This window comes from Oncorhynchus nerka, linkage group LG10 (assembly GCF_034236695.1).
Source record: "Oncorhynchus nerka isolate Pitt River linkage group LG10, Oner_Uvic_2.0, whole genome shotgun sequence".
Classification (NCBI taxonomy): Eukaryota; Metazoa; Chordata; class Actinopteri; order Salmoniformes; family Salmonidae; genus Oncorhynchus; species Oncorhynchus nerka.
In genome coordinates this window covers 69,958,360-70,026,329 of record NC_088405.1, presented here as the reverse complement: position 1 = coordinate 70,026,329, position 67,970 = coordinate 69,958,360, and the positions used below count along the sequence as shown (strand labels likewise).

At 41.6% G+C, this 67,970-nt stretch overlaps 2 protein-coding genes and 2 pseudogenes across 3 annotated transcripts; 1 reads left to right on the top strand and 3 right to left on the bottom strand.

Annotated features, from left to right (window-relative positions):
* Positions 1–12,915: 12,915 nt before the first annotated feature.
* Positions 12,916–33,451, top strand: LOC115135933 (gem (nuclear organelle) associated protein 5). 2 transcript variants are annotated; one of them, XM_029671163.2, is made up of 28 exons: positions 12,916–14,205; positions 14,310–14,464; positions 14,595–14,776; positions 16,550–16,701; positions 17,566–17,667; positions 17,814–17,946; positions 18,085–18,250; positions 18,459–18,671; positions 18,778–18,863; positions 19,033–19,115; positions 19,667–19,803; positions 19,966–20,039; positions 20,263–20,444; positions 20,754–20,893; positions 21,169–21,340; positions 21,527–21,736; positions 21,878–21,985; positions 22,157–22,279; positions 22,931–23,026; positions 28,636–28,773; positions 28,992–29,139; positions 29,344–29,463; positions 29,611–29,821; positions 29,959–30,219; positions 30,410–30,572; positions 32,443–32,953; positions 33,067–33,151; positions 33,225–33,451. In XM_029671163.2, exons 1-28 carry the CDS (start codon positions 14,043–14,045, stop codon positions 33,384–33,386), a joined length of 4,476 nt encoding a protein of 1,491 aa, XP_029527023.2. In that variant the 5' UTR covers positions 12,916–14,042; the 3' UTR covers positions 33,387–33,451. The 2 variants fall into 2 exon arrangements, with proteins under 2 accessions (XP_029527023.2, XP_029527022.2); XM_029671162.2 differs by having other exon boundaries at positions 16,550–16,704.
* On the bottom strand, positions 30,762–31,606 carry LOC135573574 (intelectin-like; annotated as a pseudogene).
* A 384-nt stretch (positions 33,452–33,835) lies between the features above and the next one.
* LOC115135934 (CCR4-NOT transcription complex subunit 8-like) lies at positions 33,836–41,919 on the bottom strand. Its single transcript, XM_029671164.2, has 7 exons — positions 41,813–41,919; positions 39,879–40,057; positions 39,561–39,754; positions 35,561–35,722; positions 35,261–35,405; positions 34,801–34,911; positions 33,836–34,616 (listed from the first exon to the last, which is right to left on the bottom strand). The coding sequence occupies exons 2-7, from the start codon at positions 39,993–39,995 to the stop codon at positions 34,488–34,490; spliced, it is 858 nt and encodes a 285-aa protein (XP_029527024.1). The 5' UTR covers positions 39,996–40,057; positions 41,813–41,919; the 3' UTR covers positions 33,836–34,487.
* A 2,487-nt stretch (positions 41,920–44,406) lies between these two features.
* On the bottom strand, positions 44,407–59,983 carry LOC115136482 (protein FAM114A2-like; annotated as a pseudogene).
* Between the last annotated feature and the right edge of the window lie 7,987 nt (positions 59,984–67,970).

Sequence of the window (67,970 nt, the reverse complement as noted above, 5' to 3'; positions counted from 1 at the left end):
AATACATGCATAATCGCATTTGTGGTCACTTCAGACTGGTGTTTTCCTGCTAATAGAACATTCGCGCTTTTTGCCTATTGCCGTATGCGCATTGCTGCGCTTATAATGGAAAGAAATAGCCTAATAGTTTATCAACATTTTAAGCTAAACGTTCTGATCTGTTGCGTCAGCCACATTGCGTAAAAAAAGTTTTTTTGATGCTAGTGGTTGTATTATTTTGCGATCTATCGCGTCCCACAACTGTCCCAGACAATGTTTGGAATATTTATTTCTCGCACAGAATATAATAGGTCGACTTTTGTACCTTGGGGATAGTAGATTGACAGTGATAGTGCTTTTGCTGTTCGATAGGTCTACTCATCTTGTTGGCTGACGAAAAGTAAATGGGGACAGTTATTCCAATATGCACAGCGGGTGCATTACGGCCACACAAAGTTGGAGGAGGCTGATCTATGGTCCTGCGGGTATTGTGGCTCAGATAAGTATTTCTGTGCCACCTGTGCTGTGAAAAAACACAGCACTCCCAACATTCTCCACCACTTGGATTTATGGAAGGTAATGTATTTTAAGTTATGTCAAAAAAATGGTTTCCCATTCCCAAAAAATTGCTTCCCAGTCCAAAATGTTGGATCATGTATAGGGCTGTGGCGGTCATGAAATTTCGTCAGTCGGTTTATTGTCAATCCAATAACTGTGGGTCTCACGGTAATTGACCGTTAATTAACATAAACACTAATCAACAAGAGAGAAATGTGCTTATGTAAGGAATTGCTATTTCGTATGCAAGTGACTAACTTACTGCTAATTACATGGCTACAACTCACAGTAAAGCCTGTGGGGTCCCCCACAGGATAGCTCCCACATTACACACATAATCTCCTTTTATTTTTAACCGAACACTGTGCCCGAAGAAGATCCTACGATGACGGACAGACAACTGAGCCAATGGCGGAAGACTACAGACTACAACCAGCTGAACCAATCCGGAGATCCGATCTTCCTAGGGTCAACCTACTTTCTGTGACGTATATAAGAGCTGTGCTGACTGTTTACGCTCTCTCTGCCTGCCGTTCCACACGAACTAACGGAAGAGCCGTATTTACGTGTACCAGATATTCTCCCTCTGAAATAAACTGTCGCTTGTCGTACAATTTTAACACCTGGTCTGAATCGATCCTTAACCGGCTCACCCTTCTAATATCCTTTTATCAACAAAACATGGTAGCCAGAGGATGGTTGAATAACGGTCCGGTCGAAGTGAGTTGATTGGGTGTGAGAAGGAGAGTGACGGAAGGACGGTTCCAAAAAAGAGACGGGTGAAAGAAATTCGGGGAGGACAATAATTCTGCTCAACTCGGGAAACTGATCTAAAAGGTGCACCATAAACAAGGTAAGCAAAACCTGTTAAATCAAACTTTGCATATTGTCGTATAGTCTGTCTAAATTCTGATCAGTATTTCCGAGTAAGTATGAATTCTTGTGTAAATTTATAATTTGCTGACGAGTCAAAGAACAGTAGAGTGAACATATGTGGTACGAGCCAGCGACGGCTGGTGTGATATAAATCATTGATGAGATATCAGTAAGGGGATAGCTGATTACTATTCATTAAATCTGGCGCCGAGGGGATAGATTGTGTAATTTTGTCCCGTGACCCGGTCAGCGCAGTCTGATAGCTTTCAATGATGAGAGATCACTTAAAGGCCTAAAAAGTTCCAATAGGGATCGGACATATATAAATTCAGTTCCGATAGGGGTTGGACATGTGTGTATTAATTCTGATAGGGGTTAGTGTGATATAAATCAGGAATAGAGATCGGTAAGGGGATAGTTAATTACTATTCATTAAATCTGGCACCGAGGGGGGAAAGTGTCATTTTCTCCTGCGACCCGGCACGGCACAGTCCGATAGAAATTCACTGATAAGGATCGGCTTTCAGGGGTCAGAGAGATAACGTGTATTAATTTTGATATTGTTAATTCGATAGGGGTCAGTAGGGGATAGAGTTGGATTCTAGAGTTGAATTCTATCCAGTAAATCCGCTTAGTTCGGTCTGATAGGGGTCGATTAATAAGAAATCAGAGATATAACCTGTAATTGTGTGTTTTGTCTTGTTTTGTCTATTTGTAACTGTTTAAATGAAAATGAAAGGTGGTTGTAATTGTTTCCATTAAGATTGTTGGTGGTCACATAGAGAGAGAGAGATAGAATTATATAATAAGGATTATTGGATAAATCCGAAACTTCTATATTGTATGTATCAATGACTTCTGTGTTGGATGTATAATCAGGAATGAAATGACTGATGTATAATTGAAATAATATCTGAACATAATATTTGAAAGTTGGGACTAATTAGTCGAATAGATCCCTTGGTTGTGCGCTCCACAAATCCCATACCGACTCATGCGTTTTCTCGAACTAAAACATACAAAGGAGAAGCTCAGAGATAAGACAGAGCACGTGTAGCAGTGTCTCTTCAGTATATCGTGGGTATTAATCAACGTCGGGCGAAGTATATGCTAACTATATTCAGATAGAAGGAGAGGATTACGATTAAAACTACGATTAAATTCCGATTGAATTAAATTTAATTACGACTAAAGCAAATTCACAATGGCGACCCCCAATACTCCAAAACTGAGGTTTAATGAGTTTTTAGAACAAAAAATAGAATATAGATCAGGGGGAAAGGGACAATGGAAGCACATGAAGAAAGTTTGGGAGGGTTTAAAGCTAAAATGGACACAGGAAGGTCATTTAGGAGGAGGACCGCCATCCGCAGTTCAGCTGAAAACAATGGAATGTGGGTTAAAAGAGACGTTGCAGGAAGCTAGAGAGAAAGAGACAGAAAAGAACAAAATTCAAGTATTTAAGAAAGAAGGGTCAGATACGAAGGGAGCGAGATTAATGAGAATCCTAATTGAGGGAAAACTTTGGGCGTTTAAATTAGTGCTATTTTCTGTTGTTCAGATGCCGGAGTAACAAATACAGATAACTGTAAATTGGGTCTATTTGCAGAGAATCTCAGTTCCATAGCATTGGTGGTTCAGTGGTGGAGTTCTCGCCTGCCACGTGGGAGGCCGGGGTTCGGTTCCCAGCTGAGGTGTAAAGAATAGTTATATATGTCTGAGTCTTTGGTTGTAATTGAACTGGTTGTTTTGCAGAGAAAGTTATAGTCACTAGTATTGGTATAAGATATAAACTGAACGTTTTAAATAGTTTGTTTGGTTCAAATTGAAAGACTAATTCATTCAACTTAATATAAGAACGGAGATTTTGATGCAAGGCGATGTCTGTTCACTAAATGATTTGTTGGGAATAATACATTGGGAAAAGAGTCGTAATTAAAATGCTAATTCAAAGACGAGACAGTAACTTAAATCAAATTAATTCTGAATAATAACGAGGAACAATTACGATAGATTTGTGTCCATCGAAATGTTTTTATAAGATTAGCGAATTGAGAGATGTTGATTGATGTTGTAAACTCTAAATCAGGATTCAACAGATGTGATAAATTAGGTTTGGTTTATCGAACCCGAAATACTGTTGTTGCAGACAGCCAACCATTATTTACAATGAGTTGAAAATCGTTGCGAAATAAGTCAAGATTGAGCGCTTGTTGATGACATCACTAGCGAGGTTTCCGTCGCCACGGAAATGATGTCTTGACTGGGGGTGACAGAGAAAATGGTTAGTGTCCTTAAAAGGAGTATGTAAATCGTCAGGAAAGATGCTAAAAACTAGCAGCTGATTCGCTGGGTGGGTATCATTGATTTGTGGCGTTTATTTGGACTGTAATTGGGCCGTGAGAGAGAGGATTGGATGTCTGAGTCATAAAACATCGTGATGGTGGATTCTGATGGTTGTTGATTTTTGGTTTGATCGTTTGAATAGCACCAGTGAATTTGAGCACTGTTTCCATTATGTGGAACGGTGTCAGGGTATTAATGGTGAAAAGCAACCTCTATGGTAAAACATAATTGTACATGTTTCGGTAAACTAGCGAGGTTGAATTTGGTTATTTGAACATTTCCCTTGATACGTAACAGGGCAAGTTGTTTTTCCTTGAGGAGCACGCAGATGGTGTTTTGTTTTATTGAGATGTAAATGTGAGTTGAAGGAGCCAAGGGAAAATACGTTATTTTTATTAAATATCAGGGATTATAATATTGGGGAGAATGAGGCCATAAACGACCAAATTGGAAAGGCCTGGAAGTTTTGATTAATCATTAAGGTTTGCAAATATACACATAAAACATTTGTTAGGACTATTTGTTTTGGTGCAAAGGTATTTTAAAGAGACACGCTCAAATATGGAACTTTATGAGTTTTTATTTTATGAGTTTTAAATTACACAAGTGAATTTGGATTTTAAGGATAAAGGGTTCTTTAATATGTCTAGTGTAGTATAGAACTTGACTATAAAAGGGTGGGTTGACTCATGGACCTTATCATGACTGTCTTCTAAGGTCTGATCAGCCTTAGGGGAGAGTCATTGGTATAATGAATGTGGTCATATTGAGTACTAGTTTTAAGGTAAATTCATTATAAAGGAGTTTAGGTTATGAGGTTAGGATAGGATATATATTAAGCCAATAGGGCAGGGAATTACATAGAAAAATAAGTTTCAGTTCTTAGGGGTGATAAATCACTGTAGACAAGGAATTCTGCACTCTGCAACATATATTAAATTCATGTTATTGTTAGATAGAATACTAAGAGTCCTTGAAGGAAGGATTTTGATATGATAAGCATTTGTTTTGAATTTTTTTGACCATTAGGGGTTTTAAAAAAAAAAAAAAAAAAATAGTATTAAATTTAACAGGTATATAGGACATCTGTGATGATTTAGGATTATTGTTAGATGGATTAAGGAAATGTAAGGACTTTAGAGATTGACACTCATAGACATGATTTTGGATAAAGTCAAACAGTTAGAAGCTTAGTGGTATTTGTGAAATATGAGAGAAAAGGTTTAAATTGGTAAATATATATTTAAGAAAATATATAAGTAGTGCAGATAGTTCTTAAGTAGATAAGAAACTTGACAGGGAATTGGTACTGGATTGACGCCCAAGGGAGAATTGGACATGTGGAAAACTAAAAGGGGCTCCTTCATGATGTCAGACATAAAGATAATATACTAATCTTACCTAAGTCATTATTTAGAGTAGGTAAGGTTGATACCTGGGCAGAGTCAGGTATCAAAAGGGGGATGTGTAAATTGTGGTCTAGGATAGGATGGGGCTTATTGGATAAGAAAAAAAATAAATAAAATGTAAGCTAACAATTGGGCATAGAAGTTAAAGATATAATCAGATAAAACATATGAGAAATTGTTTGTTAACCAAGCCTGTATGTCCAGGATTGTATGCATTACAGGTGAACTACAGGTGAAGTCACTCAATCCAGTCCCAGAGGCTTGGGGACCATAGAAGACCCCTGGTGACAGCTAGCTGAAAGAGCTACCCAGATTCATATCGCACGGCGGAAGGGTAAGACATTTTTTCACTGTCGGACAATAAACAGAGTTCGGGAGAAGAACTGGAATTAACAGAATTCCGGGGGCCAACTCTCGAATGAAGTAACCCTACCTGTCCTATCACCCCTGTTTTTGTTCATAGAGGTGAAGATGTGTCTGGCTCTGGCTAAGTGATGTGTATTTTGTTCCAAAATAAGCATAAGAGATCCCTAGATCTGGGTAGATAAGAAGTTAGAATAGAGATTACACGGTAACCGACTTCGGACAGTTCTGGGATTGGAGAAGAGGGTATCCTTATAGCATGGAGGATCCCACAAGGGTGGATAGGTTTTCCATGATATGGGGAAATCTGGGAGCAATGTTGAACTTTGTAAAGGTGATGAAATCCTACTAACCATCAAAACTATTAAGCTCTCTGATGCAGGAACTCACACCCTCGGACTACAAAGGACGAGGACAGACATGATGGGTGTGTTTTCTATCAAGGTACTGCCAAGACCAGAGGTAACCGGACACACTCCTCTACCACCACTGTGTTAAAAAATACCATTCAGGTAATTAATGTTAGAGACTATTCGGCTATTGATTAATTAGAAACTGAGACTGGTTTTGATAGTAGGGACAATTTGTGGCTGTCTTATATGAGGTACACAGCTAAAACCCTGAGAGGAAAGGACTGTATTATTTGAAGTTATGCTAGACCTGTTCTGGCTACACCCATTTGCTGTAGGAGAAGGAGAGGGGTGGTTGTGTATTTTGAGAAGTTTTTACCAGGTTAAGCCCAATTCAACCCTCTGTTCCTCTTTGAGCCTTGTGTTTCCTGCAGTACCTCCTCATCGGGCCTCTTGGGGTGTTGAGGCATATGGGGGCAATTACGAGTGCATCACGGGTACAGGTAATGGCATTGATTATGGGAGATTGCCTGAAGCTGATTGCAGGAGTAACATAACCATTAATTCCACTTGGCCAGTTACAGGCCTAAACCAAACTAGTGGTCTGGCTGATGTATGGTGGATGAGTGAAGCCAAAAGAGGGCTGAGACCCATTCTTAGAGGAGAATGGCAAGGTACGTGTGGTCTGACCAGTTTGATAATTCCACTGACCATTGTTGATGTTGTTGCTGAACAGCTGCTGAGTTCTGTAACCAGGGGACCTGAAAACATTCCATCCCATGGGAGACAAATGTAGTAGTGCTCCATGGACAGAGGATGTAGTTGACATACACACTAACCTGTTGGGAGTGTCAGTGGGGATTCCTCATGAGTTTCAGGCCTTGGGTAGGAATGATGGACTCTGGCACTTACTACCTACTATGGGTCCAGCCATGGTGGATGCTGGACAGACTGCATGGATTAATTATATCTACTATGATCAACAGCGTTTTGTGAATTACTCCCGTGATGCACTCACTAGTATGTCTGAACAGCTTGAGGCCACATTTGGGGTTTCCAGACAGAATAGACTTGCCTTGGATATGCTTCTTGCCATTCAGGGGGACGTCTGCAAGATGTTCGGTAAACAATGTTGCACGTATATTCCTAATACCAGTCCAGATGATAGTTTTTAAACTTCACAATCTAAGGCGGGGTTGATGCACGATCTGCTAAGATGAGGTCCACGGGGGGGTGGAGGAGTCTGTTCTCTTGGCCTGGTTTGGTAAGTGCACTGGTAGGATGGTTACTGGATTTCTGACCCTAATTCTTGTATTATTTGTTATTGATGTGATGTGCTGCTTGCATCATACTGTGTTTTGACAAGTCTGTTACAGATGTGGTGAGGGCTTCAGGCATGATGCCTTTGCTTGATGCTCCAGTTGGCGATGCCGATACGGAAGCATGCTTTCAGGGAGGATGGGACTGACTGATGATGACACATGGTTTGGAGTCCCTGGGTGGCAAGGAGCCCACTTGGTACAGGATAGAAGTAGCTGAGAGGACCAGATGGTTTCTAATAATTCTTTACTCTGTTTTCCATGACCAAAGTTTTATCCTACATCTTACATGTCAATAACAATAAAGTTTTATCCTGTTTTTGATAAGTGACACCCTTGGGGGGAACAAAGGCATACAACAAAGGCATATATAACTTGTTATTAGTAATAAACTTTTTATTATTTTCATGAAATGCTATGACTGCTGAAATAAAGGATAATTGAGTGACACCCTAGCTGGTGTCAAAAGGGGGACCTAAATTTCACACTATTTTCTTTTGTTCTGTTTTTGAATGAGCTGTTCTCTTTTGACATGAAGGTAGTTTACACTTTGTAACTGTTATATGATTCATTGCTGAGTTTTTGTTCACACCCTTGGGGTTATTTTACATTATAGCCATTACCATATATATGATTGAATATTATCTGCTGTTGCCTTGTGTGGATGTATGTATGTGTTATGCTACCTAGCTGATTTGAACCATTCTTAAAAGTATCAGGGCCATGGAACTTTCTCATGCTGGAAAAAATACAGAAGGGAGGGCACATTCAGAGCGTGGGGTTGCGAGAACAAGCGGTCTTTTTGGTTAGATAACAGGAGCCAGGTGCGAGATAACGGTATGGAGCATGAGACCCATCTTTCAGTTTTTGCAGCAATTTTAGGAGGGGGATCCAGTTGCTTTTAATGATTAAGCTTCTCCATTGTATGTCGTGTCCCATCTGGGATGGGAAGAGGGGGAAATTATTTTTCTTTGTGGGCCATTTCCGGATAGACATACCTAGTTTAGGATATTTTTCCTTTTGGATTATGTCTTCGTTTTTGCTTGGAGTAATGTATCTGGACTATATCACATCTCTTAGGAGATGTGAAGAGAGGGTATCAGAAACTTTTTCCTGCTGGAAAAAGCTGCCTAATGTGGACAATAATTTTTACTTTTATTTTGAGCTGTTCTCCGCTCTGTTAAATGAGGGTTATAAAGCCAACTTAGTACATAGTGGGATTGAATGGAGAACATGATGGTAATACATAAATATCTATTTCTGTTTAATACCGTGCCTTATTTCATAGTCCTTTTGGGAGAAGTTTCTCTTTGTGTCTGGATCCAGTTAGGTTGTGTCACGTCTCTGGTGAGACGTGAAGAGAGGGTTTTGTAAGGAATTGCTATTTCGTATGCAAGTGACTAACTTACTGCTAATTACATGGCTACAACTCACAGTAAAGCCTGTGGGGTCCCCCACAGGATAGCTCCCACATTACACACATAATCTCCTTTTTATTTTTAACCGAACACTGTGCCCGAAGAAGATCCTACGATGACGGACAGACAACTGAGCCAATGGCGGAAGACTACAGACTACAACCAGCTGAACCAATCCGGAGATCCGATCTTCCTAGGGTCAACCTACTTTCTGTGACGTATATAAGAGCTGTGCTGACTGTTTACGCTCTCTCTGCCTGCCGTTCCACACGAACTAACGGAAGAGCCGTATTTACGTGTACCAGATATTCTCCCTCTGAAATAAACTGTCGCTTGTCGTACAATTTTAACACCTGGTCTGAATCGATCCTTAACCGGCTCACCCTTCTAATATCCTTTTATCAACACTTATAGACTATGCTTGGCCTATGGATAATATCATGCTTTCGAATGCTGTTGAAGATGACGATGACGAATTCCCCTCTTTACCGGTTACTCCGTGCAAACCTCCACCCTCCAAAAAACCTAACATGAACTCTGACATCGTGGCTACCCTTTCCTTACTCATCAACTCCAGGTGTGACGACATTGAGAAAATGGTAGGCGCGAACACCATAGTTATCGAAGGCTTGAAAAAGACTGTGGCGTTTGTATGTGGTGAAATCAAGGATGTGAAAACGAGAGTGGCAAAAGTTGAAAAAAATGTGGTAAGGGTGGAAAAGAAAAACAATGTCTACCATAGACGTCTCACTGATCTGGAACAATACACAAGAAAATGGAACCTGAGACTCTATGGCTTGCCAGAGGTGGAGAATGAAGATGTGCGAGGAGAGGCTATCCGTATCTGCCAAGAAGTTTTGCCTGCAGAGAAGAACAAAGTTGGTGATACCATCAACGTTGTGCATCGCCTCGGCAAGAAGCAACAGCAAAACGATTCAAGACCTAGGGGTATCATCATCCTATTCACTGCCAGATTCTACAGGGATGCTGTCTGGAAAGATGCTAGGAAGAACGCCTTCCTTCAGAGCCATGGTATGCGTTTCGCTGAGCATCTCAGCCCAGAAGACTTATGAGAATGGTGGACTGAATTTTCTGGACTTTACTACTTTAAATAATACTTTTAAGATCAATTGGATAAAACAATTCCTAAGAAGACCCACTTCTATCTGGAATGTTATTCCTCATCATGTCTTCTCTACTATTGGTGGCCTTAACTTCATATTGTTTTGCAATTATAATATTGACAAAGTTCCAGTGAAACTTTCTGCTTTTCATCGTCAGGTTTTCTTGTCATGGTCCTTAATTTATAAACACCATTTTTCTCCACACAGATATTATATATGGAATAATTGGGCTATATTGTATAAAAATACCTCTTTGTTTTTAGAATATTGGTTCCGAAATAATATCCTATTGGTGAGCCAACTGGTAAATGCAGAGGGTCTTTTACTCAGTTATAAAGAATTCTTATCACTTTACAAGGTCCCTGTAACACCTGTGACACCAATTGTTTTAGATGCCATTCCCTCAGGTGTTGCTATGTTATTCAGGAACGTGTCAAGACCTGTCCCTCAGAGCCTACCTTCTATTGACCCTGTTGACTCATCAGTAGGAAAGATTTGTTTCTCTTCTGGTCCATTCAACAACAGAGCGATACGATTCTTGTGTCAGCCTTATTGGAATGGATGTATTGATAATATCTGTTGGAAAAAAGTTTGGATGTTGCCACACACACTTGTTAACAAAATTAAGGAAGTTTCCTTTAAAATCATTCATAAATATTATCCTGCCAACCACTATATGAAGAAGTTTAAGGAAAACATCAACTCAAATTGCTCCTTTTGTAATGACCAGCCAGAAACAGTGTTGCATCTTTTTTGGCATTGTATGCATGTAATAAAACTGTGGCAAGACATCAGTAGGTTTATAATTGAACACATTTATGAAGATTTTACACTATTGTGGAGAGATGTACTGTTTGGATTCTTTACATACAATAGAAATAAGCTGAAACATTTTTATGTAATTAATTTCATTATTCTTTTGGCCAAATGTCATATACACAAATGTAAATGTACAAACAGAAAACCACATTTTCGTACCCTACAAAAAGAAATTGAACTGTATTTTAAGACGGTTAAATGCTCTACTAACAAAAAAAGCTGTTTGAATTGTAAGTATATGCATGTCCCTTATTTAAGGTCCTTGTGTAATTGTAATGTGATATTGTACCCCCTAGCTCGATTGTCCATTGTTTGTAATCTATGTATGCTTGTGTTCCCTCATGTGCTTTATGTATTGATTTGTTGTTAATAAAAAAAATATTTAAAAAATACTCAAATTGACTGGCCATCTCGGCAAAAAATATGATTTGACATTTGTTCAGGTACAGACTCCCACTCTTTTCTGTACTTCTGGCTGTACAATTTTTATTGAGACATGTTGATTGATGTTGTAAGTTCTGTTCAAGATCAAACATTCGTGACCAACTATATTCATTGGGTTTGGCTCCTCGAACCAGTGCTACTGCTGCTGCAGTCAGCGAACAATGATTTGCAATTTGCTGAAATTGCTGCTGGCCTGCTGCTGCCTGTGCACGAGCGCTTGCTGCTGACGTCACTCACAATGCACTTTTGCAGCCAGGCACGTGTGTTGTGACTGAGTGTATGACAGATAAATTTAGAGGGGAAATGCATGCATTTTAGCGTTTGAGTCACTTTTAAATAGATACATTTGTTGTTAGGTGCTGTTTGGATAAAAAAAAGTTGCCAGGGTAGTCTGAAAAGTTGCTAAATCTAGCAACAGAATTGCTAAATTGGCATCAGTGGGCACTTCTCGTCAAAGACAGTACAGTATTGTGGGATCCTGTATTTTACATTATAGCTATTAGCATGTATATGATTAAATATTATCTGATGTTGGTTGTGTGAGGTGTCTGCATTTGTGCACTGGAGCATCATTATGAGATTAAACAACTGCTTGCCTGTTTGTGTGTGTGTGACAAGAACTGAGTAACATGGTGTGACCTGCATGTTGCAAAACTGTAGATAACAGCCCAGCAGATGCTTTGTCCTTGTGTTTGTATGTAACAATATTGAGCACATGGTGTGACTTGCTGTATCTTACAAAGTTGTGATAGGGAGGGGTGGTCATCACGAGGTTTAACTGAGATGGAAAAATACTGAACAACACAATAGCAGGAACTGAGCAACTGTTATAACTAGGGGGTGATACCAGAACAGTAGGAATCTATACATCGACGGAGGGAGGACTCCAAGAAGCGCCAAGAGGCGGGGACCCACCTGAGCGCCTGCGATAGGCTGAGCAAGTTTAAACCACGCCCAGTCTCTACTGTGATAGGCCAACAGACGGGTTAGGACAATGTCTATCACAGTATAAGAAGACTGTTTTACATACAACTTGTCAGTTCTCTGTTCTGCCCTGCGTAGCATTACAGTGAGCCCGTATATACGAAAGTTGCATTTGCCATTTATTACTTAGCTAATAAAAAATACATAGTATAAAATCATAGTATAAAATCGGTGACTCACAGCTTCTACACCTGCATTGCTTGCTGTTTGGGGTTTTATTAGGCTGGGTTTCTGTACAGCACTTTGAGATATCAGCTGATGTACGAAGGGCTATATAAATACATTTGATTTGATTTATATTTAACCTGATACCAGATTCGAATTTACGCAACTCTAACAGTATGAAGATATTCAGTATGAAGATAGGCTAAAACCAAATACTTTTCCAATGGGAACAAATTAGTCATAGTGGGCAGAACAAGCAAGGAGGTGGGCAGAGCCAAGCAAGAGCTAGCGAAATCCCACTGGTGCGTTCTAGCATACATTTGCATATTTCATAGGGGAGCGTTTGCAAAGGGTCAAGTCTTCAAAACGTAGTCCACTCTGGAAACAACAAACTGTATTGGGAACAAATTAGTCATAGTGGGCAGAACAAGCAAGGAGGTGGGCAGAGCCAAGCAAGAGCTAGCGAAATCCCACTGGTGCGTTCTAGCATACATTTGCATATTTCATAGGGGAGCGTTTGCAAAGGGTCAAGTCTTCAAAACGTAGTCCACTCTGGAAACAACAAACTGTATTGGAATCAAATGTTTAATGATGAGAACATTTCCAGAATGTCGGCCCAAATCTATCGCTTTCCATCTTCTCCCACTTTAGGCCAGTGGGCGTCCTCTACCATATTTCAAATGATATTTGTCACGTGCCGAATACAACAGGTGACACTGGCCATATTCAGCTGGTGTCGAGTGTTCGTAAATTAATCAGTTATTCTGCGCTCTCGAATTAACAATGACCATCGCGAACGCACAAAGACTATAACTCTTAGCTAAGAATGACATATAGTTAATATACTGGCAAGTTCGATGTATTGGTACTAGCTAACATCACTCGGGAGCCCCAAGTTTTACTTTTTATTTAACTAGGCAAGACAGTTGAGAACAAATTCTTACTTACAATGACGGCCTACCAAAAGACAAATGCCTCCTGCTGGAATTTAAATCAATGTAATTAAAATATAGGACAATACAAACATCACGACAAGAGGGACCTAAAACGACAACATAACACGGTAGCAACACAAAACAGGGTACAAACATTGTTGGGCACAGACAACAGCACAATGGGCAAGAAGGTAGAGACAACAATAGTACTGCTTTAATGATATGCTGCGGTTCGTAAGGATAGCGTAGCTACACACGTCAGCCAACGTAATATATTTGAAAAGTCAATGCTTTATTACAATGCTCAACCTTTGTTAACATTTGTCAATATTGTCAGCAATGAAATTGTATCCGATATCGTCGGACTTCGGCTGCATATTTTCCACAATTTTCTTGAAATCTGAAACCGTTGTGAAGTCTCGCCCTTCTCTGAAGAATTAGCATTATGGCCCTAAAAGCACGTACATAGTGTGCACTGCTTGAATATTTCGTATGTTGGCGTATTTAGTACGATATCCATGATATAACCAATAAGCATACTACATACTCAAATACGTCGCAAATAGTATGGTTAGTGCAGTTAGTATAAGTATTCGAACACAGCTCGCGTTTAGCCTATCTTCATATTGTGCTGTTCTTGTTGTTTCGTTTTATCATTGTTAAAATCTTCATATACAGTAAATTATTAAAATGCATAATATACTAATATGAGCTGATAAGACAAAATGTATTTATCAAATGCGAAGGAAAAAAAGGCAAGCATATACTGACATAGTTTAACCCTTCTCTGGTTCCGTACTCTTTACGACAATTGGGTCAATCATACGGCTTTCGTTCTGTTTATGATGCAGCATGAACGCTCCACTTGAATAAGACATGTGCTTTTGAATCGTTCTTTATTTCCCAGTGATGTGAATAGATTTTGATTTACTGTATATCAATTTAGATTCTGAATGTCGATTACTTCTTTCACAATGCACGAGAGACTTCTTCCAGCCTCTCCAAACTGGTACTCTTCGCGATGCAGTGACACGAATGACAAGGGTATATTGGGGTTTGGAGCTAAAAACACCATATATTTGGTTGACGTTACAGCATCATCCTCTACAGTTGTTGGTAAGTACCCTATTATTCTTATGTTAGCCATTGTGTGTTCTAGAAGTCAGTCAGTGGACATGTATCAAATAAACATGGCTAATTCTAATTTGTCTTGCTTTCAGGTGAACTGGTTGGCCACAGAGAGAGAGTGTCTGGCTTCTCATTCTGCCAGCATGCTGGACAAAGCCATAATTGTGCCAGTACTTCAGATGATGGGACTGTTAAATTCTGGGACACAAATGAGAAGGTCCTGGTAAAGGAGCATAAAACTCACCAGGTAAGTTCCACTCTGAGACCTTTTTGAATAGTGTTGATTCCATCTTGTCTCTCTCTCCCAGGTTTAAGATTACAATACTTTGAAAAACTTTTTCTATGAGAAAATGTATCTAAATCTATTATGTGTACAGAACACCATCACAGCCCTCCACTGGTCCCCTGGGGAAAAGAACCTTGTGGTGTCAGGGGATGAGAAGGGCATTGTGGTCTGCTACCAGTACAACACTGGTGAATCTCAAAGCTTCTTCCCCGAACCAAGGAATATCTTCTGCCTGTCCTGCTCCCCTCACAACTGGCACTATGTTGCTGTGGGGTATGATATTTAACTTCTAGTGGTGCATGCATGCACAATAATTGCTTATGCTGAGAAGTGTACATTTTAGGGCTGTCCACGACTAAAAAAAATCTTGGTCGGCGAAAGTCGTCTGCTCAAAACGTGTATTTTTCCATGTAAATATACACCCTATGTGTTTTAATAAAATAAACAATATATGCAATGAGCTGTCTGATGCTTTAAGCTCACTGTTTGATGAAATAAGACACAAATTACTCAAAGGGGAGCTAGAGATCAAGATGAACAGAAGAAGAAGAAAATTTAACATGTCCCGACCATCCTCCCACTCCTACTGGCTTTCCAAATTCTGTCTTTACTCTCCTGAAGTTGCTGGCAATAGGCTACACGAGGAGTCTGCAAACGTTCTCATGTGGAATGCCAATTTATCTTACAATTTCTATCGATCTGTGTGCCAGTTATGGTTTTCTTATGCATATTTTTGTGGAACAGTTTCATTGAATTTATAATAACGTCTTCGGTATTTCAACATCATTCTCATGTGGTTAATCAAAATTCGATGAATATTATACAAACCCAAAAAGTAACTCCTATTGCCATTGCCAACTATGTAAAAAATAGCCTATAAAGCTAACAAATAAAAACATTCCAGCCTGCAGGTAGAAAATATCTTGAGTTTAAATATAAATATCCTATAAGTCACATTGGCATGGCATGTCTGCAACGAACTTCAAATATTGTATCAACTATTAACTTGGTTCCGGCCTGAAGCTCCTTGCAATCAGAAATATGTTCAGATCCCCAAATGGGCACATTTATATTCCTACATTTGTGCACCGGCCAGGTAGCCTATAGGCCTACTTCAAAGCGTAATCAGGTGTGCGTCCTTACTCAACATTGACAGGAGCGCTCCAAACAAGACTGACTAAATTTACAAAACTCATGAATGGAATTTATTTTACCTTTATTTTACTAGGCAAGTCAGTTAAGAACAAATTCTTATTTTCAATGACGGCCTAGGAACAGTGGGTTAACTGCCTGTTCAGGGGCAGAACGACAGATTTGTACCTTGTCAGCTCGGGGATTCGAACTTGCAACCTTTTGGTTACTAGTCCAATGCTCTAACCACTAGGCTACCCTAGAAAACGTGTTTCTTGTGTAGCATATGTTGTGCGCTCTGCAAACAATGTGTCCACTCTTGACAATGAGAACAATAAAATACTGGAGTAATAATATATTTAATGCATTAACAGACATTACAGTAACCAAACAAACATTGTAGATTAGGAATTAACGGTAAATATACTACTGGCAATATATGTAATGGGGAATTGATGTACACTAACAATCAAACGCAAACAGTTCACACAATGAAGTTATGAAACAATGAATGTGCACAATGGCTTGGAAAGTGCATTCTGGAGAGAGATGTGCCTTGTGCAGCCACATTCCCCTTCTTGGACTGTCCCATCCCACAGCCTCCGCAATGGATTAGATCACTGAGATGGGCGTCAATAAGATGGGTATCTCGTGTGCCATTAAAAACTAATATATATTGATATTTTCTACTGCTCGACAACAACAACAAAAATCTAGGTTGAAGTAATAAAAATAAAAATTTAATAACAAAAAAATTCTAGATTGACCAACAGCCTATAGACCCGTTAAATAATTGGGGTCAGCCCTAGTACATTTCACAGCATCCATCGATATGCATCACGAACAGCAAATACCAGTGACAAATTACTTCCCAGGAAAACATTACATGTGGTTATGTATCTTAATCTCTCTTAGGTACAAAGATGGCATGATTGTGCTGATTGACATCAGTAAGAAAGGTGAGGTGGTGCATCGTCTCCGTGGCCATGATGACGAGATCCACGCCCTGGCCTGGGCTCCACTACCCAATGAGGAGGTGCTTTACAGCAGAGGAGACGACAACACAGGTGGTGTGTTATGAAAGATGCTGTGCCGAGCCATCCTAAATGTATTCAGTCAGTGACAAGTGGCATGATGAGAGAACTATCTATTTTTAGTCATCAATGTTTTTAAGATACGTTTTACCCCCTTGTCCACCAATGTAAAGCCTAAGGCCAGAAACCTTAGTGTCTTTCCCCCCCCCCCTGACCTAAACCTCGAGCTGCATTTGAAAAAGGTTGTCCAGTCCTGCTCATCTAAGAAATATAGTTAAAGTCAAGTATTCTATTTCAGTCACTGATCTGGAGAAAGTTATACATGCTTTTATTTCCTCACACCTATATTACTGTAACTCAGTCAGAAATCACTCTGTCTATAGTAAGTTCAAAATGCAGCTTGGCTTTTAAGAAGCACTAGGAAGTGTAGCCATTACCATATCACACCTATTTTAGCTTCTCTTAGCTGGCTACCTACCTGTCACTTCGAAAATAATAGAAAATTGTACTACACGTTTAAGGCGTGGTTTAGCCTCATCCTATATCGGATCTTTTTTCTCCCTACGAATCAGGAAGCAGCCAGAGATCCTCTGGCAAGGCACTGTTGACAAGGCACTCATACATTAAAAGACACTGAAATCCTGATCATCTCTGGCAGACTATTCCAAAGTCTAGGTTGAAAACAGAGAGAGCTTTTGCCCTTTAGGGCCCCTAGACTTTGGAACGGTCTTGCCAGAGGAGATCAGGATTTCAGTGTCTTTTAATGTATGAGTTTAATTAGCTTTTCTTTTTCATTGTCCTTTCTCTTGTCTTTTTGTTTCTTTGTTATTACTGTTTTATTATTATTTTATGTGAATCACTTTAATTTGTTACGTATAATTAAAATTATATTTTCAGAAACGACCAATGGGATGACCGAGGGCAAAGAAAAGGGGTGTTATCTTGCATCTGGGAGCAAGGACCAGACCATAAGAATCTGGAGCACGCTGAAGGGCAAAGGTGAGACGATATCCTAACTGAGTTAACAACCTGCATCCTCCATAGCTTTAGCTGCGTATCATACTACTATTGAGAGTTTGTGCAGTATGCTCTTTAAGAGGGTCCCATCTCTTGGAGTTAAAGATGATTATGTCTCTCTCTGTCAGGTGTGATGACCATGAAGCTACCGTTCCTGAAGAGAAGAGGGACAGGGGTGGATCCTGCGGTCAAGGAGAGACTCTGGCTCACTGTGCACTGGCCCAAGGGGAAGCCAACGCAAGTCGTATCAAGCTGCTTTGGGTATGAACTATAAAAAACTTAATTGAGGATGGTACAGTTAATTGTGATAAATGTGTTTTAGTCGGCAACTCGCTAATACTTAATTATTTTGATCATTCGTTTTGTCCAGACTGTACTAACATCCCCCTGTATGTGAAGGGGTGAGCTGATCTTGTGGGACCTCACCAAGGGAGGCAAGCAGAAGTGGAGCCTGTTAGGAGCATCCTCAGAGGGCCAGAACCACAGCAGGATCGTGTTCAACATGAGCTCAGTATGTGTTCAGGACAACAGAGAGCTCCTGCTCAGCACCTCAATGGACAGAGAGGTGAGATGAGAGTTAAACCCTCTCGATGTAGCTTTAGCAAGCAATTTACTGACGGTCTATTGACAACAGTGACACTTTGAGTATGGTGTGAAATTGGTTCCTATAAGTGGTCAATCAAACATGCGGTTTATGAGCAGTACTTAGCCTGCATATGTGCCGAGAGTGATTACAGAATTTCTCACAAATTTGCTTCTTATCATTATTCCAGATAAAATGCTGGGATCTGTCGTCGTTGGACTGCTGCTGGACCCTTCCCACCCTGGGGGGGTTTGTGTACACCCTGGCCTTCTCTCCTGTGGGTACGGGCTGCTTGGCCCTGGGGGTGGGAGACGGCATGATCCGCGTGTGGAGCACCCTCTCAATCCAGAACAAGTACGACACCAAGACCTTCTGGCAGGGCATCAAGTCCAAAGTCACAGCGGTAAGAGACTCTTAGGGCATATTGATATCAGTTATTGACTAATGGTTTATGGTAAAACTGAATATGGCTAGCGTGTGTGTGTTTGACAATTCTTTGTTCATTACAGTTGTCCTGGCATCCAACAAAAGAAGGATCCTTAGCTTTTGGAACCGATGACGGCAAAGTTGGCATTTACGATGCTTTCTCTAACAAGTAAAACTCTTCATCTACAACTTTCTCATAACTCTAGTATCTGAGATACTGTATGTTGGCGGTTTAATCAAATCCATACTGTTAGTGATTATCAACACTTCTCACCAAGATAATGACATTTCATGTCTGTTATGACGTTAATGAAAGGTCTTTATTGTGTTGTTTCCAGGCCGCCTCAGGTATCCAGCACTTATCACAAAAAGACTGTGTACACATTAGCCTGGGGACCCCCAGTCCCTCCTCTGTCATTTGGTAAGCTCTTAATAAGTGTAAGTGTGTGTGTACTGTATGCTGAGCACCCTCTGACCCAGCAACTTCTCTGAGTGGACGTTGCGCCATGAGTCAGCAGAAAGCATGCATCTCTTGACACTTTTTTAATATACTCCATAATTCAATGAGTTGCAAAAACAATTATCTCTCTCCCTGAGCCATTCATTGGGAAATGAAGATGGTGGAAAGTACATTTTACCAGCTGCCGGCAGATGCCATTTTGATTACCGTATCAGTCATTCAGTCTTTTGAAGCAGTAAACATAATTGCTCCTGTGAGAAAGATCTGCTGATGGTTTCTAAACCAACAAAGACCTGTTAATTTGTTTAGACACTTTCTGCTGGAAAGGCTCCATAATGTCATGTGGACATTGAGATTGAGATGTGACGTCTTGAGGGTTATCAATAACTGATTAGTGTTGTCAGACTCTGCAACCATCAGATAATATACCATAATATACGCTGGATGAGTATGATTGTGTGTGAATAAGCAAGGGTGCTGGAACAGTGTATAACAGTCAGCGTGTCATCCAGGTGGAACAGGAGACCGTCTGTCCTACAGCCTGTATAGCTGTGCTGGAGAGGGCCTCATCCTACAGCATGACCCCTGGAAACTGGCGGGAGAGGCCACAGACATTGACAGGGTCATCAAGGACACCAACAGCATCAAGGTGAGATGGAAAGGCTATCTACATTTATGCATTTCCTTTTCAGCAAAATCCTCTACTTAATTCCTTAAGTATTTGACCCAATCACTGCATGTGGCGATGTGCAATTGAATATAATGTTGGTAATTTGAATAGGTTTTGAAGGTCATGTTCTATTTTCTGCAGCACAAGCTGTCACCCCACACAGATCTCAGCTGGAAACCAGATGGTAAAGTTGTGGCCATCGGCAATGAGGACGGGTGAGTCCTCTCTTTCCCTTAAACTGTGTATATAGGCCTGGAGAATTGCCTGGAACCAACTGTCGTCTAGAATGATTGAGTGCCTATCTAAAATAAGACTACAGCTGTAATGATGCATTTACTGTAATGTGGTAGATTTTATTTATGTATCCATTTACAGTAGGTCACAAAGTGCTTGAAATGATATGGGGCTAACTATATTTCCTGGCTTTGTCTCTTTCAGGTCTGTAGAGGTATACCAGGCTCCGACTCTCAAGCTGCTGTGTACCATCCAGCAGCACCATAAGATCATCAACGTGCTGCGCTGGCACCATGACCACAGTTCCCTGCCCGAGCTGCAGTACCTCCTGGCCTCTGGGTCCAGCAACGCCTTGGTCTATGTCCACGACCTCCGCACTGTCATAGGTGAAGAGAGTTCCCCAGGGTTGTTTTCTAAGAGCTGAATCTTTTTGAGATCTGAGTGTTTAAGTTAAATATTCTATTGATATGTTGTCTGATCTGTGTGAAAGACAAGTGTGCATATCTCAAGGTATGATGCAGTGAGGGTAATATGGGATGTAGAGACAGCAGTAGGCCAGCGGAGGTCTCCATTGTGAACGGTAGCTATGATAACTAATGGCCTTGGAAGATGTTTTTGCTATGCAGGAGTTAGCCATTTCTGGTTAATTTCGCAGTATTTTGAAGTAGTCACTGTTTTTCTTTGTCTTTGTTCAGAGACTCCTCCAGAGATTCCCGTTGTGATGACCGAGGCGTATCGGAGCCTGGCGGGTCACACAGCCAAGATCACTGGCCTGGCCTGGAGCCCCCACCACGACGGGAGACTGGTCACCGTCTGTTACGACGGTACAGCACAGGTCCGTCCCAATGTGTTATTTACCTAACGACAGCTACACGGACCCAGCCGTTACAACTTTTACTAGTGCCTACTGTTTTCTTCCATGTGGTTCTATATAGTGATGGGGGAAAATTGATATAGTTGCATGTCGCAATATTATTTTGATCGATTTTATTATATCGATACATGGACTCCAAGTATCGTTTCTTTTTTGTTGTTGCTAGGTAGCGTTTGCTAGTGCTAGTTGGCTGTACCTGTGCCGTTTATAGCAAATTAAATCTATATGGTCCCCAGGTGTGGGATGTGCAGAAGGAGGAGGGACTGTGCAACTACAGGGGTCACAGGGGCCGGCTGCTGTGTGTCCAGTGGTCTCCTGTGGACCCGGACCTGGTCTGGACGGGAGCAGATGACTTCACTGTGCAGGAGTGGGCTGTGTCCAAGCAGGAATTCACCAAGCCCCCCAAAAGTAACAATTTTTTTTTTTCTAGTTTAATTCACAACGTTGCTTTTTAGAATGTTGCTGGTTGTGTAAATGGTCAACATTTGATCATTTTCATATATTTGATTGTAAAGATCCATAACATTTAGAGTGCAATGAATTGTATATTGTTCTAATGATAATACAAAGGTAAAAATGTATTTCTCTTCTTAGCGAAAAAGACACTTGACCAAGTTAAGGCCAAGTTAAAGGCCAAGAAGAAGAAAAAGGCAACTGGGAAAGGAGGAGCAAAGGCGGAGGAGAGCTTGTCTCTAATTGGAGAGGGGAATAAAGGAGGGGCGTCCCCGGCACCAGGAGAAAGACCATCTGACAACGAGGAGGAGGAGGAGGGGAGCGAGACCACTAGCATCTCCTCAGTGACAGGTAGCACTGCAGTCATATCCAATCTACTATTACATTCAGTCTGTCTCAAACCAGTCATCTCCTTCAATTGCATCTGCCATATGCAATCCTTAAATAATGACAATGTCATACAGCTCACACATACTACTCTTTTTATTTTAGTCTCTTCATCCAGTAATCAGATGGACAGACCTGTGATGGAGAAAGTGCAAAATGGAGGGAAATCCTTACTCACTGTAAAGAAAGAATTTAAAAAACTGGAGAAAACAGGTACTGTATGGAATCCTGTCAAATTACACTAAGAAAATTGTTCATAGGGCACAGAGTTTTTCCTAACCACGTGAACTAACCAAGAAAAACATGGGGCCCTTTATTAAAAGACAAGTGTAAGTATCCGTCTCCATCCACTCCAACCCCTCTTGCGGTCTGTCTTTCCTCCAGAGGTGACTCTGAAGAAGAGGAAACCTCGCTCCATGCTGCCCCTCAGTACCTCCATGGACCATCGCCCCAGAGAAGACCTCCAGCAGGACTGTCTCAACCTGGCAACAGTCAGGCACTCTGAGGGTGAGACTCAATCCATCCTTATCTGGATTATACTACAAGATTAGACATGTAGCCCAGTAGCTACACCTTTTGAGGACCTATATCAGGGATCATCAGCTAGATTCAACTGTGGGACGATTTATTTGGGGGTCGGGGGGCCAGAACATAATTACAAATAGGTGGTAGACTGCAAATTGACTGCAAGAATCCCAAACAGTTATTTTTGACTAAATTATTTTTGACTAAAAGGTCATCATTTCAAACCTCACTTACATTTGTATACGATCACGTGTCTCTCTATTATGCGCAGGAATATATATATATATATATATATATATATATAGGAACAGATTTCTTAAATTAAAATCACTTAGCGCTGATTTCCTGATGTTTTTAGTCTGTTTTTTTGTTCAGAGCTTAGGGGGCCAAATAAACCTCAGTTGGGGAACCCTGACCAAAACAATGAACAAGTACTCAACTATTGTTTCCTGACTACATTTTCATGTGTAGGCACCGGCATAAAAAAAAGCACCAGGATTTGTCTTTATTTAAGTCTGCATCATAAGATTCATGAGACATGATCCAGAAAGATAAGTGGTCATTTTTTTTCTGTCCTCCATAGAGCAGCGTTTGACTCTGACCCTGTCTTTGTCCATCCCTGTCTGTCCTCAGCCTCTCCAGCCCACTGTGTCCCAGGCCTGGGAGATCACATCCAACTGGGTCTGTTCGCAGACAGAGATGCCCTCTATAGGATGTTCCAAGAGGAGGGTGAGTACACTATCTTATGTTGTATTATATGATTGTTATTACACGTTCATAACGATTACATACTTTTTTAACAATTTAATAGCACTTATTATAACACTTTCATAATACATATACATGTGTTATAATGCTTTCTCTATGTGTATGTGTGTATATACAGTACCAGTCAAAAGTTTGGACACCTACTCATTCCAGGGTTTTTCTGTATTTTTACTATATTCTACATTGTACAATAAGAATGAAGATATCAAAACTATGAAATAACATGAAGTAACCGACTTTTTCTTTTTTACTAATCAAAATTTATTTTAGAATCTTCGAATTAGACACCCTTTGCATTGATGACAGCTTTGCACACTCTTGGCATTATCTCAACCAGCTTCACCTTGAATGCTTTTCCAACAGTCTTGAAGGAGTTCCCACATGCTGAGCACTTGTTGGCTGCTTTTCCTTCGCTCTGCGTTCCAACTCATCCCAAACCATCTCAATTGGGTTGAGGTGGGTGACTGGAGGCCAGGTCATCTGATGCAGCACTCCATAACTCTCCTTATTGGTCAAATAGCCCTTACACAGCCTGGGGGAGTGTTGGATCTTTGTCCTGTTGAAAAACAAGTGATAGTTCCACTAATCGCAAACCAGATGCGATGGCATATCGCTGCAGAATGCTGTGGTAGCCATGCTGGTTGTGTGTCTTGAATTCGAAATAAATAAATCCCAAAAGCAAAGCACACCATCACACCTCCACTTCCATGCTTCACGTTTGGAACCACACATGTGGATATCATTCGTTCACCTACTCTGCGTCTCACAAAGACTCATCAGACCAAAGGACAGATTTCCACCGGTCTAATTTCCATTTCTCGTGTTTCTTGGCCCAAGCAAATCTCTTCTTCTTATTGGTGTCCTTTAGTCGTGGTTTCTTTGCAGTGATCGATCGTGAAGGCCTGATTCACGCAGTTTCCTCTGAACAGTTGATGTGAAGGTAACTTGAACTCTGTGAAGAATTTATTTGGGCTGCAATTTCTTAGGCTGGTAATGTCTGCAGCAGTGGTAACTCTGGGTCTTTTATTCCTGTGGCAGTCCTCATGAGAGCCAGTTTTATCATAGCGCCTGATGGTTTTTGCGACTGCACTTGAAACTTACAAAACTCTTGAAGTGTTCCGCAGTGACTGACCTTCATGTCTTGAAGTAATGATGGACTGTCATTTCTCTTTGCTTATTTGAGCTGTTATTGCCATACTGTGGACTTGGTCTTTTACTAAATAGGGCTATGTTCTGTATACCATCCCTACCTTGTCACAACAAAACTGATTGGCTCAAACGCATTAAGAAGGACATACATTTCACAAATTAACTTTTAACAAGGCACACCTGTTAATTGAAATGCATTCCAGGTGGCTACCTCATGAATTTGGTTAAGAGAATGCCAAGAGTGTCCAAAGCTGTCAAGGCAAAGGGTGGCTTCTTTGAAGAATCCTTTTAAATCTAAATATGTTTAGATTTTAAACACTTTTTGGGGGGGGGTTACTACCTGATTCCATATGTGTTATTTCATAGTTTCGATGTGTTCACTATTATTCTACAATGTAGAACATAGTAAAAATAAAGAAAAACCCTTGAATGAGTAGGTGTCCAAACTTATGACTGGTACTGTGTGTGTGTGTGTGTATATATGTATATTACACACACACTACATGACCATAAAGTATGTGGACAACTGGTGTGGATGAACTGGCCAATTCCCCTCATTTGAAAGGATGTCTACAACCCTTACTGTATATACAGTGCATTCGGAAAATATTCAGACCCCTTCCCTTCAACATTTTGTTACGTTACACCTGTCTGTATAACGTCCCACAGTTGACGGTACATGTCAGAGTAAAAACCAAGCCATCAGGTCGAAGGAATTGTCGGTAGAGCTCCAAGATAGGATTGTGTCGAGGCACAGACCTGGGGTAGGGTACCAAATAATATCTGCAGCGTTGAAGGTCCCCAAGGACACAGTGCCCTCCATCATTCTTAAATGGAAGAAGTTTGGAAACACCATGACTCTTCCTAGAGCTGACTGTCTGGCCAAACTGAGCAATCAGGGGAGAAGGGCCTTGGTCAGGGAGGTGACCAAGAACCCGATCGTCACTCTGATAGAGGTCCAGAGTTCCTCTGTGGAGAAAGGGGAACATTCCAGAAGGACAACCATCTCTGCAGCACTTCACCAATCAGTCCTTTATGGTAGAGTAGCCAGACAGAAGGCACATGACAGCCTGCTTGGAGTTTGCCAAAAGGCACCTGAAGAAACTCAGACCATGAGTAACAAGATTATCTGGTCTGTTGAAACCAACATTGAACTCTTTGACCTGAATGCCAAGCGTCATATCTGGAGGAAACCTGGCACCATCCCTACGATGAAGCATGGTGATGGAAGCATCATGCTATGTGGATGTGTTTCAGCCTCAGGGACAAGGATACTAGTCAGGACCGAGGCAAAGATGAACAGAGTAAAGTACAGAGAGATCCTTGATGAAGCACTCAGGACGTCAGACTGGGGTGAAGATTCATCTTCCAACAGGACAACGACCCTAAGCACACTGAGGCTAGGAAACATTGTCATCACCGATAAATCCACTATAGTTGAACATTTCAATAAGCATTTTTCTATGGCTGGCCATACTTTCCACCTGGCTACCCCTACCCCAGTCAACTGCCCTGCAACCCCCCACAGCAACTCGCCCAAGCCTCCCCATTTCTCCTTCACCCAAGTCCAGATAGCTGATGTTCTGAAAGAGCTGCAAAATCTGGACCCCTACAAATCAGCAGGGCTAGACAATCTGGACCCCCTCTTTCTAAAATGATCTGACAAATTTGTTGCAACCCCTATTTACTAGCCTGTTCAAACTCTCTTTCGTATTGTCTGAGATTCCCAAAGATTGGAAAGCTGCCACAGTCATCCCCCTCTTCAAAGGGGGTAACACTCTAGACCCAAACTGCTACAGATCTATATCCATCCTACCCTGTCTTTCTAAGGTTTACGAAAGTTAACAAACAGATCACCGACCATTTCGAATCCCACCGTACCATCTCCTCTATGCAATCTGTTTTCAGAGCTGGTCATGGGTGCACCTCAGCCACGCTCAAGGTCCTAAACGATATCATAACCGCCATCGATAAGAGACATTACTGTGCAGCCGTATTCATCGACCTGGCCAAGGCTTTCGACTCTGTCAATCACCACATTCTTATCGGCAGACTCAACAGCCTTGGTTTCTCAAATTACTGCCTTGCCTGGTTCACTAACTACATCTCAGAGTTCAGTGTGTCAAATCGGAGGGCCTGTTGTCTGGACTTCTGGCAGTCTCTATGGGGGAGGGTTCAATTCTCGTGCCGACTCTCTTCTCTGTATACATCAATGATGTCGCTCTTGCTGCTGGTGATTCTCTGATCCACCTCTACGCAGACGACAACATTCTGTATACTTCTGGCCCTTCTTTGTACACCGTGTTAACTAACCTCCAGACGAGCTTCAATGCCGTACAACTCTCCTTCCGTGGCCTCCAACTGCTCTTAAACGCAAGTAAAACTAAGTGCATGCTCTTCGACTGTTCACTGCCTGCACCTGCCCGCCCCTCCGTCCAGCATCACTACTCTGGACGGTTCTGACAACTACAAATACCTAGGTGTCTGGCTAGACTGTTAACTCTCATTCCAGACTCACATTAAGCATCCCCAATCCAAAGTTAAATCTAGAATCAGCTTCCTATTTCGCAACAAAGCCTCCTTCACTCATGCTGCCAAACATACCCTCATAAAACGGACCACCCTACCGATACTCGACTTTGGCAATGTAATTTACAAAATAGCCTCCAACAGTCTACTCAACAAATTGGATGCAGTCTATCACAGTGCCATCCGTTTAGTCACCAAAGTCACATATACTACCCACCACTGCAACCTGTACACTCGTTGGCTGGCACTCGCTTCAATCTCGTCGCCAAACCCATTTGCTCCATGTCATCTACAAGTCTTTGCTAGGTAATGCTCCGCCCTATCTCAGCTCACTGGTCACCATAGCAGCACCCACTCTTAGCACGCGCTCCAGCAGGTATATCTCACTCGTCACCCCCAAAGCCAATTCCTCATTTGGCTGCCTTTCCTTCCAGTTCTCTGCTGCCAATGACTGGAACGAACTGCAAAAATCACTGAAGCTGGAGACTGTAACGGCGTTCTTCGTTTGTGGAATGAAGAGAGTCGGACCGAAATGCAGCGTGTAGGTTACTCATGTTACTTTAATGAAGAAAAACGTGATACATGAAATAACTAGACAACACAAAACAACAAACGGAACGTGACACTATTACAGCCTATCTGGTGAATACACAAAGACAGGGACAATCACCCACGAAATACAACGTGAACACAGGCTACCTAAATACGGTTCCCAATCCGAGACAACGAGAAGCACCTGACTCTAATTGAGAACCGCCTCAGGCAGCCAAGCCTAACTAGACACACCCATACACAATCCCAATGCTAATAAAACCCCAATACGAACCCAACACAATATAAACCCATGTCACACCCTGGCCTACCCAAACATATAACAAAAACACAAAATACAATGACCAAGGCGTGACAGAGACTCATATCTCCCTCACTAGCTTTAAGCACCAGTTGTCAGAGCAGCTCACAGGTCACTGCACCTATACATAGCCCATCTGTAAATATCCCATCCAACTACCTCACCTCAATACTGTTATTTATACATCTTGCTCATTTGCACCCCAGTATCTCTACTTGCACATTCATCTTCTGCACATCTATCCCTCCAGTGTTTAATTTGTATATTGTAATTACTTCGCCACCATGGCCTATTTATTGCCTTAACTCCCTTATCTTACCTCATTTGCACACACTGTAGATATACTTTTTCTACTGTATAATTGACTGTATGTTTGTTTATTCCATGTGTAACTCTGTGTTGTTGTATGTGTCGAACTGCTTTGCTTTATTTTGGCCAGGTCGCAGTTGTAAATGAGAACTTGTTCTCAACTAGCCTACCTGGTTAAATAAATAAATAAACACAGCCAAGACAATGCATGAGTTGCTTCGGGACAAGTCTCTAAATGTCCTTCAGTGGCCCAGCCAGAGCCAAGACTTGAACCCAAGTGAGCATCTCTGGAGAGACCTGAAAATAGCTGTGCAGCGACGCTACCCAGGATCTGCAGAGAAAAATGGGATCCCCAAATACAGGTGTACAAAGCTTGTAGCGTCATACCCAAGAACACTGAAGGCTGTGATCGCTGCCAAAGGTGCTTCAACAAAGTACTGAGTAAAGGGTCGGAATATTTATGTAAATAAGTTATTTCTGTGGGGGTTTTTTTGTAATAAATGTTACATTTCTAAACCTGTTTCCGCTTTGTCATTATGGGGTGTGTTGTGTGTAGATGTAAATTTCTTTAATCCATTTTAGAATACGGCTGTAACGTAACAAAATGTTGATAAAGTGAAAGGGACTGAATACTTTCCGACTGCACTGTGTGTGTGTGTGCGCGGATAAAAGGTGACTGACAAATCACTTCCATTCTTCTTATGTTGTGGTGTGCCTTTGAATCCTGTAGAGGAGGGCCATGTGGAGGCAGGTCACTATGAGTCTGCGGTGTACCTGAGACTATGGAAAGGTGACATCGCTGGAGCTCTGCAGGTGGCCACTGAGAAAGGAGAGCTGAGTGATCACCTGCTCTCAGTTGCACCTATGGGTAAAGGGCACTAATTTTAATTGTAAAATGGTTTTATTTCTTTAATATTTATTCCATTTTAGAATGCATATTTCGAATATTAAGTTGATTCAACAACCAACTAGTCAATTTAGTTTTTGATTAGTATAATTTTTTTGTTCTCTTGCTCTTTGACATGGTGAAGTGCTGTATGTATGGATGCATGCAGGTGTGTAATAACACTTGTGAAACCCTCTCAGCTGGTTACCAGGTGTGGCTGAAGACCGTGGAGGTCTATGTGAAGCAGCTGTGTCTTCAGGAGCAGTTCCTCAAGGCTGCCTCCCATCTTCTCTCCATCAACAAGGTCTACGAGGCCATCGACCTCCTCAAGTCCCACCAGCTCTACAGGTCATTCAGCAGACACACACGTTTGTCTGTTTATTTTACACATAAATTATGAAATAAAGAATAACAAAGTTAGTGTTGTAGGAGGATCCATTAGAGTAACTTCTAAGTGGTAGGATTTTAGATTGTGCTACCTGTGACTGACCTATCAATGGGAGTGATCATTGTAATCTCTAAGCTGTGAGTGAAATGTTTGTGCTTTCTCAGGGAGGCCATAGCCCTGGCCAAGGCTAGGCTGCAGCCAGATGACCCTGTGCTCAAGAAGCTCTACACCACCTGGGCAGCCGTGCTGGAGAAAGACGGCCACTTGTCTACTGCTGCTAAATGGTAATTAAGACTAACCTTTACCTATTTTCATTAATAAAACTGCGTCTTGGTGTAAAAGTGCACTGTGCAATGCAGGTGGAGTAAAATCTGGTTCCTCGAAATAGCCGACTTGATGCTAAAGGAACTCGCTGTGTATTTATCACTCAGTTATCTCGCCGTGGACTCCAGCTTCGACGCAGCCAAAGTCATCGCCAAGAAAAACGACCCTGTCTCACTGAAGACGGCCGCCAGTCTGGCGAGGATCGCTGGCGAAAGCGACCTGTCCTATTCACTCTCCCTGAGATGTGCCAAAGACCTGGCGTCCTCTCAGGATTGGCTGGGAGCACAGCAACTCCTCAGCACACATGAGAGCCTATTGGTAAGTTGCCCTGAACTGGCCGATGCTTATAGATGAAGATGCTCTATATAGTCCCATTGATTAGCTATAGATGATGGTCAGATAAGAGTTGCATGTTGATTTTCATGCTTTATCTATACTGTCCCCCTCTGCTATAGGCCCACCGGTTACATTACTGCACTATTGAGCTGCTCACTGTGAGTCTAACAGGGACCGACATAGTGACTTGGACCTGTTCCTCCATCCATCCCTGGTCTGCTCCCTGTAAGAATCAAGATGGCTTCCTGGCTACCCTGAAGGATGTGTGGGAGAGAGAGTTTGCTGTCTCCCCCAGCAACCCAGAGATACTCAAAGCTCTTCACCAACAACTGAAGGCTATAGAGAATCCTCAGACAACACCTAACGTTCCTATGAAACAGGTAGGTCATCAGTGGACAGAGGCTGGGCTGTGGTGAAATTATTCTGCTGATGGGATGGAGAGATATTGACTGATCTTAATCTGAAAATGTAAGTTTGTAGACATTTAGGAGAAGATCTACTCTGTAGACAGTGGTGCCTCTGCCTGTGTTTTCATCTGAACCCACTGTAAATGCTCTTGTCCCCCTCCAGCTTCTGATCCAGCTGTCCCTTGACCTGACCCTGGGTGCAGTGAGCTGGTTGCTAGGTGACTGGGGGGCGGCCCTAGAGAAGCTGTTGCAGGGCGTGGCCAGAGGGAATGAGGCGGGTCACTTCTTGCTGATGTCAGAGACCTGTAGGCTGCTGTTTCCTCAAGGTGACTCAACATCTTAGTTTACCCATCTTTATTATCCATGGCAAGGATTACACACTGACGCATAAGAATATAAATGTATACAATGGATTATTTTTTGCACATATACTGTATTTGTACAGTACCTTCAATTTAGAAATGCTACCATAGAGCAATGTCCAATACATATAATGTTAAAGAGTTTTTTTTTTTTTTTCATACAACAGCCATTCTCTTCAGTTTTATACAAAATCCATAAACCAATCTTATACAGTTGGTGGCACAGAATGGTTAGTAAGTTAAACATTGTTTTACTGTAATATAATGCATTGATAACATGTTTAATATGGATTTTAATGGTGGAAGAGGCATGGCAGCTTCAGAGATCTCCTTAGATGCACTCCAGCCTGTGCTGTGTCCATGGACATCCCAGTCAATGGACATCCTAGTATAGGAGCGGCCCCAGGGAAGTGTCCACCTCCTCCAATACCGTAGTGTTCAGAGTTGCAGCCAGTTGGTTTAATCCCAGAGCAGATGGCCATGGCTGCTCGTTCATTATTGATCGCTCTGAATGTGATGACGCCAGGCTTAAACTAATTTCTTGGCTTGGGTCCATAAAAGTCTCTGGTGTGTCTGTGGTTGTAAATAAGAATGACTGGTCCTCTGTTGCAAGACCCTACATTGTATATCACCGGGTAACACTTGAAGAGTTGGTTTCCCTTTTGAAGGGTGAGGAAGTGTCTGTGTGGTAGAGCAGGATGGAGGCCAGGTTCCAGTGTTCCATAGGAGTTGTTGGGGACCTGCTTCACTGACATGTCCTCAGCCATGGTGTCATAATACCCAGGGCTCTTGGAAGTTGTTGGCGCTTGCGCCCTCTGGTGATCCAAAAGTGTCCCAGTTCCCCTCTCCGTCTGGGCGTTTTTTTTTTTTTTTACTTAACTAAGAAAGTCCGTTAACATTCTTATTTACAATGACGGCCAAACCCTAGAGTTGCTGCCCTGCTGGCTGGACCAGCGGTTGCCTACCTCGCACTTCCCGTAAATGTTGTTCTCATGCATGCTTGCCACAAGTGTCCAGCTGCCAGTGGTGGTCATATTACTGAAGGTCTGGTATATGATCCCACTTGCTGTGTTCAGGTAATACAGCCCATCTTCATGTTGGTCATATTGGTCCCTTATTTCTTTGCAGCTTCTGGCAGTGGCTTCTGTTTCAAAGCCAGTTCTGGCCACTGCATGCCTGTCCTCCTGTACTGCTTGTGCAAGTTGAGGCAGTGAAGTGAAATGAGTTGTAAGTCAGTTTACGTGTTATATATTGAAAACATCAGTAGAGGGGGATCATCAACAGGAGAACAGAGAAATGTCTGGGTCTCTGACTATAGGAGGTTCTGTTTGTGTTCAAGTCTTGGCAATACTTTTATTTATACCCATGTCTTAACCATATGCTCTTATTTCCCATGTCTGAGGGAGAACTGAAAAGAAAGTTAAGGATTTACTGTAATGGCATTTACTGGAAAGTACTAGCCCATCTCAGCACAATTGTGTTGATAACAAGAATGGTAAAACAGCTAAACAATGATAAGCCTAGTTGTTTATCAATAACATTCACAACAGGCCTCACGTTTGATAAAATGTACTGTTATACTTTTAATCTGTGAATTAGTCCATTCCAGGAAAAAAGGCCCAACCCTTTAACTGCAGTTGCACTTTTTTTTATTTTTATTTTTTAAAATGTGCACAGCCTGGTGACAACAGGGCAATCTGTGCCTATACAGTACTCAATATCACTGGAAGTGTGGACACTAACGCTGTAGGGTCCTCGTCTTTCAAATGTATGAAATAAATGCATCCTTTAAACCAATGTGAAATTCTCATTAATTCTACTCTTTCTCTGCCAGGTATCGACTCCATCTCAGAACACAAAAAGATGGTGGACCCCTCGGATGAGAAGGCCTTGGCTGCAGCTCGGAGCCTGGAGGCGTTTGTGTGTTACCAGGACCTCTACCACATGTGGTGGAGCCTCAGCACTAACACAGCAGGAGCTCAGAGAGACATGACTAATGGACTGCACTCAGCCAGCGAGAACCACATCAATGGATTAGATGGCCACGTTACTGACACTCCAAATGGAGATGGGATGGGATGGTGTGTGAGCGTTCAGAATGGAGACGTGAAGATGGGAGTGTGTGTGAACGCTTGCCAGGTGCTGCTGTCTGAGCCCCACGCAACCTGCCAGGCCACACAGAGGGCTATAGCAAAGATCCAGCAGAGACTGGCCTCCATGGTGCACCAGCACAGCCAAACCCAGGAGACTAAAGCCAGCCATGGGGAGGGACAGACTGAAAAGCCCACCTCGGCCCAGGGCTCCACTCCAACAGACAGCCAAGAGTCCACTGATGCAGGACAAGGGTACAGCATATTTTTTCTCATTGTGTCTTTGGACATTAGAGTTAGCTGTTTAGACTATCAAGACAACTGCAATAATTTGTTAGTTATGATTGTTTGTCATCTTTGTTTTTCAGAGCTGACACTGAATCTCTACCCTGCTTGATTGCCATGGTTTCTGAGCACCACAAAGAGTTGGCTGACATCCCAGAACATGTCAAAGTAAGACACCCTCATACTTTTTTACTGAACTTTTTCCTGATGCTATTGTCTAAAATATTTTATTTTATTTCAGAAATATCCATACCCAGATGTTCTGGAGTGCTGCTTAGTTCTGCTCTATTTGAGTAAGAGTTCCGATCTTGTTCCTGATCACCTAAAGAATGAAGCAGTGGCCTTGATCCGCAAGTATGGAACTTCCTCTCTCCGCAAAGCATCCCAGCGATTCCTGTCTTAATGGTTATTGTTCTTCAGTCTGAACAAAGTCCATGTAAAATGCACATCAATAAACATTTTCACTAAGCTAAGTCTGATTTACTATACATGGGTATATGAATACCAGCCTTCAAATAAATGTGTATTGATTCAGAAGTAGGATTTTACTTCAATGTCTTTGCACTGCAGGGGGCCTAGGCCCACTCAATTGTGTACATTACCGTGGTTAGAGTATCCCCCGATCATAGGACCTGATGTCTAGTAAGGCTCTAAATAAAAATTCCAGGTAGCACAGCAAAATATTTAGGAGCATATGTGAGAATTGGTTGCATGTCACAGCTAAAGCAAAAGCTTGGTCTAGGAAGAAATGGCAGCATGATATGGATAAAGGCTCTGCAGTGCAACCATTTCACCTAAATATTTTGCAACAGGGACAGAATTGGTTCAATAAGGCATGCCCAAAATAGGAAATACTATTGAAAATAGATTTTTTTTAATATACAACTGTTTCAAACAATGCATGTTGTAAAAACAATAGCAACCACAAACCATCTTTTTAAACAGAGCAGTGAACAAATTAAAAGCAAATGTTGCACAGAACTGCCCCTAACACCCATCTAAAACTTCAGTGAAATTTTACTTTAAAATGGTACGATCCCTACAAGCATGTATCCAACAAAGAACTGGTTTTCTGATTGATACCAAGGCTTGAGCTACAGTTGGGTTTAAATAACGTTGGTTTTGAAAAGCAGTGCAGAGAATTGTTGAGCACTTTCAAATGCTAAACTTCTTATTCAAAGTACAATACAAGAGCTGGTCCCATGCTTTTAAAAGAGTTGTTACTGCAATGCTGATAAACAAAGGTTTCTGAATACTGGTCCTGGGTGATAAAGGCTCAATAGTGGTACAATAGGGAATTTGAATGTGACAATCTGCAGTAAAATCAACTATGACAGAACAAAATGGGTTCAAGAGGAGAGTCTGGTAACCAATGTCCTTTTTGCAGCTGGTGAAGCTGGACACAGAAATTAATCTCATGTATTCTGGGAGTGGGGGGAGAAAATAAACATCTACTGGATAGGTTAAAACAAGTGCGGCTTCCACTTGATGGCCTCGCGGTCGATCAGTGCTTGTTGTTGGTTTCCTCTTGGGAAGAGCTTGAGATGCCGTTCTGATTTTGAGTGGACCCAGAGCCCAATCCATACAATCGCCCACAATACTTTGCGTCATCAATGTTGTCTTCAAAGAAAAGCTGCAAAAGAAGACAACTTGTTTCATGTAACTCCCAAGATGCCAGTCCTCATCGAGACTAGTTCTCAAACTTCCCAATCTTTTCTTTCCTGACCACTCTTCAAAAAAAGACTTGACAGGTGTAAGTACAACGTTAAATCTGTCCTTTCACCTATTAGTTGTCATGGAAGACAGACAATAGGTACCTCTTTCATCCTAAAGAAGGCCATCCCTGTGAGCAGCGAATCCGAACCGGCCTGGTGTTGTCTCCCGATCCTCTTTAGTTCCAGCTGGTCAGCCACCTCCTGGAGTCCTCCCTGAACAAACACACAGTTGACATTCAGTTAACTGGAGACATATGCTCTGCCTCAGAGGAAGTCAAAGGACATTTCATGTCAGTCACATTTTGGTGAAATAAAATATATTTTCAAAAAGGTAGACACCTCACTATAGGCCAGCATTGACTAACTGAGGTGGTTTGATGAGCCATGCTTGTGTGATGGAGTAACCTTGCCTGAGACTTAACTTGCATTAGGTAATCAAGCTAATGCCTAAGCTTCAGCTCAGCAGGCTAACAAAGTTGAGACATTTGGCAGCCAACAGTGCGTTCATTGGTTTTGCAAATACCATAACATAATAAGCAAGTTACCAGGAATGTCTCTTTACCTTCAAGTTTTTGCAGCTCTTCATCAGATATTTGACATCATAGATTGCAGGGAAGAAGAGATTGAGGATCTGGAAGAACTCATGTTCCTCCTCAGGTAGCCGAGTATCTGTTAATAGCTTCACCAGGTAGCCAAAATCGTACCCGCTGCAAATGAGAAATACGACAAGGAGATTCATTACAACTTGATTTTGCAAATGACTACTAGGGCACTGTTGGGAGTGTTTATGACTAGGGCCCAGAGTTTATCCTGTTTACCAGAAAAAAATGCTAGGCCCACTGACATCGCAACACATCCCTACCTGTGAAAGGAGAGCCACTTGACATTTTCACACAGCACTAAACCGGATGTCATCAGGAGCTCAGCAAAGTAGAGTGTGTCAATCCCCTCTTCCTCGTGCTTTTTGAATTGGAGGCCGGAGTTCTGAAGTAAGTCTATCGAGTCCTGGGAGTACATATCCTCTCTGTTTACAAAAGAACAGAATGGAACAAACAGTGAAACAACAAACAAACTATTACTCAAGAGCCTTCTAATGAGGCATCAGATCCTACCCCAAAACATAAGCATAGCATAGTTTTAATCTCATTACTGGCTATACATTTACATTTAAGTCATTTAGCAGACGCTCTTATCCAGAGCGACTTACAAATTGGTGCGTTCACCTTAAGACATCCAGTGGAACAGCCACTTTACAATAGTGCATCTAAATCTTTTAAGGGGGGTGAGAAGGATTACTTTATCCTATCCTAGGTATTCCTGAAAGAGGTGGGGTTTCAGGTGTCTCCGGAAGGTGGTGATTGACTCCGCTGTCCTGGCGTCGTGAGGGAGTTTGTTCCACCATTGGGGGCCAGAGCAGCGAACAGTTTTGACTGGGCTGCGCGGGAACTGTACTTCCTCAGTGGTAGGGAGGCGAGCAGGCCAGAGGTGGATGAACGCAGTGCCCTTGTTTGGGTGTAGGGCCTGATCAGAGCCTGGAGGTACTGAGGTGCCGTTCCCCTCACAGCTCCGTAGGCAAGCACCATGGTCTTGTAGCGGATGCGAGCTTCAACTGGAAGCCAGTGGAGAGAGCGGAGGAGCGGGGTGACGTGAGAGAACTTGGGAAGGTTGAACACCAGACGGGCTGCGGCGTTCTGGATGAGTTGTAGGGTTTAATGGCACAGGCAGGGAGCCCAGCCAACAGCGAGTTGCAGTAATCCAGACGGGAGATGACAAGTGCCTGGATTAGGACCTGCGCCGCTTCCTGTGTGAGGCAGGGTCGTACTCTGCGGATGTTGTAGAGCATGAACCTACAAGAACGGGCCACCGCCTTGATGTTAGTTGAGAACGACAGGGTGTTGTCCAGGATCACGCCAAGGTTCTTAGCGCTCTGGGAGGAGGACACAATGGAGTTGTCAACCGTGATGGCGAGATCATGGAACGGGCAGTCCTTCCCCGGGAGGAAGAGCAGCTCCGTCTTGCCGAGGTTCAGCTTGAGGTGGTGATCCGTCATCCACACTGATATGTCTGCCAGACATGCAGAGATGCGATTCGCCACCTGGTCATCAGAAGGGGAAAGGAGAAGATTAATTGTGTGTCGTCTGCATAGCAATGATAGGAGAGACCATGTGAGGTTATGACAGAGCCAAGTGACTTGGTGTATAGCGAGAATAGGAGAGGGCCTAGAACAGAGCCCTGGGGGACGCCAGTGGTGAGAGCGCGTGGTGAGGAGACAGATTCTCGCCACGCCACCTGGTAGGAGCGACCTGTCAGGTAGGACGCAATCCAAGCGTGGGCCGCACCGGAGATGCCCAACTCGGAGAGGGTGGAGAGGAGGATCTGATGGTTCACAGTATCGAAGGCAGCCGATAGGTCTAGAAGGATGAGAGCAGAGGAGAGAGAGTTAGCTTTAGCAGTGCGGAGGGCCTCCGTGATACAGAGAAGAGCAGTCTCAGTTGAATGACTAGTCTTGAAACCTGACTGATTTGGATCAAGAAGGTCATTCTGAGAGAGATAGCGGGAGAGCTGGCCAAGGACGGCACGTTCAAGAGTTTTGGAGAGAAAAGAAAGAAGGGATACTGGTCTGTAGTTGTTGACATCGGAGGGATCGAGTGTAGGTTTTTTTCAGAAGGGGTGCAACTCTCGCTCTCTTGAAGACAGAAGGGACGTAGCCAGCGGTCAGGGATGAGTTGATGAGCGAGGTGAGGTAAGGGAGAAGGTCTCCGGAAATGGTCTGGAGAAGAGAGGAGGGAATAGGGTCAAGCGGGCAGGTTGTTGGGCGGCCGGCCGTCACAAGACGAGAGATTTCATCTGGAGAGAGAGGGGAGAAAGAGGTCAGAGCACAGGGTAGGGCAGTGTGAGCAGAACCAGCGGTGTCGTTTGACTTAGCAAACGAGGATCGGATGTCGTCGACCTTCTTTTCAAAATGGTTGACGAAGTCATCTGCAGAGAGGGAGGAGGGGGAGCAGGATTCAGGAGGGAGGAGAAGGTGGCAAAGAGCTTCCTAGGGTTAGAGGCAGATGCTTGGACTTTAGAGTGGTAGAAAGTGGCTTTAGCAGCAGAGACAGAAGAGGAAAATGTAGAGAGGAGGGAGTGAAAGGATGCCAGGTCCGCAGGGAGGCGAGTTTTCCTCCATTTCCGCTCGGCTGCCCGGAGCCCTGTTCTGTGAGCTCGCAATGAGTCGTCGAGCCACGGAGCAGGAGGGGAGGACCGAGCCGGCCTGGAGGATAGGGGACATAGAGAATCAAGGGATGCAGAAAGGGAGGAGAGGAGGGTTGAGGAGGCAGAATCAGGAGATAGGTTGGAGAAGGTTTGAGCAGAGGGAAGAGATGATAGGATGGAAGAGGAGAGAGTAGCGGGGAGAGAGAGCGAAGATTGGGACGGCGCGATACCATCCGAGTAGGGGCAGTGTGGGAAGTGTTGGATGAGAGCAAGAGGGAAAAGGATACAAGGTAGTGGTCGGAGACTTGGAGGGGAGTTGCAGTGAGGTTAGTGGAAGAACAGCATCTAGTAAAGATGAGGTCGAGCGTATTGCCTGCCTTGTGAGTAGAGGGGGAAGGTGAGAGGGTGAGGTCAAAAGAGGAGAGGAGTGGAAAGAAGGAGGCAGAGAGGAATGAGTCAAAGGTAGACGTGGGGAGGTTAAAGTCGCCCAGAACTGTGAGAGGTGAGCCGTCCTCAGGAAAGGAGCTTATCAAGGCATCAAGCTCATTGATGAACTCTCCGAGGGAACCTGGAGGGCGATAAATGATAAGGATGTTAAGCTTGAAAGGGCTGGTAACTGTGACAGCATGGAATTCAAAGGAGGCGATAGACAGATGGGTAAGGGGAGAAAGAGAGAATGACCACTTGGGAGAGATGAGGATCCCGGTGCCACCACCCCGCTGACCAGAAGCTCTCGGGGTGTGCGAGAACACGTGGGCGGACGAAGAGAGAGCAGTAGGAGTAGCAGTGTTATCTGTGGTGATCCATGTTTCCGTCAGTGCCAAGAAGTCGAGGGACTGGAGGGAGGCATAGGCTGAGATGAACTCTGCCTTGTTGGCCGCAGATCGGCAGTTCCAGAGGCTACCGGAGACCTGGAACTCCACGTGGGTCGTGCGCGCTGGGACCACCAGATTAGAGTGGCCGCGGCCACGCGGTGTGGAGCGTTTGTATGGTCTGTGCAGAGAGGAGAGAACAGGGATAGACAGACACATAGTTGACAGGCTACAGAAGAGGCTACGCTAATGCAAAGGAGATTGGAATGACAAATGGACTACACGTCTCGAATGTTCAGAAAGTTAAGCTTACGTAGCAGGAATCTTATTGACTAAAATAATTAAAATGATACAGTACTGCTGAAGTAGGCTAGCTGGCAGTGGCTGCGTTGTTGTTGTTCTATCTCTCTATAGTGCTGTTTCTTGTATTATGGTCTCTTGTTTCTTTAGAGGTTTCACTTTGTTGTCCTTTTTCTTTTCCTTCTGTCCTTATTTTGTCTTCCTTTCTTCTGTTAACTAGATATTTTTTGTTGTTATTCTTTGTAAGCTAGCTAGCTTCTTCCAGGAGAGTCCCTAGCAACTGCTTAGCAACAAGTAAACAATTCAGCTAGCTAAGATAACTGTACAATTTTATGAAAAATAGTTACTTCTTCAAAAGCCTGTCTTTTCTGTTTGTTCCTTGTTTTGTCTTCTATTGAGTCTTGCAGTTTTCTCTTGATTTTTTCGATGTACTTCACTCTAAAAAACCATTTAAATCTCAATATATACAGGAGCTCATTTTTCAGCAGCTGCTCAATTTGGAACTCCGGAACACACAGACTATACTGTTTTATAAGAAGGATTAAGACCCACGTTAAATTAAATTTGAAATTGAACTGCCATGTCGTCGTTCCAGGGGGATAGTCTCCATCCTCGTTCATAAATGACAGTCCCAGTTGGATGATTTTCAGAAGGTCCACGTTGCACCTCAAGAGCTGGTACTGGTAGTCTACCGTACTGCGAAACTCGCCAATGGGTCGAACCACCACTCCGGGGAATTCTGTGTCCTGTTGGAACAAGGACATCATTAATGACAAAAAAAAGTTTACGCAATATATACCAAAACCTTCATAGATCTACTAAGAATCAATGAAAAAGTGAGCATAAGGCACATGTAGCATGATATATTACCATGGCAATGAAGTTGTAGCTTTGAATTATCTGTCGGATTTTCCTCATTTCCTCATCCACATTGCTTGCCCAGACCTCACAGATAATCTGACTGGTATCTGCCAGTGCAGCTGGCATTTTTGAAGGTTGAGGAAAGGACTGAAAACCCCGACAATTCTGCAGCACTTTCAGGGAACAGTCTGTTGAAAAAAATTCAAGAAGAGGTTGAATGTTATCTATGCCATTCAGCTAATCATCAATTAACTGCAAAATGATAGTTAAAGTTGTGTGCAGTAGCTAGAGTTAACACAAACTATATATATATACACACACACACAGACAAAAGTATGTAGACACCCCTTCAAAATGTGTGGATTCAGCTATTTCAACCACACCCATTGCTGACAAGTGTATAAAAATCAAGCACACAGCCATGCAATCTCCATAGACAAACATTGGCAGTAGAATGTCCGTACTGAAGAACTCAGTGACTTTCAACATGTCACTGTCATAGGATGCTACCTTTCCAACAAGTCAGTTTGTCAAATGTCTGCCCTGCTAGAGCTGCCCGAACAACTGTAAATGCTGTTATTGTGAAGATGAAATGTCTAGGAGCAACAACGGCTCAGCCGCAAAGTGGTAGGCAACACAAGCTCACAGAACAGGACAGCAGAGTGCTGAAGCATGTAAAAATCTGTCCTTGGTTGCAACTTCAGCACAAGAACTGTTCCTAGGGAACTTAATGAAATGGGTTTCCATGGCTAAGCAACCACACACAAGCCTAAGATCACCTTGCGCCAAGCATCGACTGGAGTTGTGTAAAGCTCATCGCCATTGGACTCTAGAGCAGTGGAAATGCTTTCTCTTGAGTGATGAATTACACTTCACAAATCTGGGTTTGGCAGATGCCAGGAGAACATTATGCATAGTGCCAACTGTAAAGTTTGGTGGTGGAGGAGGAATAATGGTCTGGTGCTGTTTCATGGTTCGGATTAGGCCCCTTAGTTCCAGTGAAGGGAAATCTTAACGCAACAGCATACAATGACATACTAGACGATTCTGTGCTTCCAACTGTGGCAACAGTTTGGGAAAGGCTCTTTTCTGTTTCAGCATGAAACACGTGCAGAATTTGACTGGCCTGCAGAGCCCTGACCACAATCCCATCAGTCACCTTTGGGATGAATTGGAACTTCGACTGCGAGCCTAGCCTCACATCAATGCCCTACCTCACTAATGGTCACTAATGGTCTTGTGGCTGTATAGAAGCAAGTCTACGCTGCAATGTTCCTACATCTAGTGGAAAGCTGTTACAGCTGCAACAGGGGGGACCAACTCCATATGAATGCCCATGATTTTGGAATGAGATGTTCGACGAGCAGGTGTCCACATACTTTTGGTCATGTGGGGTACATGTCTGGGCGCCTAAATCAAAACCTGACTGGCCTGTATGATGCCAGCGAGATAAAGAACAAACGAACTTGGCTGGATAAAACAATCCCGGTGTTGGTTTTCTGCAAATGAATTAGTTTATTGTATAAACACTGAACTAGCTAAGGTTACCTAGCAACAATTAAATGACGGACAACAAGCTATGCAGTAGCTAACTAGCATCCAAATGGCATGTAGCATTAGCTGCCGTTAACTAGCCCATATACTGTGGAAACAATATTGTATGCCAATGCTAGCTAGCTAGCCACACTGGAAGTTAACTAAAATAAAATGTTCGCTACCTCGAATCAGTCTTCTATTGCACATAGTTAGCTACAACAGCACGTAGCCAAGCTACATTGGGATAGCTAGGTAGCTCAGTTTGCCAGCATTGGTGACGTCGAGATGGCTAGCTAGCTGGAAACCACCAGGCTAGCCAACTCACGTTGGGAATTGTTTTGACTTAAACATATTATTGTATTAGCTTGCTAATATGAAACGTGTAACGCACAAATAACAATATCTACCTGATCCGTCGTATGATCTTGTTCCGTTGGGGCTACTGCTAGCCCTTGCTAACGTTGCTGCATAACGTTGGCTTCCTTACTCTATCGGAAGTCATAGAAATACATCTAGGCAGGCGCAGTAAAAAAAAAAAAATCACCTTCACGTCTCACTTGATGCTCTGACCAGTAGCTAGAGTATGGACTGTGGAGCATACACTAACTACCTCATTGTTATCCACCCGTTTCCCCCCCAGAGAAATACAAACTTAAATTGCTACATATCTATAGCGTGTAACTTCAATGATGTCGCTCTTGCTGCTGGTGAGTCTCTGATCCACCTATACGCAGACGACACCATTCTGTATACTTCTGGTCCTTCTTTGGACACTGTGTTAACAACCCTCCAGGCAAGCTTCAATGCCATACAACTCTCCTTCCGTGCCCTCCAATTGCTCTTAAATACAAGTAAAACTAAATGCATGCTCTTCAACCGATCGCTACCTGCACCTACCCGCCTGTCCAACATCACTACTCTGGACGGCTCTGACTTAGAATACGTGGACAACTACAAATACCTAGGTGTCTGGTTAGACTGTAAACTCTCCTTCCAGACCCACATCAAACATCTCCAATCCAAAGTTAAATCTAGAATTGGCTTCCTATTTCGCAACAAAGCATCCTTCACTCATGCTGCCAAACATACCCTTGTAAAACTGACCATCCTACCAATCCTCGACTTAGGCGATGTCATTTACAAAATAGCCTTCAATACCCTACTCAACTAATTGGATGCAGTCTATCACAGTGCCATCCGTTTTGTCACCAAAGCCCCATATATTACCCACCATTGCGACCTGTACGCTCTCGCTGGCTGGCCCTCGCTTCATACTCGTCGCCAAACCCAATGGCTCCATGTCATCTACAAGACCCTGCTAGGTAAAGTCCCCCCTTAACTCAGCTCGCTGGTCACCATAGCATCACCCACCTGTAGCACGCGCTCCAGCAGATATATCTCTCTTGTCACCCCCAAAACCAATTCTTTATTTGGCCGCCTCTCCTTCCAGTTCTCTGCTGCCAATGACTGGAACGAACTACAAAAATCTCTGAAACTGGAAACACTTATCTGCCTCACTAGCTTTAAGCACCAACTGTCAGAGCAGCTCACAGATTACTGCACCTGTACATAGCCCACCTATAATTTAGCCCAAACAACTACCTCTTTCCCTACTGTATTTATTGTATGTATTTATTTATTTTGCTCCTTTGCACCCCATTATTTTTATTTCTACTTTGCACATTCTTCCACTGCAAATCTACCATTCCAGTGTTTTACTTGCTATATTGTATTTACTTTGCCACCATGGCCTTTTTTTGCCTTTACCTCCCTTATCTCACCTCATTTGCTCACATCTTATATAGACTTGTTTCTACTGTATTATTGACTGTATGTTTGTTTTACTCCATGTGTAACTCTGTGTCGTTGTATGTGTCGAACTGCTTTGCTTTATCTTGGCCAGGTCGCAATTGTAAATGAGAACTTGTTCTCAATTTACCTACCTGGTTAAATAAAGGCGAAATAAATAAATTAAATAAAAACTTTATAGTTGCCAATGTGGTTGGTTTCATGTCATGACCCTATATATCAAGGTTTCAGCACAATCATTTCCTAATTATCCAGGAGTTAATTGGTTTGTAAAAGTTTTTACAAATGAAATGCTTTATAAATTGTGTAACATTTCCTCAAATCTTCAACTGGATGGACGTTGGTATGTCACAATAACCAATGCGAAGCTTTAATAGGATGTTGTTTAAGACATTATCTTTATTTGAAAAGCGTAAAATACCTGACATAAAATAGCTCAAAAAGTCCAAGGAAATCTGATACAGTTCCAAGACACAGATGACCACAATCACTTTTCCTACTAAGACACAATTACAATAGTTGTCATCATTCAAGTACTAATATTCTGGTTATACAATTACACCTGAAGATAAACAGGGAGGCATGTGTGCCAAAGCAATATCACATTCATTTGCAACACCTGAAGTACTTATCCTAAAGGGGGTTATCCTGAAGTCCTGGTGTTATGAATCATTTTTTTATTTTATTTTTTTATTTCACCTTTATTTAACCAGGTAGGCTAGTTGAGAACAAGTTCTCATTTGCAACTGCGACCTGGCCAAGATAAAGCATAGCAGTGTGAACAGACAACACAGAGTTACACATGGAGTAAACAATTAACAAGTCAATAACACAGTAGAAAAAAAAATGGGCAGTCTATATACAATGTGTGCAAAAGGCATGAGGAGGTAGGCGAATAATACAATTTGACTCAATTTAATGCATTGAATCATGGTAATTGTGAGACATGGAAAAGTCTATATTCAGAATTTCTCAATTAATGTCAGTACATAAGCACAGTATTTGTATGAGAAACGCAGACATCAATGTCATTCAAACATGTCAGCTCTAGACTCCTCAAATACTGTACATTGGTATATCTACTGTGCTGTACAACAACAGCACTACAATACTCCACGACGAGTAAACACCGTTTGTCAAAGGTACATTTCTTCTGAGGCGTGGCACTTTAGATAGGCTTCGAAATAAATATAAAATAAAGCTGAGGAAGTATTTTTAAAACCGCAATGACATGTCAATGCTTTTTGTCAGGGTCCCTTGTTCGCACAGCTGGCAGAGAGATGTGGTCACTGTTGGTTAGAGTCAGCACTACTTTGAATGTGGGACACCTCTAACACAGGCATGAGGAGCTGGAAGGAATCCTGGATGTACGATGCACTGTTTGAAGCCTAATGAAGACAAGATACATACAATACATAGATACAGTTGAAGTCGGAAGTTTACATACACTTAGGTTGGAGTCATTAAAACTCGTTTTTCAACCACTCCACACATTTCTTGTTAACAAACTATAGTTTTGGTTAGGACATCTACTTTGTGCATGACACAAGTCATTTTTCCAACAATTGTTTACAGACAGATTATTTCACTTATAATTCACTGTATCACAATTCCAGTGGGTCAGAAGTTTACATTCACTAAGTTCACTGTGCCTTTAAACAGCTTGGAAAATTCCTTAAAATGATGTCATGACTTTAGAAGCGTCTGATAGGCCAATTGACATAATTTGAGTCAATTGGAGGTGTACCTGTAGACATATTTCAAGGCCTACCTTCAAACTCAGTGCCTCTTTGCTTGACATCATTGGAAAATCAAATGAAATCAGCCAAGACCTCAGAAAACAAATTGTAGACCTCCACAAGTCTGTTTCATCCTTGGGAGCAATTTCCAAATGCCTGAAGGTACAACATTCATCTGTACAAACAATAGTACGCAAGTATAAACACCATGGGACCACGCAGCTGTTATACTGCTCAGGAAGGAGACGCGTTCTATCTCCTAGAGATGAATGTACTTTGGTGCGAAAAGCGCAAATCAATCCCAGAACAACAGCAAAGGACCTTGTGAAGATGCTGGAGGAAACAGGTACAAAAGTATCTATATCCACAGTAAAACGAGTCCTATATCAACATAACCTGAAAGGCCGCTCAGCAAGGAAGAAGCCACTGCTCCAAAACCGCCATAAAAAAGCCAGACAACGGTTTGCAACTGCACATGGGGACAAAGATCGTACTTTTTGGAGAAATGTCCTCTGGTCTGCTGAAACAAAAATAGAACTGTTTGGCCATAATGACCATCGTTATGTTTGGAGGAAACAGGGGGAGGCTTGCAAGCCGAAGAACACCATCCCAACAGTGAAGAACGGGGGTGGCAGCATCATGTTGTGGGGGTGATTTGCTGCAGGAGGGACTGGTGCAAGTTATGTGGATATATTGAAGCAACACCTCAAGACATCAGTCAGGAAGTTAAAGCTTGGTCGCAAATGGGTCTTCCAAATGGACAATGACCCCAAGCATACTTACAAAGTTGTGGCAAAATGGCTTAAGGACAACAAAGTCAATGTATTGGAGTGGGCATCACAAAGCCCTGACCTCAGTCCTATAGAACATTTGTGTGCAGAACTGAAAAAGCGTGTGCGAGCAAGGAGGCCTACAAACCTGACTCAGTTACACCAGCTCTGTCAGGAGGAATGGGCCAAAGTTAATCCAACTTGTTGTGGGAAGCCTGTGGAAGGCTACCCAAAACGTTTGACCCAAGTTAAACCATTTTAAAGGCAATTCTGCCAAATGCTAATTGAGTGTATGTAAACGTCTGACCCACTGCGAATGTGATGAAAGAAATAAAAGCTGAAATAAATCATTCTCTCCTATTATTCTGACATTTCACATTCTTAAAATTAAGTGCTGATTCTAAGTGACCGAAGACATGGAATTCTTACTCGGATTAAATGTCAGGAATTGTGAAAAACGGAGTTTAAATGTATTTGGTTAAGGTGTACGTAAACTTCCGACTTCAACTGTACATAAACAATGCAACACATTTGTAAATCTGTCACACACACAAACACACAATGTTATGATTCAGCTTTCAGTAGGAATGAAGAGGATGTGATATGCAGCAATGTACGATAATTAATTCGATACAAACCTCCAAAAATACTCCCGTTATGAGTGGATTGAGGACATCTCCATTTTCATTTGACTGCAAAAAACAAAATGTTTTGGTCTTATTAGTCAGTGAACTAGGAATCTTATACACCTATTAAAGGGATACTTAGGGATTTTGGCAATATAGCCCTTTATTTTCTTCCCCAGAGTCAGCTGAACTCACTCACGGATACCATTTTTATGTCTCTGCATCCAGTATGAAGGAAGTTAGAGGTAGTTTTGCGAGCCAATGCTAACTAGTGTTAGCACAATGACTGAACGTCTATGGTATCTACTAGCATGCTTGAAAAATAAAAGGAGAGCTCGATTTTATTGGTTGATTTACAGATATAAATAGAACATGTGAAAAAAACGACTAGCTTGCTAGCAGTTACCACAGACTTCTATTCATTGCATTAACGCTAGTTAGAGATAGATCAAAAAGTGCTGGGGGGTAGTGGCGAGTCCAACTCAAGGTGTCATAAAAAAAAAATTGCGCTCCCCTTCCCAAATGTACAAATATTTTCACATGACCCTCCCCCCCATAGAATTATCTCAAAATAATGTTTATGGCCACAAAGAACAATAACTGTAGAGAACCTGTGTTTATAAACATGGATATCGACTTAGACACTTCAGCATGCAGTCAATGCCACGCAGGGCTACGGGCCAGAAGGATGAGGGTTCGTCAAACAACACAGACGAGCTCACTCTCCCTGCCTGTTTCATTACAGTACAATCAGAGCCTGGTGCAGACAATAATCAGCTAGGGGGAAATCAGATGTTTTTTTATGCCATTTATAATTATACAGTGCCTTCAGAAAACATTCAGACCCCTTGACTTTTTACACATTTTGTTACGTTACAGCCTTATTCTAAAATATATTAAATATAATTTTTTCCCTCAGCAATCTACACACAATACCCAAGAAATGTTTGTAAATGTATTAAACATTAAAAACAGAACCACCTTATTTACATAAGTAATCAGACCCTTTGCTATGTGACTCAAAATTGATCTCAGCTTCATCCTGTTTCCATTGATCATCCTTGAGATGTTTCTACAACTTGATTGGAGTCTACCTGTGGTAAATTAAATTGATCGGACATGATTTGGAAAGGCACAGACCTGTCAAGAGGCTTTTTATTCTCTATTTTGGTTAGGCAAGGGTGTGACTAGGGTGGGTGTTCTATGTTCCTTTTTCTATGTTTTGTATTTCTTTGTTTTTGGCCGGGTATGGTTCTCAATCAGGGACAGCTATCGTTGTCTCTGATTGAGAACCAAAAGTCTGTTTTCTGTTTTGTGTTGCTGCACCTTACAGGACTGTTTCGTTTGTCAGTTTGTTGTTTTTGTTCAGTATTCATCTTTATTAAAATTATTATGAATACGTACCACGCTGCACTTTGTCCTCTTCTCCCGATGACAAACGTTACACAGCCTCAGATTTCAGTCCAAATAAATGCTTCAAAGAGTTAAAGTAACAGACACATCTCAACATCAACTGTTCAGGGTAGACCGTGTGAATCAGGCCTTCATGGTCGAATTTCTGCAAAGAAACCACTACTAAAGGACACCAATAATAAGAAGAGACTTGCTAGGGCCAAGAAACACGAGCAATGGACATTAGACCGGTGGAAATAAGTCTTTGGTCTGATGAGTTCAAATTTTACATGTTTGGTTCCCAACCAGCTCCAGGCTGTGTAAGGGCTATTTGACCAAGAAGGAGAGTGATGGAGTGCTGCATCAGATGACCTGGCCTCCACAATCACCCAACCTCAACCCAATTGAGATGGTTTGGGATGAGTTGGACCGCAGAATGAATGAAAATAAGACTAAGTGCTCAGCATATGTGAGAACTCCTTCAAGACTGTTGGAAAGGTATTCCAGGTGAAGCTGGTTGAGAGAATGCCAATAGTGTGCAAAGCTGTCATCAAGGCAAAGGGTGGGTACTTTGAGATTCTTCAAACTTTTTTGTTGACGACATGATTCCATATGTGTTATTTCATATTTTTGATGTCTTCTCTATTATTCTACAATGTAGAAAATAGTTTTTTTAAATAAAGAAAAACCCTTGAATGAGTAGGTGTCTCCAAACATTTGACTGGTACAAACATTTGACTGGTACTGTCAAATATATATATATATAAAGGAAGTGAAGTTATGGCCTAAACCCAGAGAGATAGAGATATGCTGGTGACATGCTACAACACCAACATGCATTTCTTTATGTGAGATGGCTACTGCATCTACTATACAGGTATAGACATACAGAGGTAGGGTTATTCATACATTTTCGATCCAAATATTTTATATAAGCATTATATTGTTAGATTATATGAATACTCTGGTAGGCCTGAAACAGCTGAGGCGGCATTGGTACGCACTACGCTCTTAAACTCTTGATGGTTGCTAGTCAGTGCCCTGTTACCGCCATCCTGACAGTTCTAAACTTTGCAAGGCATGTCACTTGGCCCATCTCTTCGCATAGCCCACCAGTAAGAAATACCGTGGGAATAAATATCACTGAATGACGAAAATATTGGAATAAAGAAGGCTAATGCAGTTGAAGGCATGTATCGAACTGTTGCTTACTGAAACTCCCAAAGTCATCTTATCATTGTGATACATATGAAACAATAGCCTCCTGTGTGTGGCACACTGGTCTCATAGACTAGACGTAACATAGTAAATGTAAATCTGTGATATCCAGATTAGTATGATATGCACAGGCAGAAGAGGACTGGCCACCCCTCGGAGCCTGATTCCTTTCTACGTTTCTTCCTAGGTTCCTGCCTTTCTAGGGAGTTGTTCCTAGCCACCATGCTTCTACATCTGCATTGCTTGCTGTTTGGGGTTTTAGGCTGGGTTTCTGTATTGCACTTTGTGACATCGATGGATGTAAACAGGGCTTTATAAATACATTTGATTGATGTTACATTTGGTATGGTTACATTAGAAAGAAGGTTACTTAAGGCAAAAACAAAAGTATGGTGGTGGTCAGGGTGGATGGGTGTGAGAATAATGTGAATGTCTTGCAACCCAAAGGTTGCGAGTTCAAATCTCATCATGGACAACTTGAGCATTTTAGCTAATTAGCAACTTTTCAACTAAATACTACTTTAAGCTACTTTGCAACTAATTAGCAGGTTAGCTAACCCTCCCCTTAACCCTTTAACCCTAACTCCTAAACTTAATCCTAACCTTAACCCTAACCCTCAGCTTAGCTAACGTTAGTCAGCTAGCTAGAATTTGTAACATATTGTACATTTAGCAAATTTGTAACATACAATACACTACGCTCTTATCCTCGGATGGGGCCACAGTGTCTCCTGACCCCTCCTGTCTCAGCCTCCAGTATTTATGCTGCAGTAGTTTATGTGTCGGGGGCTAGGGTCAGTTTGTTATATCTGGAGTACTTCTCCTGTCCTATTCGGTGTCCTGTGTGAATCTAAGTGTGCGTTCTCTAATTCTCTCCTTCTCTTTCTTTCTCTCTCTCGGAGGACCTGAGCCCTAGGACCATGCCCCAGGACTACCTGACATGATGACTCCTTGCTGTCCCCAGGCCACCTGGCCGTGCTGCCGCTCCAGTTTCAACTGTTCTGCCTTATTATTATTCGACCATGCTGGTCATTTATGAACATTTGAACGTCTTGGCCATGTTCTGTTATAATCTCCACCCGGCACAGCCAGAAGAGGACTGGCCACCCCACATATGCTCTCTCTAATTCTCTCTTTCTTTCTCTCTCTCGGAGGACCTGAGCCCTAGGACCATGCCCCAGGACTACCTGACATGATGACTCCTTGCTGTCCCCAGGCCACCTGGCCGTGCTGCCGCTCCAGTTTCAACTGTTCTGCCTTATTATTATTCGACCATGCTGGTCATTTATGAACATTTGAACGTCTTGGCCATGTTCTGTTATAATCTCCACCCGGCACAGCCAGAAGAGGACTGGCCACCCCACATATGCTCTCTCTAATTCTCTCTTTCTTTCTCTCTCTCGGAGGACCTGAGCCCTAGGACCATGCCCCAGGACTACCTGACATGATGACTCCTTGCTGTCCCCAGTCCACCTGGCCGTGCTGCCGCTCCAGTTTCAACTGTTCTGCCTTATTATTATTCGACCATGCTGGTCATTTATGAACATTTGAACGTCTTGGCCATGTTCTGTTATAATCTCCACCCGGCACAGCCAGAAGAGGACTGGCCACCCCACATATGCTCTCTCTAATTCTCTCTTTCTTTCTCTCTCTCGGAGGACCTGAGCCCTAGGACCATGCCCCAGGACTACCTGACATGATGACTCCTTGCTGTCCCCAGTCCACCTGGCCGTGCTGCTGCTCCAGTTTCAACTGTTCTGCCTTATTATTATTCGACCATGCTGGTCATTTATGAACATTTTAACATCTTGGCCATGTTCTGTTATAATCTCCACCCGGCACAGCCAGAAGAGGACTGGCCACCCCACATAGCCTGGTTCCTCTCTAGGTTTCTTCCTAGGTTTTGGCCTTTCGAGGAAGTTTTTCCTAGCCACCGTGCTTCTACACCTGCATTGCTTGCTGTTTGGGGTTTTAGGCTGGGTTTCTGTACAGCACTTTGAGATATCAGCTGATGTACGAAGGGCTATATAAATAAATTTGATTTGATTTGATTTAATTCGTAATATATCATACAAAATGGGTGATGACATCCACAAATGAATACATACCATATCATACTAAATGGAGTGTGAATAATATGTAATTATCTGAGACCCCGTTGTGTGTGGTCAACTAGATGATCATTTCAGCATGATTTTGATTGGGACAGCGACATCGAAAAACGTTGTCTGATAATTAATCAATGTGATTTTATTTCACTGAATTTCCATCTGTACAGGCTATTTTGAGGCGGTATAGCTCATCTATCTATTAGTTTGCTCATCTTGGGGCGGCAGGTAGCCTAGTGGTTAGAGCGTTGGACTAGTAACCGAAAGGTTGCAAGATTGAATCCCCGAGCTGACAAGGTAAAAATCTGTCGTTCTGCCCCTATTAGGAACACCTTCCTAATATTGAGTTGTCGTCCCCTCCTCCCCCTTTTGCCCTAAGAACAGCCTCATTCGTTGGGGCATGGGCTCTACAATGTGTCAAAAGCGTTCCACAGGGAGGCTGGCCCATGTTGACTCCAATGCTTCCCACAAGTTGGCTGGATGTCCTTTGGTTGGTGGACCATTCCTGATACACACAGGAAACTGTTGAGGGTGAAAAACCCAGCAGCGTTACAGTTCTTGACACAAACCATTGCGCCTGGCACCTACTACTGTTCAAAGGCACTTAAATATTTTGTCTTTCCCATTCACCCTCTGAATGGCACAAATACACAATCCACGTCTCAATTGTCTCAAGGTCCCCCCCATCTACACGGACTGAAGTGGATTTAACAAGTGACATCAATAAGGACTCATAGCCTTCACCTGATTAGTCTATGTAATGGAAAGAGCAGGTGTTCTAAATGTTTTTTATACTCAGTGTATATGTGTGTTGACAGTAATCGGGTAGGTTTGTCTTGTCTGTTTAATCAACAAAATAACAAATTATTGATTTCATTTGGATGGCGCAGCCATTTCTGCACAGACCCGTACTATAGGCCTAATTAAACTCAAAATACGCCTACCCACATCTGCACACCACAACTACCACTCGTCCCCGGCATGAAAGGCATATGCATAAGAGGGTTATATAAACATTGCCCTATCTGTTTTGTTTACAGGTAAAATACCTTAAATCCTATGCGAAAGCAGTTTTTGTGAAACTCAAAAGACAGTTTATACATTTTCATAGTGAGGCAGTACAATTACGTTTCATGATGAAAAGTTGTTGTGCATGACCATGAATACTAACATCTGAAGCTGAGTTCTGTGAATGTGGCTTCCAAGAGTGTAAGCTTAGTGACAGGCGAAATATACTTTGTGATATAGTTTGTATAGAATCACTACCTTACCCCTATTGTAGTTAAACAGGAGGTGAACTTCTTGGAAAGTAGCGATATCTCTTTACACAACACAATTGTTATTCTGTAAGAGGAGAACAAAATGTTGAGTTGGAGCACAATCGCACACTGGAATATGACAACAATGAGGGCATCAATACACACACGTTATGTCTGAAGGTTAGGGATGTGTGAACCAGAGCTATATCTATGACTAGTAATATAACACTCTGTAGATGGCTGATGGTGTGTAGGAACTTACTGCGAGAGGATTTTGGCCTGCTCCAAAGTGGTGACCTTCTGGTTGTTACAGAGCAGGATCATCTCAGCCACTTTGTGGAACTGCTCTATGGATCTGGCTGTTAGCTCAGCCAGGCTTTTGATGGCTGACGAGTGGACATTCTGAGAGGAATCAATAACACTCACATCAGTAGTTACAACAGAAAGAAGCTCCATTCCAATAGTCACAATGTCAGATAATAATTTTGCATACCTCAACAGTATAGGTTTTTGCCACTTCCTATTCATTCCTTTCTTCTTCCTTTATGGGTTTGGTCATTTGGGCAATCTGGTCACATGCACTCTTACACACCTGATGAGTGTTTGCAGAGAGAAAATAGGTTAGAGATTAGTGATCTACCATGCCGAAAAAGCAAAGTCGAGTAGTGCTCAGTCCTTTCAAAACGCAGTCCTGCCAAAACTCTCCAGGAGATGGCAACAAACACTGCTATATTATTGTACCGCTAGCATGAGGCCGTAAGATAACTGGCTTGAAATTCAACCAAAACAGAAATGTATTGTGCCAACCTTGCCAAGTTTGTCAGCTGTTGTGGGTATGTGTAGTCCATCAAGGGCCTCTGTTAATTCCCTCAGAAACTCAGTGCCATCTTCATCTGAAAATAAATATGAATAAACAAAATGTATTGCTTTTGCTCATTGTATTTATCACAAAAACATACTGCCATCTTTCCCTAAAACAAGATAACAATGCTGATGTTTTTCAGTTGAATTATCACCCACAGAAAAAAAATAATAATAGAACAAAAGTATTTTGTTTCTGTTGTGAGTACAGTGGTGACCCATCATTCTGGGCAGGTAGGGCAGAGACCCAGCTGTTTTGAGTCCTACCTGTTTAGCAAAAATATATACTGTACCAGTCAAAAGTTTGGGCACATCTACTCATTCAAGGGTTTTTCTTTATTTTTACTATTTTCTAAGCTGTGAAGCATTTATTTGGGCTGCAATCTAATGAACTTGTCCTCTGCAGCAGAGGTACAGTGGGGCAAAAAATATTTAGTCAGCCACCAATTGTGCAAGTTCTCCCACTTAAAAAGATGAGACAGGCCTGTACACTTCAACTATGACAGACAAAATGAGAGAGAAAAAATCCAGAAAATCACATTGTAGGATTTTTAATGAATTTATTGGCAAATTCTGGTGGAAAATAAGTATTTGGTCAATAACAAAAGTTTATCTCAATACTTTGTTATATACCCTTTGTTGGCAATGACAGAGGTCAAACGTTTTCTGTAAGTCTTCACAAGGTTTTCACACACTGTTGCTGGTATTTTGGCCCATTCCTCCATGCAGATACCCTCTAGAGCAGTGATGTTATGGGGCTGTTGCTGGGCAACACAGACTTTCAACTCCCTCCAAAGATTTGCTATGGGGTTGAGATCTGGAGACTGGCTAGGCCACTCCAGGACCTTGAAATGCTTCTTACGAAGCCACTCCTTCGTTGCCCGGGCGGTGTGTTTGGGATCATTGTCATGCTGAAAGACCCAAGATTTTTTTTCTCATTTTGTCTGTCATAGTTGAAGTGTATCTATGACGAAAATTACAGGCCTCTCTCATATTTTTAAGTGGGAGAACTTGCACAATTGGTGGCTGACTAAATACTTTTTTGCCCCACTGTAACTCTGGATCTTCCTTAACTGTGGCGGTCCTCATGAAAGCCAGTTTCATCATAGTACTTGATGGTTTTTGCGACTGCAAGTTCTTGAAATGTTCTTGAAATGTTCCGGATTGACTGACCTTCCTGTCTTGAAGTAATGATGGACTGTCATTTCTCTTTGCTCATTTGAGCTGTTCTTTCCATAATATGGACTTAGTCTTTTACTAAATAGGGCTATCTCCTGTATACAACCCCTACCTTGTTACAACACAACTGATTGGCTCAAATGCACTAAGAAGGAAATACATTTCACAAATGAACTTTTAACAATTAACCACTGTTAATTGAAATGCATTCCAGGTGACTACTTCATGAAGTTGGTTGAGAGAATGCCAAGAGTGTGCAAAGCTGTCATCAAGGCAAAGGGTGGCTACTTTGAAGAATCTCAAATAAAACATATATTTTGATTTGTTTAACACTTTTTTGGTTACTACATTATTCCATATGTGTTATTTCATAGTTTTGATGTCTTCACTATTATTCGACAATGTAGAAAATAGTCAATATAAAGAAAAACCCTGGAATGTGTAGGTGTGTCCAAACCTTTGACTGGTACTGTATATTGCCTGTTTTGCATGCTATTTTGGCATTAATTCATGTTACTTATCAGTTTGCAAACAATGTAAACAACTATAATAATGAATCATTATTATAAAATTAATAAAGTTAATAAAGCCACATACTCTCTTTCTTGAGTAAGGCAGCTCCAAAAGCAGGTGTTTCAGACTAACTCAGTGCTTTCAGTGGTGGAGGGGCAGCCAGCGAAAGCACAGAGTAGGCATTGGCAATGTCCTCTAGTTGCACTGTGATTGGCTTAGTGTTCGGTCACTCATGGGGACACTGCAGAATCTACAGGGAGAGCTTGGCAGTTCAAGCCCCCTTGGGTGCTGCCATAGATTTACAATAGAGGTTCCCGTCTAAGAAGGCTCAAGGTCATTGGCCACAGATAAAATGACTTCAAATCACATTATATCTACCGTAGCTTTGATTGGACTGATCATGTCAACATCATACCTTCAAAATCTTAGCTAGCAAGCAAGCTAACTAGCTAGACAAGCAGTCATCATGAATCATGTAGACAATCTACTGACAAATCCTTTTCAATTTATGTCATGTGAAGAGAAATTATAGATAAAACGTATCGGTGCTCATCGGCCATAAACATTACACAACAAGTCGGAAATCGCAAATTTCAACAATGCAACAATGCATGAGTAGTTTTGAAGAAATCAGTGGCTAACTGCAAGCTTTGCAAAGCAATCACTCTTTTGTTTCCCCTGCCTGCTATTTGGTGGAGAGAGTGTGTGGTCCAAGTCTGGGTTTAAGGATTTAAAATATCTGTCTGAAAGGGTCTCTTTTCCGAGCTTAAAAGGATAAATAAGCAACACCATGTCCCAGAAAAGGTTGAATACATTGTCTATACTCTCAATCCAGTATAACTTCTGCCGCGTTCAAAACAACTGGGAACTTGGAAATTTCAGACTCCCGAGTGTTCAAGACAACTGGGAACTTTGAAAAAAAACAAGTTCCGACTGATAAAACTACATGTAGAATGGTCATCCTACTTGGAATTCCAAGTCGGGCAATCGGTCCTCTTTCTAAAGCTCCGACCTAAAGATCACTGGCGTCATGATTCGTTCTAGTTTTTTTTCCCAGAGTTCCCAGTTGTCTTAAAAGTACCATAAATCCAGAGAATGCCAGACTTTGATGACACAGTTTGCCCAGAAGGACAGCTCGCTTGCTCATTAATGTCTTTATCGAAATTACGCTTGCCTCTTATCAGCTCATCGTTCCCTTATGCCATAGTTTGTACATCTCAACTGTTATATTGCTTATATAGGTATATCTCATTAGTATCTTATTCATAATTTTCGGCAATGTTGAAATTATGCAATTATGTTGTGGTCTGTAATCATGTTTGCCAGTGACAGTTTCTTCCCATTCAAATATATATTTATTTTCAACAAAAAGTTCAGTAGTAGACCCATGTAATTCCAGTTGATATTGCGAGGGTCGTTTTGTTTGCGTAATGCGCTGTCTGTGCGTCGGTATTGTGGTAAGTGTATCCTCGTGATTGTATTTTCCTTCCTTTTTAGACCACATAGGCCTAATTAAATACATCAAATGTGTTGCTCTCTCTCTCTCTGTGTGGTGACTTAAAGAAGAGTAGAGTTAAGGCCTGAACATCTTGCTGAATTTATCTAAACTAACATCTGAATTTCTGTCTGTGTCCATTTTGAAAGTGCAGAATGAAGGCCTACCTCATTTCCTTGCACTTGCTGATACTTAGAGCTAAGTGTTAATGATAGAAGAACAAACATTATGAATTTACTGAACATACATTTTATAAAAACTAATTTGTTATTATTGAAGGAGAATGCGGTTCTTATTGAGTTACACAAATCCACAAAGAGTCAGTGGAAACCATATTTTTTTAAGCAAGTCAGCCATATCAGCTATGGTTTTTAAAAAGGCAGTAAATGAGGTTGATGGAACTGTTTTCCTGCCAGACTAGGCTCTACTGAAAGCCAGGTGTAGCGGTGGTACGGATTCACTCTATGGTGCTGAAAGGAAAGCTCTGCTGTTGTGACAGCTTTATGTAGGCCCTAACAGTTTGTTTAATGTTGTGTAGTTGCTTTGTTGGCACGCATCTAAAAAAAATTGGCTGCCCCAGCAAGATTTACATGCTAAAATTGTCACTGTTTGAGTACTAAAAGACTGTAAATGTAACATTGTGATAGTAGACTTTATGTGACTGTTCTGTGACGGTAGGCTACCTTTCTTTTCTTCCACCTCCTCGTCTTCAAACTCTACCAGAGAGAAGGATTCCTTGATGAGCTTCAGGTCCTCTTTAAGCTGTGCCAGCTCCTCTCCAGACAGAGTGGTTAGAACAGACTTCACCTACACCACACAACATACAACTGATTCAGTCATAGATAAGATCTACTAAAACGGGTAGGCAACTAGATTCAGTGTACCAATTGGTACACTGAAAATTGACTACAACTAGGCCCAAAAAGAGATTGTATTTAAAAATAACAATTTTATACCTTGAGACACAATGAGACATGCTCACATATGTATATTTTTACCTTATTTGTGGGAATACTTGGGAACAGATTTCCTAAATTAAACACATTTTTATCTGAATAATTGGTGATTTTACAGTCTTTTTTTTATCAACCCCCCCAAAGAAAATCACTTGCTAGCCTGTTGCTAGCCCCTGTATTAAAAGAAGCCAGGAGGATTTTAAAGTGCCATGGACCTGTTTTTATATTTCAAGAGGTTGCAATGGCTGTAGGTTCTCCATTTACAAGTGAGCAAAAATACAGCTAACATGATGTTGTATTAATTTCAACGGAAGGCTGTGTGCTGTGTGCAATCAATAATGTTTTGAGAGGCTGTTTACTTGTTTCTTTGTACGAGGTACAAAATGTGGAACTTTCTCAGTATTACCTTTGATTCACTCTCCCTGGAGAGAATCTCCAGAGCTTCCAAGTGGGCTAGGCCCTGGAATTCATCGAACAGCATTCCGTAATGGGCCTTCTTTTCCGTGGAAACCTCCCTGGCTGTTTGATGCTCCTCACACTCCTTGGCCTCCTGTAAGACCTTCAGCCAAAGCAAAAACCTTATTCGATCTTGGTCAGAAAGCTTTCAAATGCAAATAAAGTGTAAGCACAACACTGGAGGTGGCTTCTCTAACATTCATTCACCTGAGAAAGAGTGTTAGTCTTGATCATCAGACCCTTTGTTTTCTTGAAACCTGGATCTCCCTCTGCTATGACATCCATGGTCTTCTTGCCTATGAACTCCAAGGCATCCAACCCCCCTGTTAGGACTGTTTTCCCCTGGAATATAGATATTTAAGTCAGTAACCAAGTCACTTTTGCCCATAAACAACATATTATGAGGGTAATCGTCAAAAAAGCAGAGAAGCATTGTTTCTTACAGTGCTTTGAACAACACTGCTGAGGGATGAGAACATTCCCATGGCTGATGCTCCATCTCCTTCCCCTTTATCAGTTTCCTTACTGGGTTCACCTAGAAGTAATATACATGTCAGACGTCAACCTAATGTGCATAGTTGCAACAGTGAAGTACTCTACATCTCCACAACAAACGCATCCTAAATATACTAAGGCTTATCACGGCTGATGCTAAATCCAGAGTGATGACTTGTGTTGATAATGTTGATGACCAGCGCGTGCTATCATTACCTTCTTGTTTGTCCTCCTCTCTAATTGGTGCAGACTGCAGAATGAAAAGAAAGGAATACATTAATTTTTAGATCTTTGAAAGTGTACCTATGCTGACTGAAAGAGCAGACATATTGTTTAACATGACACCATAATGATAATACAAACTGACTATTACTCAGACAGAGACAAACCAAAAACTCTGACATTAAAATATGTACATCCATTTTTGGATCTCCTCACCTACAGTGGCCACAGTGGCCGAGGCCGTTGACATGATGGACTTTCCCCAGCTCCCCCAGTAGCCCCATCCTTCCCGGGCTACTGTCAACTCACTGGATGCCTGGAGGAGAGTGAGAGATGGAGAAAGAAAATGTTTGTACCGGACTCTACCGTTTGTAGCCTATACGGCTATAATAAAACCTAAACCATATCCAGACCTTAAAAGGGAAAATCAGCAGTTGCTACATCAGTTTTATTTTTAGATATACACTACCATTCAAAAGTTTGGGGTCACTTTGTTTCTGGCCATTTTGAGCCTGTAATTGAACACACAAATGATCAATTAGCCTTTTAAAATGATAAACTTGGATTAGCTAACACAACATGCCATTGGAACACAGGAGTGATGGTTGCTGATAATGGGCCTCTGTGCACCTATGTAGATATTCCATTAAAAAATCTGCCGTTTCCAGCTACAATAGTCATTTACAACATTAACAATGTCTACACTGTATTTCTGATCAATTTGATATTATTTTAATGGACAAAAAAATTGCATTTCTTTCAAAAACAAGGACATTTCTAAGTGACCCCAAACTTTTGAACGGTAGTGTAAATGAGTTATATGTACCCACTAATTCTTGAAGAATACAACTTATAAATGCATCATGAGCTTAGTTGCACTGTCATCCCATCAGAACCAAAAATATTACCTTGTTTTACTCAAATGTTTATAAGCAAAGTAAATATTAACAAACACTATATAGCCTCAAAACATGGTTAAAACTATAATTTTGATATCATGGATGGTCGGTCCCTGCATCCATAGCTCTATCTATGAATTTGAGAGAAAAAAATTCTCCAGACCCATCCCTCAGCTTTTTACCAAAACAGTGGCGGGAGCACGCTTTGTTATTGTTTCAACTGCTGATTGGTCTTTTAAGTTTAGAAGTTAAGCTTATTGAATCTTTCACCCAGCTGTATCACATCATGTCTTACCTTGGCTGGCTCTTCTTCTACTTTGGGTTTCTCCTCCTGAGTCTCCTGGACTTCAACTGGAGGTTTTGGCTCTGGTCTTTTCCTGGTCTTCCTTTCCTTTCTGGCCGGGGTGACATCTGTGGAGTTATCTGTGGTGCTGTCTCCAGTTGGTATCTGTGGAGAGCTGTCTGGTGTCTGTTGAGCACTTGTCTGTTAGTGTCACAGGCATGGGTTGCTGCAGTGGGGCCTCTGTCTCTGCGAACTCAGAACTACCAGCAGGGTCACTGGGGGCTTCGCTGTCCGACATATTAACACATACCTGTTGTTATTTGATGAAAATAAAATAAGAACTTCATGTGCAATGTACAATGGCAGCTAAAAACAGGGTTAAAAAGGACATTCTATCCAATCATTAAGCTGGAGGTAGAGGTCTCGTGCCATACTGACAAGGCATTTTCTTGCAGATTTAGTCTACCTAGCTAGCTAGATTAGCTAAATGACAGATTAGGTACTGATACTCAGAAACTAAGATAACTGTTGTCTGAGCCAAACATAAGATGGCAAGGTAGGCAGTGTTACATAAAACACATTCAAGTGGAAGTAATTCTACACTCCCTGGAGTAATATTACTTGTATTATTTATTCTTTTACATTTTCTGACAAGCGAGCACTTAGATGTGGTAATTTTCACATTCTCATAAATTCATAGAATGTTTGGTAATTACTATAGTAAGGCATTTGTGAAAATTCTATAGCAATATAGAGTGGGAAAGCAGCCGTGCGTTTGGACAATTAATAGACACTGCAGTAAATAAAACCTAATAAAATAAAAATAAAACATCTGTCCTGTCCAGGACTAGAGTCCACGCAGACCGGTGTGGCATAGCCAATCAGTTTTTTTATTTTATTTTTTATTTCACCTTTATTTAACCAGGTAGGCCAGTTGAGAACAAGTTCTCATTTACAACTGCGACCTGACCATCTGGTGACCACCCTGGTGAAGACAACGAGCACGCAGATGAGCTTCGCTGAGACAGTTTCTGACCGTTTTTGACAGGTTGTGCAAACCCAGAGTTTCATCAGCTGTCCGGGTGGCTGGGCTCAGACAATTCCACAGGGGAAGAACCCGGATATGGAGGTCCTGGGCTGGCATGTCTGTAGTTGTGAAGCGGGTTTGACATGCTGACATATTCTCTAAAACGATGTTGGAGGCGGCATATGGTAGACAAATGAACATGACATTTTCTGGCTACAGCCTGACATTGCTGCAGGCAGCATACCAATTGCTCGTTCCTCAAAACTTGAGACATCTGTGGCATTGTGTTGTGTGACAAAACTGCAAATGTAAGAGTGGCCTTTCATTGGTCCCAGCACAAGGTGCACCTGTGTAATGATATAAATTTAAGTTTAATCAGCTTGTTGATATGTCACTCCCGTCAGGTTGATTGATTATCTTGGCAAAGGACATATGCTCACTAACAGGGATGTAAACAAATATGTGCACAAGATTTGAGAGAAATAAGCTTTTTTGTTGTTGAGAGAAATAAGCTTTGAACATTTCTGGGATCTTTTATTTCAGGTCATGAAACATGGGATCAACACTTTACGTGTTGCATTTATATTTTTGTTCATTCTACATATTTAAAAAAATTGTTCAGGTGTATTTTGTGACTTTTGGCGAACGTGTTCTAATGCTCTAAAGTCACGCTGTTGCTACTGCCTGTAAACACACAGTCCAGTTCAAAGTGAATGATGGCAGGCCCGTGTGGCAAATTGCTTTTTTGCATATAGGCCAACTGTAGCCACGCTCAAGGTCCTAAACAATATCATAACCGGACCTCTGGCAGTCTCTATGGGGGTGCCACAGGGTTCAATTCTCAGGCCGACTCTCTTCTCTGTATACATCAATGATGTCGCTCTTGCTGCTGGTGATTCTCTGATCCACCTCTACACAGATGACACCATTCTGTATACTTCTGGCCCTTCTTTGGACACTGTGTTAACAAACCTCCAGACGAGCTTCAATGCCTCCTTCCGTGGCCTCCAACTGCTCTTAAATGCAGTAAAACTAATGCATGCTCTTCAACCGATCGCCGCCCGCCACGCCCGCCCGTCTAGAATCACTACTCTGGACGGTTCTGACTTAGAATATGTGGACAACTACAAATACCTAGGTGTCTGGCTAGGCTGTAAACTCTCCTTCCAGACTCACATTAAACATCTGCAGTCCAAAATTAAATCTAGAATCAGCTTCCTATTTCGCAACAAAGCATCCTTCACTCATGCTGCCAAACATATCCTCATAAAACGGACTATCCTACTGATACTTAACTTCGGCGATGTAATTTACAAAATAGCCTCCAACACTCTACTCAGCAAATTGGATGTAGTCTATCACAGTGCCATCCATTTTGTCACCAAAGCCCCATATGCTAACACCACTGCGACCTGTACGCTCTCGTTGGCTGGCCCTCGCTTCAATTCCTCATTTGGCCACCGTGGCCACCTGGAGGTCACCAGATACTGACTGGTTTTCTGATCCACGCCTTTACCTTTTTTTTAAGGTAGCCATGACCAACAGATGCCTATTCGTATTCCCAGTCATGTGAAATCAATAGATTATGGCCTAATGTATTTATTTCAGTTGACTAATTTCCTGATATGAACTATAATTCAGTAAAATCTTAGAAATGATTGCATGTTGCATTTATATTTTTGTTCAGTGTAAATACCACGGGAGGTCTCTTACATTTGGGAACATCACAGTCCAAACAACCATTAAAAGGAAGCCTCTTTCCCTCAGTTGCCCATGCACATCAACAACAACAAGATCAACAACTAACGCTTGGAAGAGCGAGATTAGCTAAAAATCTAATCAGGAATAAACCGTCTCAAACTTGTTCAGCTAGTTGGCCGTCAAAATTGCACTGATAACCGATGGGGAATAATAACCCGCTTGTCCCGTTGTCAAGGAAGTGAGTTTGTGTTTATACAGGACCTCCCGCCCCCAACTACAGTCAATCAATAATGTCAATGCGGAGCCCTCAATATTGTTAAAACATTTAGGATGCGCACAGCGATGCAGTACGGAGTGCAATTTGGCCTCTGCGAGACAACGCAAATATGTCACACCCTCCACCAAGAGCCGTTACAAAAAAAGATGGCAGTTTTGAATCTGCAATAAAAGTAGTTGTTGACTGTGTTATTTTGGACGCAGTAATTGCAGAATAACTGCAAAGTACTACAGTTGAACTGCAGCTATACTTCACTGTAACTGCAGTTGCACTGAATTCTGACTGCAACCTTTTTTCGTAAGGGAGCCTCCAACCATATTTTCGGATTAAGCATAAATTGTCTTTGACTCGATTGCATATCTCACTGCTTTCTTCCTGCTTCCATGCACTGTGCTCTCCTGACGCCAAATAATCAGCATTTCTTAATATTAATTCAACGGATTGTGGTCAGTGGAATATGGTGTTAGGAAATTGCATACCTACTGTTAATAACAGTATTTATGAAAATGTATTACAAGTGCATAACTAGATGGTCATTTTCCATTACGAAATATGGTTGGAAAAATACTTTTTTATCATTATTTTGGTGCATTGTTTTCATAAACCATGTACCATGTTGATTGGCAATTTTTTTTTATTGACGTTCGTCACATTACTGCTAAATAATGTGTTTGTCATGATGTGCGCACTCTGCAGTTTCAAAATAATCCAAAGGGTGGCAGCCTAGACCACAAATTAATGTGTTGCATGAAACAATGTTCTGTTTATGTGCAATATAGCAGGATTGGGATTTTAGGCTGCCATTTTTAGGATTATGTTGGAACTGAGTAAACTCACATTAGCAGAAGGCTTATATTATAAATGTAGAGTGGGGGGACACAGACAACTTTTGCAAATAATACGTACAAACTCATGCACCAAACACGCTTGAAAATAATAATTTTATAGTATTGGGGTAATAAATCAGATTCCAAGGTCAATTATTTCTACCTATTTAATTACACAAAAACAAACCCCTCCCTTCCCCTGAGGAACCTGAGAAAGTTTGTGGGTTTTACGCTTCACAATTTTACACAAATGTACATACCAACATACACCCTTTTGCCAACTAAATATTCACAATGTTTGTGAGTTATATTACACAGTAATAGGATGTTAGTCCATCCATGCAGATTAGAAATTAAACTAAATTATACTGTAGGTAAAAAAATCCCAAATCTTCTCTCGCTCCTCCCTTTTCCATGCTGTCTGAAATTGTGCTTTTCCTGAATCCACTATATTATTACAATGAATAGTATCAGTACAGTTGCACAATGGAGTATTCTGAACAAAAAAACAGAGAGCGAAAGAGAGAAGCAATATGAAGAACTGGAGAACTGTTATATAATATTTACCTGAATTGAGCTAAAGGTAAAATATGGGATAATTTATGTTCCTTAATGATAATAGCAGTTCACGCAATCTTAAATCTGATGAACATTTAACTGTCTTAGCTTATCACTAACCACGATATCTGTGTTTTCTCTCTCTCTCTCTCTGTTCTACTGTACGCTCCTCTGTCTCTTTATGTAGATGCAGAATAATATCAGTGCATTTGCAATTGTGGACAAAAGACGCGGGGCTGAGCCAAAATCATTCGGGGCTTGCCCAGGTCTGGTGACTTCAATGGTTCAAGTTCAACATAGCTAGCTATCTAGCAAAGCAATTCACGTTTCTTGCCAGCCAACCAAATGACACCTGCATCTTTAGCTGTAGCCACCAAAAAAAGATACATGGGGAAAAAGTCAGTCACTCACCCATTCCTCCAATGACAATATTTCCTCCCAGCAGTTAGCTAGCTAATGTTAGGCTCCTTGTTTTCATCTTGCTAAATAAATAAATATCTACATAAATACGCTAGCCTAGGGGTGTCAAACTCAATCACCGAAATGGCCATATTGAAAAAAACAACGTTTACAAAAATAAAACGTGCATCTGCGACCCCAAACTGGCCATTGTTTTATTAAAAACAAATGCTGTATATAGAATTTTAACATATTTAAAAAACGAGATAAAAAACATTCTCCGGCCTTTGCAGATGTGAATAATATGCTGCGACCTTAATGAAAAACTAAATTTACTCCAAACAAGAACGTAGCTATAGGCTGATGTAACATTTAAACTTAAAACATGTTTTACATTTTTTTTGCAATGCATGGATCACCGGTATGGTTGAATGTAGCACTGCTGTATGGTGCACTCAAAATGTATTGTAGTTGAGTAGCCAACTTAGGGTACTGTTGAAATTTGCTGTAAAAGGCCTACATGTTTTCCTTTGCATGGTGTTTTGTTGCAGGTCTACTTTTTTGGTTATCCATTGTCAAGGTTTAGAAACCAAAGCCATACTGAAACCAGTGTTGCCAACTAATTTTCAGGGTAAGTTGCTAGAGGCAGGTTGATTTGTTGCTAAAAGTTGCTAAATGACGTTGTGATGTCATTGCGTGATAACGTAAAACTGCGTCATTATGTAGAATACATAATAATGTTACTTAAATTGACTGGCCATCTCGGCAAAAAATATGATTTGACATTTGTTCCGGTACAGACTCGCACTATTTTCCGTACTTCTGGCTGTACAATTTTGATTGATGTTGTAAATTCTGTTCAAGCTCAAACATTCGTGACCAACTATATTCATTGGGTTTGGCTCGTCGAACCCATGCTACTGCTGATGCAGTCAGCCAAAAATGATTTGCAATTTGCTGAAATTGCTGCTGGCCTGCTGCTGCCTGTGCACCAGCTGAGCGCCTGCTGGTGACGTCACTCACAATGCACTTTTGCAGCCAGGCACGTGTGTTGTGACAGTGTGTGACAGAGAAAATCGTTTTTGTGTCATTTAGAGGCGAAATGTGTGCATTTCAGCGTTTGAGTCACTTTTCAAAAGTTGCTAAAAGTTCCAAATACATTTTTAAAAGTAGCTAAATTTGTTGCTAGGTGCTGTTTGAAAAAAAGTTGCCAGGGTAGTCTGAAAAGTTGCTAAATCTAGCAACAAAATTGCTAAATTGGCACCAATGACTGAAACATTTTAGTAGCCTAGCTAGGACTGTGGCATCTGTCTGTACACGTTCCCTCCACTGCGCAAAATGTATTGGTGAATTATATTAATCATGCATTGAACTGCATCCGTCTATTCTACCAAAAATGCCTTACTGTACGTCATGGAATTTTGAGTCAAATATAACCTATTTTTAAAACCTTGTACATAGTTAGTTTCGAAGCATAAACTGGGAAATGTATATTTTTGATATTATGATTGTCGGTCTGTTTGACCGAGCAGGAGTGAAAAAACATTCGCCAGTTGGTTTAATTAGTTTATTAGGGCCAAAATCTAATTACCAAAGATAGCGCCTAGATAACTAGAGATAACAATTTGCAATATAATGAACATTGTAAATGTCAATCAGCATACTGTACTTTGAACATCTATGTTGATCTATCTATGCAGATTCTGACCACCATACATACAGTGCCTTCAGAAAGTATTTATAGGGCTTAAGTGCTAGAGTGACCACATGTCCGGGACAGTCCTGCATTTTGGCCCTTAGTTCCGGGTCCCGTAACGAAACTATAATGTCCTGCATTTTATCAACAAATTCAAGCACCACTAATTTAGGAAAACAAGGTTGATTTGTCCCGTATTTCAGTCAGACATTCTAAATGGTCTATTATAGTCATGTTGCACTTATGAAAATATATCTACTGGTGACGTTAAACCCTTCTCAAATTGTTTTTTAGATCTTATATTCTGCGCAGCGCAAGAGGAGACATAGGCCAATATCATAGGCAACAAATCTTTATCAAAATCCTTTCGAGCTAAATTCCAGCTAAACTTGGAGAGGACAGTTAGGTGTAACTACTTACAAAATGTGTGCTTCTGATGAAGAGCTACAAAAGTAGCCTAAGTAAATGGCATTATTAGACTAAATGCATATTCCCATGAAAATGATTGAGAACAAATGATTGGCATACGATGCTGCCAACATGTTGTATTCATGTAGGCTACACTATCCCGCGAATGTATTTTAAATGTGGTCACCCTACCCTTGACTTTTTTCACATTTTGTTACATGGATTAAAATGGATTAAAAATAGAGTTTTTGTCAGTGGCCTACACACAATAACCCATAATGTCGAAGTGGAAATATGTTTTCAAAATTTGTACAAATGATTTAAATATGAAAAGCTAAAATGTCTTGAGTCAATAAGTATTCAACCCCTTTGTCATGGCAAGCCTAAATAAGTTCAGGAGTGAACATTTGCTTAACATGTCACATAATAAGTTGCATGGACTCTGTGTGCAATAATAGTGTTTAACATGATTTTTGAATGACTACTTCACCTCTCTACCCCACACATACAATTATATGTAAGGTCCCTCAGTATAGCAGTGAATTTCAAACACAGATTCAACCCCAAAGACCAGGGAGGTTTTCCAATGCCTCTCAAAGAAGGGCACCTATTGGTAAAAAAAAATAATAATAATAATATCCCTTTGAGCATGTTGAAGTTACTGAATACACTTTGGATGGTGTATCAATGCACCCAGTCACTACAAAGATACAAAGGTACAGGCATCCTTCCTACCAGAAAGGAAGGAAACCGCTCAGGAGTTTCACCAATTGAGACTTTAAAATAGTTACAGAATTTAATTCCTGTGATAGTAGAGAAATGTGGATGGATCAACAATATTGTAGTTACTCCACAATACTAACATAAATAACAGACTGAAAAAAAGGACCCCTATACAGAATACAAATAGTCAAACATGTTTGCAACAAGGCACTAAAGTAATACTGCAAAAAATGTGGCATATGTAAAAAATAAATAGTTATATGTGGGGCAAATCCAATACAACACATTACTGAGTACCACTCTCCATATTTTCAAGCATATGGTGACTTCATCATGTTATGAGTATGCTTGTAATCATTAAGGACTGGGGAGTTTTTCAGGATAAAAAGGAAACGGAATGGAGCTAAGCACAGGCAAAATCCTAGAGGAAAACCTGTTTCAGTGTGCTGTCCACCAGACACTAGGATATTAATTCACCTTTCTACAGGACATTAACCTAAAACACAAGGCCAAATTTACACTGGAGTTGCTTACCAAGAAGACAATTAATTTTCCTGAGTGGTTACAGTTTTGACTTAAATCTGCTTGATAATCTATGGCAATACTTGAAAATGGTTGTATCTATGATCAACAACCAATTTGATCTTGAATAACTTTTTAAAGAATAAT

What these genes read in the sequence shown, in the direction of transcription:
- LOC115135933 (XM_029671162.2), top strand. Translation starts at nt 14,043, where the DNA reads ATGTCGATTACTTCTTTCACAATGCACGAGAGACTTCTTCCAGCCTCT. An exon ending in ATCATCCTCTACAGTTGTTG is followed by an intron (nt 14,206 to 14,309) that starts GTAAGTACCCTA and finishes TCTTGCTTTCAG; the next exon opens with GTGAACTGGTTGGCCACAGA. An exon ending in TCCACTGATGCAGGACAAGG is followed by an intron (nt 32,954 to 33,066) that starts GTACAGCATATT and finishes TTTGTTTTTCAG; the next exon opens with AGCTGACACTGAATCTCTAC.
- LOC115135934 (XM_029671164.2), bottom strand. Translation starts at nt 39,995, where the DNA reads ATGCCAGCTGCACTGGCAGATACCAGTCAGATTATCTGTGAGGTCTGG. An exon ending in AAGTGGCTCTCCTTTCACAG is followed by an intron (nt 35,406 to 35,560) that starts GTAGGGATGTGT and finishes TCTCATTTGCAG; the next exon opens with CGGGTACGATTTTGGCTACC. An exon ending in CCTTCTTTAGGATGAAAGAG is followed by an intron (nt 34,617 to 34,800) that starts GTACCTATTGTC and finishes CTTCTTTTGCAG; the next exon opens with CTTTTCTTTGAAGACAACAT.